Source organism: Sycon ciliatum, chromosome 4 (genome assembly GCF_964019385.1).
Source record: "Sycon ciliatum chromosome 4, ocSycCili1.1, whole genome shotgun sequence".
Classification (NCBI taxonomy): domain Eukaryota; kingdom Metazoa; phylum Porifera; class Calcarea; order Leucosolenida; family Sycettidae; genus Sycon; species Sycon ciliatum.
The window spans coordinates 35,401,024-35,473,112 of record NC_088646.1 but is presented as its reverse complement, the minus strand read 5'-3'; the positions used below and the strand labels follow the sequence as shown (position 1 = coordinate 35,473,112).

General features: G+C 47.1%; 2 protein-coding genes across 2 annotated transcripts; one reads left to right on the top strand and one right to left on the bottom strand.

Annotated features, from left to right (window-relative positions):
- The first annotated feature begins 21,827 nt into the window (after window positions 1-21,827).
- On the top strand, window positions 21,828-52,667 carry LOC135815904 (uncharacterized). The gene is made up of 27 exons (XM_065329251.1): window positions 21,828-22,668; window positions 24,548-25,029; window positions 25,152-25,193; window positions 25,828-25,863; window positions 26,519-26,566; window positions 27,058-27,102; window positions 28,784-28,819; window positions 29,557-29,604; window positions 30,232-30,276; window positions 31,057-31,110; window positions 31,961-32,002; window positions 32,650-32,739; window positions 33,098-33,394; window positions 33,910-33,954; window positions 35,628-35,708; window positions 35,919-36,039; window positions 36,625-36,713; window positions 37,143-37,220; window positions 40,918-40,971; window positions 41,200-41,263; window positions 41,688-41,767; window positions 42,308-42,414; window positions 42,610-42,643; window positions 50,173-50,307; window positions 50,801-50,848; window positions 51,290-51,400; window positions 51,862-52,667. Exons 1-27 carry the CDS (start codon window positions 22,302-22,304, stop codon window positions 52,126-52,128), a joined length of 2,946 nt encoding a protein of 981 aa, XP_065185323.1. The 5' UTR covers window positions 21,828-22,301; the 3' UTR covers window positions 52,129-52,667.
- Window positions 52,668-53,783: 1,116 nt separating this feature from the next.
- Window positions 53,784-64,539, bottom strand: LOC135815903 (uncharacterized). Its single transcript, XM_065329250.1, has 7 exons — window positions 63,736-64,539; window positions 61,904-62,059; window positions 59,895-60,143; window positions 57,800-57,859; window positions 56,043-56,711; window positions 55,444-55,686; window positions 53,784-54,444 (listed from the first exon to the last, which is right to left on the bottom strand). Exons 1-7 carry the CDS (start codon window positions 64,078-64,080, stop codon window positions 54,319-54,321), a joined length of 1,848 nt encoding a protein of 615 aa, XP_065185322.1. The 5' UTR covers window positions 64,081-64,539; the 3' UTR covers window positions 53,784-54,318.
- Between the last annotated feature and the right edge of the window lie 7,550 nt (window positions 64,540-72,089).

Below are 72,089 nucleotides of genomic sequence, written 5' to 3'. Positions count from 1 at the left end.
ATTCGTCCGCAAAACCTACAGCATTGAAGGCGACGGCATGTTGAGTGTGGATGCATACACTCATTTGCAAGAGGTGGCTACTGCTGCCCAAGATGCAGTCTACCCCAATGTTGAAGCTCTTGTGAAGGACATTGCACCCGGCGATGTTGGCCGCCAGAACCAGTTGAAAGAGCATGCCAATGGTTGCATGCGTCCGGCAATTCGTTACTTCCTCACAAAATTCAACCATGAGGATTCACCGCTGTTTGCCAATGTGTTGGCATACAAGGCTGCCAGGCTGTGCTGCCCAATATTCGTTGCAAAGACGAATCCAGTTCCCGCTCTAGTGGATGGTGTCTGTGCCTTTCCGCCCCTGGATAAATATGGCACTATCCAACAGCTAAAGGTGGAGCTTGCAGCCTACAAGGTTGCTGCTGCTGATACTCAACCTGGCCAAGACCACCTTTCTTGGTGGAGAGACCAAGTTCAACTGCCGGTGTGGCAGAATGCTGCCCGGATCGTCATCACTGTGCCGCCATCATCTGCTGCTGCCGAGAGAGTTTTCTCGCTCCTTGAAGCAGCAACGAGCAGCCAGCAAGCCTCAACACTGACAGACCACCTGGAAGTGGAGCTCATGCTCCAGTACAACCGTGGTCGGCTCGGCCATGAGCTGTGAGTTCCCAAGCCGTAATGGGACACGAAGATAGTTGCCAGACATTGTCCACCGTGTATCGACTACTACTATCGTATTTCTACCTTTAATTACCATGGTGCTCTGTTTCATCTGATCGTGTCTACAATGAAATTAGACACAAGACCATCCGAAAAAGTATTTCTGTACACCATTTTCTTTCCTTTTTATTGGTGCTGAAACTAGCATTAATGCTGCAAACGAGCACTCAACCTAGCATTAGCAACCAAAATAACTAGCATTGCCAAAAGCATTTTTGCCCAAAAAAACTAGCATTAGCCGCTGAGGCCTAATTGGGAACGATATTTCACCTGTACCGGTAAGTTAGTTGCTGCTCCATGTGTGCAAGCACAGGAAGCGTCGATGGAAAAAGCCCATGTATTCGTGCACGCCGACACCAAACTAGCAATACATGTACCGGTACGTTGTACTTCGAAGTATTTCCCGAACTTACTTTCAACTCGCATCGTTCTTCATTTGCTTGATGATTTGGACAGTCAGAGTCACCGCTTGAAGTTATTCTCTTCTCGTTCCAGAGCTACACAATGTTTAAAAGTATTAGCCAGTGATCCCTTTATACAACAAGTATGGCATAACACTGCGTAATAATGCCGATGTACTGGGTGTCTAAAGGCAGTACAGTGTATTTACATGTACTAAAAATATATATTTTAAAAAAAATCCGCCCGCCCGCCCGTAAAAAAAATGTCCATGTTAGTCGAACCACACACCTTCTTTAGTTTGGCCTTATACATAATTATTATGCCGCATTATGCTCACATATGCTGCTAATCTATATGATGGTTCTGTGCAAAATAACAGGGGAATTTTTTGTAGAGGCCGTTGTACTGTAGTAGTAAAAGTTCAACGGAGTCAATGCACCGTCCGACCTAGCTACGACCGTCACTGATTGTAGTGGACTGGACATGTTATTAACATGTAGTACATTTTTAAAAGCCCTATGCCATGGCGCCAACGACGTGCAACTAGTGAGTAACCAATAAACCAGGTAACAATAGTTACATTACTCACAAGCAGGGAGTAGTATTTTACTACTCCCTGCTCACAAGTGTGTATTTTTAGAAGTACGACTGTACTCGTAGTCTTCGCACAGCACGATCGTAGATCGAAGTACTAGTACTTATAAAATACATACTGAGTCCGAGGTGTTTACGAGAAATAAAAAACCGACACAAAACCCGAGGCGAAGCCGAGGGTTTTGTGGAGGTTTTTTATAATTCGAGTAAACACGAGGACGAAGTATGTATTTTTATTTAAGGTACTAGTACTCCTTTGTAGCGCACAAATGACACGCGCACAAATGACAGTATCCTGGTGGAGTTGGGAGTACAGAGACAGCTGCTAGCCAGGGTCAAGATACGCAAACTGACCTATTTCGGGCACACATGCCGCCCATCTGGCTGCGAGCTTGTACGTGACGTGATGTTTGGTGTCGTGGATGGTAAGAGAAAGCGTGGTCGTCCGAAGATTTCCTTTGCTGACAACATCGTTTCGTGGACTGGTATGTCTCTGCATGAGAATTGCCAGTTGGCATCTGACAGAGATGCCTGGCAGTCGCACTGTGCATCTACTGCTTACACAGCTGCATAATGCCGTTTATTATTATTTTTAAAATTTTACTTTTATTATTTTTTCGGCAACGCAGATGATGATGATGATGATGACTCCTTTGTAGGGTCAAAAATCGAAGTTTAGAAATCGGCTTTTTTGACTCTTTCAGTGGACGCACAAGGCCCTGAACCTGTGGAATCCAAAATTTGAGGCGAATCGGCACAGTCTTTGCAGAGTTACAGGCCGTTTATTATTATTTTTAAAATTTTACTTTTATTATTTTTTCGGCAACGCAGATGATGATGATGATGATGACTCCTTTGTAGGGTCAAAAATCGAAGTTTAGAAATCGGCTTTTTTTTGACTCTTTCAGTGGACGCACAAGGCCCTGAACCTGTGGAATCCAAAATTTGAGGCGAATCGGCACAGTCTTTGCAGAGTTACAGGCCAGTGAAGTGCGTGGGCATGTACGATGTACGCACTGCAGCGTGACCATGCTAGCTGTCAGAAGAGCAAAAATGAGTACAGTAAGATCGGGCGCCGAAGAACACCTCGCCGAAGAACACCCAGGCTGGAAAACCGGCAAATTTTAAGAACAGTCCAGGCTAGAATTAGAGAGGTTCCGCATAACGTAATTACGTTAGTAAAAAACGTAGTCGATCTACGGAAAGTCTTACGTAAACTGCATGCGGATCTGGGTTCCGCCATACGGAGTTTTCAAATCACGTAGCTGCCCTTGGCAACTCCGAACGCGGCAGTGTACGACCAGATCGACCGGGGGAGAGAGTCATAAATTTGTACCCCAATCCACTTACGGACCAGCTACGTTATCAGAGCCCTATCTACGTACTCTCCGTAGACAACTTTCCGTAAGTGGAGTGTAAACTCGCGAATTCATGGGTTTTTCCCGCCCACTAACGTAAAGTTGCTCAACTTTACGTAGTGCGGAACCTCTCTATTAGACACCCTTACTAGGCCTTAGCAAACAACGTTATGTTGCAACGGTATTTTCGTAAGGGGGAAAATACCGTGATTTGGGTTCGACCTTTAGCAAGATGCACGCTATTTTTAGTACGCTGTTGCCACGAGAATAGCTTCGATTTCGCGCAGTACAACCATTTTGTTCACCATATACGCGATACAAGGTGAAATGCGTACGGACTATGCAATATTTGGCTAAAATACGTACCGTTGGTCACAACGATAAATCAGCCCCCATAACGTTTATACGCTGCAGCTTCAACGCTATTTGGGTGATCAAGGTACGAGTACCGTAAAAAATAGCGTTACCGTTGTTTGCTAAGGGTGTCTATTATCTTAACCCTTTATGGGTCTCACATAAGCGTAAGGGTCGTATGTGACCCTTACAGTAAAATCGCATTTTCTGTGAGTTTTGTTGCTAGGAGACAACTAAAATGGTGCTCCACTCGTAGCTGAGGTCCCAGGCTTTCCAACGGTGTAAAAAACAACCATACTTACTATACAAATTTTTGCAGTATCGATCGACTGAAGTCTGGTGAAATTGGAAAAGACGACCATCCGCCATACGCGCATTTCGAGAATGGGAGTGCATCTCTTGAAGCCGTGTCAGAAAAGCTTTCTGAGGACACTGACGGCACCAGTCTAGGCTGGATGTCCCTGGAGGATTTCCAGTGTAATGTCGTGAGAAAGAGAGCTCCGTTGAGTCCTCCTAGCTCAAATAAATCGTCCCCGAATGAAGAAATCAAATTTACCAACCAGCGAGGAAGCACAGCAACAGCAACTCTTACAAGGACTTGTCAGGTGCGATCAGCTGATTCGCCTGGCCGTGAGAATCACGGCACGCGTGACATCGCGCCTGAGTACTCATCTGAGCGAGAGTGAATCTGACGCGAGCGGCGCTGAGGTGAACGAACCAAAATTGTGATATTGTGGAACTGTTGCTGCTGGTGCATCGCCGATGGCGAGGTATTGGAGTTCAAGGACGGAATTAGGAGCATATATTCTTCACCAAGACGTAGCGCTTACCTGATTGTTTAGCATAGGACTTCAGCTCCATCACGAATCTGGTATGCACTTCGAGCTGTGATTTTTGTGCTTTTTTGTTCGCAATTGTATTTTCTCTCAACTTGAAGGGCTACCACGGGTCATACCCTTGCCTGGACATAGTCATATTTGTGTTTTCTGGACGCGTCCAGGCATACAGATTTTGAAAATATATAGTTTACCCATACCTACAACTCAAGGAACTTGAGTTATGGCTTGTTGTTTGTACGCGTGTTTGCGTGACCACCCCTCACATACATTGAGTAAGACCCACAAAGGGTTAAAGGGGAAGTTAAGGCAAAAATTAAAATTTCACCAGTTGTAGTCTTCGGGGTGCTGAGTCGAATGGTCTTGGTCCGAGAAAGCTGAGACGCTCCCTTCCTACTTGAATCCCAATCGAACTCGCGCACTTCCACCGAAACTGGGTGACTGCGCCCTACGAGATGGGGATTTGTATGCAAAATGTCACTAAAAGCGCCATTTCGTTCTTATAAAAGCACGGATGACCGCGATTGGCCCATATGTTGTAGTCTTTTGGACGCTGAGTCGACTGGTTTTGGTCCGAAAAGGCTGCGATGCAGCGTTCCTCCTTTATTCCCAATCGAACATGGTTGAAGAAGCGGTCACGTGCTCCTGGGTGCCCAAATCACCTGGTCACCACGCCAGCAGGCGACAACTTTCACACCAAGGTTCAACTCGAGTGACAGGACTGCACCCAAAAAAGGTCAAAACAGGCTGTAAGTTGTACCCTGCAGGCGCGGTGACCAGGTGACTGGTGTACGCAGGAGCACGTGACCACTTGTTCAACCATGTTCGATTGGGAATTAGGGGCGAACGCTGCATCGCAGCCTTTTCGGACCAAAACCAGTCGACGCAGCGTCCAAAGGACTACAACATATGGGCCAATCGCGGTCATCCATGCTTTTATAAGAACGAAATGGCGCTTTTAGTGACATTTTGCATACAAATCCCCATCTCGTAGGGCGCAGTCACCCCGTTTCGGTGGAAGTGCGCGAGTTCGATTGGGATTCAAGTAGGAAGGGAGCGTCTCAGCTTTCTCGGACCAAGACCATTCGACTCAGCACCCCGAAGACTACAACTGGTGAAATTTTGATTTTTGCCTTAACTTCCCCTTTAAAAGAACACTAGATCTACATTGTACGTAGATCTACATTGTACATGTATGGGGATACATGTCATGTACACGTGTAAACAGTAACTGCTACATGTACAGTCATTCCCATTTACGACACCCACTAGTTTAGAAGTACTACATTGCACTGTTTTCGTGTACCGCTGCTTGACCCCACATCTTGCTAGTCCCCTTCTCCAATCCTTGTTCCAGCTTAGGGCTGCTGTGCCTGGACACCAGGCTCGCACGCGCGGCCAGGCACAGCGCGCATTAGTTCTTCCGCCTGTTTCTACGCAATATGGCATGCGTTCTATTTCTTTCCTGGCGGCAGACAGATGGAATGCTCTTCCCACTGACTGCCGTCAGGCCCCGTCTCTTACTCTGTATGTAAACATGGTAAAAATTCACCTAGGGTTCCCAGTAAAAAGGCAACGCCTGTTGGGACTCCCCTAGTAAAATAATAAAATCTACTACTACTACTACTATGTACATGACAAACGTCATGACGTCACTCGACTCGCCGCGCGCGTGTGATCACGTGAATAAGAACGCGTTAACGGTCTGGCTAGAATCAAAAATTTAAGAACTTTCCTAGATCCTAGGCTGCGCTCGAGCCCCTGCGTTCTTCGGCGCCCGATCTTATAACTTACTGTACTCATGCCACGTGGCAAAAATTCAAATATTCGTTACCATGACTGCACAAAATGGCGACCCAGCGTAAAAACTGGGTTCCCTTGCGCTTTTTGCATCACAAACAGCAACTATTCTGCACTCGCTGTGCTGAGCTTGAAGATGGGAAACAAAAAAATGGAAAGGTAGATACTACGTTGCCAAAAAGAAGAAATATTATGGAAAGAAGCCTGAAACAGCTCCCGATCCTAACCCTGTTCCTGTGGAAGCGGAGCCAGAAGATATTGGACGTAGCTCTTCATTTGCAAAGCTCGTCGGCTGCAAACCCTGGTGGGAGCAGGAGACATCAGACAGCGATGGCGATGTTGGAACGGAGTCTGATACCTCACTGACCTCGAACCCAGACACGAGTGACAGCAGTGATGACAGTGATTGTTTCGAGGCTGATGAGCGCCATACTGGTGCGGGAAACGTATTTTCGACTTGGAGCAGCTGCAGGAGATTCTGCTGAAATGTGTGTGCAGTTTGTAAAGTTGGCGGTATCATTTTGGAAAAGGAGAGACAGCAAGGCTTAGGATCACACATGGTCATATCCTGTTCATCAGAATCATGTCCTGGTGCTAATGTCAAGTTTTCATCGTCCATAAGAACAAGATTTTTTGACGTCAACCGATGCTCCGTTTTAGCTGCCAAGCCCATTGGCCGAGGACACTCTGGTCTCCAGAAATTCTGTGCCATTATGGACCTCCCCAAGCCTGTCAACAAGACGAACTTCCAGAAACACCAACAAGCTGCAATTAAGGCTGCACACACGGTTGGCGAGAAAAGCCGCAACCACGCTGCCCAGCAGCTGTTAGCAGAAAATCCCGAAGCCAGAGGCCATCTACAAGTTGCTGGTGCCTGTTTACCGAAGACTGGCAGACCAGGCACTTCTGAAACGGTGCTTGCTTGGTGCCACACAAAATGCCAAAGAAGCATTCAATGGTGTCGTGTGGCGCATGTGCCCGAAGGAAGTCAATGCAGGTCGCTGTGTGGTGGAGCTCGCTGCAAATCTTGCTACATGCACTTTCAATGATGGTGCCATGAGCCTTTGTCAAGTTCTTGAGAGAAATGTCGTGTTCTGTTGGCCATAACACCATCAAGGCACTGAAGAAGGAGGATACGGACCGCATTGCACATGCCGAAGTGGCCAGTTCAGCATTGCAAAAAAGCACAAGAAAGAAGAGGAGAAGAAAGAAAAAGGGCTGGGAAGAGCAAAGAACAGAGCAAGAAGGTGTCACATATGAGGCTGGTGGAGTTTAGCTTGGTTTGGTGAGGTTTTGTTGCTGACATTACAGCTTATGCCTGCATTTTTGTCTGTTTTGGACCCCTTTTTTTCACTGTTTTTAGCCTACTGCGAGTGTGTTTTCTGAAGTTTTCTCTTGGATAAAGTGTCTGGACACCCCCCAAAGTATACATTTTTGGAAAGGTGATGCCCAGGCCTAGGGCACCTGGGTGTTTTCAAGAGCAACACTTTAACTGGAACAATCTTTGCCCTCTCTCAAATGTTGCAACACGGTCGCGTATTATATATGCTGTTTTATAAGGTGTATTGTGCGTCCTTTGTTCCTTTGGATGGACTTCTGCTGACCCAGGTGCCCTTCCCCAGACCTAGATGGTTTGGATCCAACAAATTTGGACCCATCAAATAGTCTTTTCCCGGACATTTTTTTAAGAAAATGTGTAGCCCGTCATATCGACAGAAAGTGTACATTCTGATTTACATTTTCCAAGGATCTCGCAAAGCATGACAATATATTTTCTGCTGTTGCAATCACTACCCTTTCATCTGTGTGTGGAGAAAATTTGGAGTGATTTGCTTGTGTGGGACCAAAGTAATGCCTCTTCTTGTGCGGTCGCCCAGATACAGCCGCGAAAAGAGTACTAGTACCTTAAATTATACTTATAAAAACCGATTTTCGTTTTGGATTTTCGTACCTACATGTATTTCGGCGCATGCTCGAACTTACTCCTCGTGTTTCAACTTTCTCCTCGTGTTGTTTATTTTGGTTTACGAGTGTAATGGCTTCTTCAACGTCTACTGGACGTTTTGCGTCCGTTTCTGAAGAAGAAAGGAAGAAACTTTTGGAATCAGCAGTTCCTAAGTCAACCAAAGTTGCAACGAAGTTTTGGTTGAAGGTGTTCAGCGATTTTTTGTTGCAGGATAGCTTGTCTTGTGATTTTGCTACTGTCGAAGACAAGGTACTGGCGGAAATCCTCGAAAGGTTTTACTGCTCCGTGAGAACTCATGATAGGCACTTCAGTCACGTGACAGGACCTGTCAAAATTTGCTGAGGTGAGAGTCCGTACTTGCGTGGCACCAGTCGAGTGCATGCGCTAAAGTAGTACAGGTACGCGCTATGCTTCGTTGTACGGGCTGATAGTTGGGCGCATCGTGTTGCTCTGACGTTCAGCTTTCAGTAGATCCCGCATACGTCATAGTGCGTACATTTTTGCGAGTTGTAGATCACGTACACTACCAGCAAAGAGTTTTTTCACAAAGAACTGTTGTTTGCTCGCGTTTGAAACGTTGCTTATCGTCTTCAGCGTCGTCTTTCCATTCGGAAACAGTAGAGTTCTTGTTTACCAGGGTTTGCGCATCGCTGCGCAAGGAGACATTATGTACGTAGGCACTGAGAAGTATGCGCTTTAGGCGGAGGAGAACGACGATGCGTCGTCCTACCTGGGCGAATTCTCAAAGCGTACTGAAAGCCAAGTTTTGACACGGTTGCGCTGGAAGGCCTACTGATGTTTACGAACAATCAAAAGGCACAGTGGCTGCTGGAGAAACCCTCTGATGAGGGGATGCTTTGATATACGCATCCAGGCACGCTTCACCAAAATTTCAAAGCTCACCAGCAGGCAATTCATGACTGCTGCATGGAGCAGTTGAAGGATAGGGAGGCAGATATCACACCATGGAAAGAAGCTACCAACAGAGGTCCTGAAGAACTTCTTGCCAACTTGGAATCACTTGAAGTGGCATGACTGTGAGCACGAATATCCTGTGCAGTAATTCGCGCGCGCAGGCGCGCGCGTACATACCCTCCACATTGCGGCGTACAACGAGGAAGTTCTCTGTTGTTTTTGTGCCAGAAGAATGTCTTTATAACTCTTACGCTTTTGTACCCGCCGGAGCCTGCCAGTATGTCGTTATCAGTTCATTTCACAGCAAACTGAAGCTGTTACTATGGGTTACTATGGCGTTGCTATGGGTTGCTATGGAGTTGCTATAGTGATTGCGGTCACAATTGCCGTATTCTTGCCTATTCTGAACTTTGATCTGTATTGTTTCGATCCATACAGGGTTGTCGGTGTAAGTGAGTGATGTGTGCTTGAAAAAAACACTCTGATGTTTTGTGACTATATCCACTGATGATACTTCGGAGATGCTGTTGGTGCCACAAATTGTATTGATCTCGCCTCATCCAACTGCCTATCTTCAACCCTTCATATCTGAGTGGTATCACTGTGGATTTCAATTAAATTTTCTGTGTGACCTTGTGATACCCACCACCATCGATTGCCGATGATAAACCTGGAAAAAACGCGATTTCAAAAAATGGGGTGAAGTGCCTACTCATGACAAGAAGGAATATAAACGGGCCAGTCTAATAGCTGCAAGAGGAGCCTTGCAGAGAGAAGTCAATGACCGTGACCGGGGCTTCGATTTGAAGCGTGGCGTGTTTGTCAAGGCCAACAAGCTCCTCGATGCCGTCCTCAAGGACAAGAAAAAAGGAGGCCGCGAGGCTCCTGTATGCCACAAGGAGAGTTTGTCTGATGGCGATTGGCTGCTCATCAAAGAATATTTTGCTGATGGGATGACGACAATGGACCCACGCAAGCGACGAGGGGAGTGAGTAGCTCAATTCTCTCCTTTTGATCATATGTGTGTGTCTCTCATCTTACCATTCTTGAGTGGACTATTTAACCTTTCCAGATCAATTTGTGCTCTTCTGATCTTGCTCTGCATCTGTTTGTACTGTTTTCGTGAATACTCTTATCTCTTGTTCTCATCTACCCCTAAAAAGAGGTTTTTTATACAGGTTTTTTATAGCCGGCAGGTTTTTTATACAGGTTTTTTATAGCCACCAGGTTTTTTATACAGGTGTGTATGAAGTATAGAAACTTCTAACCCTACACGACAATCAATGGAGGTTTTTATAAGTATAATTTAAAATCATGTACGAGCTAGCTGCGCACTCGGCAGACGCCAGTGCAGTACTGGCAGTAGACTATTTTCGGGAAAGCAACTCAGCCGAACCTGTAGACGTACAGATTGTAACTACTTTGTGTTGACGTGTTTTGGCAGGGCACCAGCACTCATTTCCCGGAAAATGGACAGCTGCAGCTCCAACCAAACCAGGCACACTGCCTGGCAGCAACAGCACACCACATACATCATGTATCTATCACATGACTGTATGCCACGTGACATAACGTTATCTGACGCGATGAGTACGAGTCGGATGAGGAAAGTTTCGACGTTTGCGCAGTCCTGGGCGACTCCTGGCTGGCCCTGAACGGCGTCTCACATGACAAGCGCGTTTGACAACCATTGGCGCTGCAGCCACTGCCATGTATCATGTGTATGCTGAGCATTCACAGTGAAGAGGGGCTGTCAACTGAGAGTTTGTCAGGAGTGTCAGGTTGCACTTCTGATAGATTATAATAATGACTTTGCTTGGCTATCATACCAGTTGTGGCGGCCTTGCTTCCATATTGTTGACTAACAAGCATGATTATGCTGTGCTGGGCTCCATCTTGCATACAGATGCTTTCACGATCCCCGGACTTTGACAAGGCCAAGGGCACGTCGTACATGTAGATATACTACCATACACGTGCAGAATGTACAGTACTAATATCTCGCCTGAGCCAGAAGGCGTGGCGTCGGAATGCGCCTGAGAATTATTTGCCGCCAGCCGCCAGTCAGGCTCACGCACAGTGCAGCACTATTTTGTTCCGAAAGCCGGAGAGCTACACCTCTAGCAGAAGTCGTCAGTGTGAGTTTCTCGTTGAAGTTCTTTTTGTTCTTTACGCTCCTCACTTGCTAACATTGCGTTACCTGCAGGCAGGTCAAAGAAGGTGAGGATAGCAAACTACCTGTGTTCATTCCATCCCCTAAGTCTGTCTGTACCAGGACGTACCACCAGGAGTGGTGTACCAGTGGGGTACCAGGACGTGGAATGTATTCCTGATCGTGGATCCAGCGCGGAAATGAAGTCTTCCGATCCGAAGCCAAGCTCGTCCCCATCCGCGGTGCCGTACATCTTATTGTTACTGATTTTCATCACATCCATCGCTCTCGGTTTTTCTTACATCAATAAGCTCGAGGACGATAAAAAGCCCCCATCTGTAGCCTTGGGATGCTTCATAAGCACCATCGTGATAACTTTCTTCGCGATGGGAGTCTGTACTAGTGAAGATGGCGCCCAGCTTGTATTCGGTATAGGGTCTCTCGTTGCCTTCTGCTGTTATGCGGCGGCAGCCATACTGATGATCCAGGAAGCCAAGGCCAATGAGAACCATCGAGCACTCGGCTACGCAGCAGGTGTGTTCTGTTTTCTCAACATTATACCGATGTGCATGATATGCTATGCATGTGGTAATAAAAGCAAGTCTTGATGCAAGTACCGATATCGTTTCCCCTAAACAGTAGCCAGCATACATGTGAACTTGTACATGTACATGTACATTCTAATTTGTCCCCATATCTCCCACCGGTCACCTGCACCATGGCGGTCCAGTACAAATTTATATCACTCATATGTTCTCCCTTTGTTTGATTACTACATTATAGTGCTGACAACTGTTCTCTCGTTCGTCCTCCAGTCTATCCTCTGCTCTTAGTCTTGTGCATCGGGTAGAAGTTGCGCACAGCATATTGCTTCGCTTAGTACTTCGTATGCCCCCTCTAACCTCCTCTCAGACGCTATCTAGTTTGGCGTCAACTGCTCGATTACTACAATGTAGTCTATTGTAGTCTATTGTAGATGTTCCCGCCAGTTTCCATTTGCTGATCAAGACGCGCGTGCGCAGTTGCACATTCTCTTTCTCAGTACTGTTTTCATTATGTCATGTACAATGTAGTCCAAGGACGGTTTCCCTAGCTGTTTTCCCGCTTCGTAATTTATACATTTTTTAGTACCAATGACTTCTCCAACCCACCGCGTTGTCCCTCTTGTGTGTGCTGGGAAAATGGAAATTATTATAATAATTATTCGTTGAACGCTGGCAGGAGCGATGAAACGATCTGCAAGCTGGGTGCATGCACTTCGAAGTACGGAAATTATGCCTTTGATCTGCCCTACATGCACGTGACTTTTGATACCTGGTCTTGATATTCTTTCAAATATTAATTAGCGTATTGAGTAGATACTGTATTTTTCCTGACGAGATCTTCGGGCACTGAAAGTACATTAAGGGCGCGTTCGAGTTGTCACTCTTTGACTTTTCGAGGAGTTTCGTTTTTCTGAAGAGCAGGCCTTATTGGCCTCTTCAAAAAAACGAAGCTCCTCGAAACTCCACAACCTCATCCGATGGGAGAGGTAGATAAGTTTCGACGAGTTTGGAATAGCTACGTCACGTAGTACGTGGAGATGGTCGATCTGATCGGACATCATCATCGCCATGACAATTCCACTGAAAAACTCTACTAAATAATATTTAAAAATTCGACGAGGAGACAATAATTTTAATATGGCAATAAGTTCTAAAGTAGGACGAGCTGAAGCGACATGTGGACTACTTTATTAACAATGTAAGCGGTTGAGACGATGCAAGAAACAACCTAAAGGGTAAAGAAAAAATACATGTAAGAAGAAAAGGGCAATGGAAAAAAAAGATGATTCGAACAAGTTTTCGTACAACACTCTTCAGGAATCACCGTTGTACTAAAGAACAAAATGAGAACAAAGGAAATAATAATAGCAATCAAGGTAGGGTGACACGATACAATGACAGCACTGGAATATCGAGGTGCGATTTCTCACAAAAGTGTGCAGAAAGCAAGGGTATACAAGTAAGAACTAAGCGTGACAAGTGTGTATCAGCAACAAAAACCAAAAAAGTGAGAACGAATGATAATAATAACAATAATAAACAAGAAGGTGACAAAACACATTTAGACGACTGACATGAAGGCAACGGCATTCACGGTTGGCGTGGGTGGTGTAGGTGAGACGCAGGACGATGCAAGTGAGGAGGAGAGTCAAACCGCTGTGGATAGGCCTTGACGGATTATGCTAATATTTTCGTGAAATTATGCTTTTCGCATTGCTGAAAAAATTGCAGAATTATGCTATTTTTATGCTTAACGTTATACATATTATGCCGCATTATGCTCACATATGCTGCTAATCTATATGATGGTTCTGTGCAAAATAACTGGGGAATTTTTTGTAGAGGGCGTTGTACTGTAGTAGTAAAAGTTCAACGGAGTCAATGCACCGTCCGACCTAGCTACGACCGTCACTGATTGTAGTGGACTGGACATGTTATTAAGGAAGTCGTAAACCTACGACTTCCTGGTGCATCAACTTGTACTTGTACTTGTAGAACATGTACAACTGTATGGAATTTGATGCGAACAGGCGGATTATTCCAATTTATGCGATTCGTATGCAATTTGCCTCGAATTATGCGATTATTCGATTTTGTCAGGAATTATGCGAAAAATTATGCTAGCATAATCTGTCAAGGCCTAGCTGTGGATGACGGAGCAGGTTCTGATTCGGACAGTGAGGGAGAAGGTGAGCTGAGTGAGGGTGAGAGTGAGTGTGAGTGTGTGCGCGTGAGTCGAGATTGTGTGCGTCCGTCTCGTAATAACAAGTCTTCAGTATACAATCATTAATTTTGGTTTCTAGTACTGACTGTTGTCGTACTTATTCTGATTCCTGTTTTTCTGTTTTGTGCCGTGCTCGTCATGGTTATCTTTTGCAGTTACAAGTTTTGGAAGCTGTTTGTCAGCGCATTCATAAGCCGAATTTGTGTGTACAGAAAGATAGTGATATTACCCTAAAATTGTTCAAATAATGTTCTTTTGTGTAGTGTGGCAACGTTGTTGCCACTTGTGCCACCATGGGTCTGCGCCAACCGCCAGTTTCCACCAGGTTCGGCAAGGGTTGCCTCGCGTTCCGGGGCGCCCAGCTGTGGAACACCTTACCCAGCGACATACGTGCCATCTCCACGCTCCGCCAGTTCCACGCCAGCATGATCCCGCACACCCTTAGTACCTAGAGTACCAAACGTCCTGTTTGATGATCAGCTGGCTTAGTTTTTCTCCACCTCTATCCTAATTACATCAGTCCCCAATTTCATTTATTACTGCTTTCTATCTGCATTCGCCACCTTTTCATTGGGCAAATCTGCCCGTTTGGTTTGCGAATTAAAATAAACACAACAACAACAACAACAACAACAACAACAACAACAACAACAACAACAACAACAACATGTGTTTTGTCACCTTCTTGTTTATTGAAGTTGATTGTTCCAACTAGGATCACACGCTTCTTGCCGAACTAATAATTAGTAACTTGACACTTGACTGACTCACGACTGCCATCCGGAGCACACGAGGAGCACGTCGCACCTTCCACTCGGCAAACCTGCAAGAAAGCACCACTCCCTGCTCAATACACGGTGTTTCGGGGAATTCACCCCTCATCAGTTGAGCTTGAGTAGGCTGAGGAAGATTGTGCCTGAAAAGCACCACTTATATACTGCTCTTCAGGCCAAACCATCACCAGGGATACAAACTTACAGAGACGCTTTGGTTCCAGCGCGACAAACACCTCGTGAAGCTCCAGGTAGCAGCGTGAGTCAGAGTCGCTCATGGAGTTGTGATAAACAGACGTTGAGAGCCAGTATAGCTATTCGCAACGCTGTCACCTCCAACAACTAGTCGCACGTCCGCGTGAGGGACAACAATACGAACTTAGAAGTTGCGACTTCGGTGGTAATAGTCATGAAGTTGATTGTTCCAACTAGGAACACACGCTTCTTGCCGAACTTGACACTTGACTGACTCACGACTGCCATGCCACGACTGCCACGACTGCCATCCGGAGCACACGAGAAGCACGTCGCACCTTCCACTCGGCAAACTTGCGCAGAGCAGGGAGTGGTGCTTTCTTGCAGGTTTGCCGAGTGGAAGGTGCGACGTGCTCCTAGTGTGCTCCGGATGGCAGTCGTGAGTCAGTCAAGTGTCAAGTTCGGCAAGAAGCGTGTGTTCCTAGTTGGAACAATCAACTTCATGACTATTACCACCGAAGTCGCAACTTCTAAGTTCTTGTTTATTATTGTTATTATTATCATTCGTTCTCACTTTTTTGGTTTTTGTTGCTGATACACACTTGTCACGCTTAGTTCTTACTTGTATACCCTTGCTTTCTGCACACTTTTGTGAGAAATCGCACCTCGATATTCCAGTGCTGTCATTGTATCGTGTCACCCTACCTTGATTGCTATTATTATTTCCTTTGTTCTCATTTTGTTCTTTAGTACAACGGTGATTCCTGAAGAGTGTTGTACGAAAACTTGTTCGAATCATCTTTTTTTCCATTGCCTTTTCTTCTTACATGTATTTTTTCCTTACCCTTTAGGTTGTTTCTTGCATCGTCTCCATCGCTTACATTAGGCCTTGACGGATTATGCTAATATTTTCGTGAAATTATGCTTTTCGCATTGCTGAAAAAATTGCAGAATTATGCTATTTTTATGCTTAACGTTATACATATTATGCCGCATTATGCTCACATATGCTGCTAATCTATATGATGGTTCTGTGCAAAATAACTGGGGAATTTTTTGTAGAGGGCGTTGTACTGTAGTAGTAAAAGTTCAACGGAGTCAATGCACCGTCCGACCTAGCTACGACCGTCACTGATTGTAGTGGACTGGACATGTTATTAAGGAAGTCGTAAACCTACGACTTCCTGGTGCATCAACTTGTACTTGTACTTGTAGAACATGTACAACTGTATGGAATTTGATGCGAACAGGCGGATTATTCCAATTTATGCGATTCGTATGCAATTTGCCTCGAATTACGCGATTATTCGATTTTGTCAGGAATTATGCGAAAAATTATGCTAGCATAATCTGTCAAGGCCTAGCTTACATTGTTAATAAAGTAGTCCACATGTCGCTTCATCTCGTCCTACTTATTGCCATATTAAATAATATTTATTAATATTATCATGATAGAAACCGTTCTAATGGGATACTTCAACTAATCTCTTTTAAAAATTTGTTCGAACAGTTGATGAAGACAATTCGAACGCCCCCTAAATGTACTGAAGCGACGTAATGATTTGTCGCCCAGGGTCTTATCATCTGTTGTGGGTAAAACATAATCGCTTCCTCCAATATGCTAGTAGTTGCTATAGGCTGATGTTGATTCCAATCGATCCTCTCTCTATCATGCCGCGCAGTACGCATCAATGCGGTGGTAGCTTGTTGTTGTTGTTGTTGTCGTCGTCGTCGTTGTTGGAATTCTTTATTCTCACGATGGCACCATCGTCAATAAGAGATAAGTTTATGAAAAGGTGAGGTGCTGTGGGTGGGGCTGCGGGTTATGGAGTTGGAAAGTAATTTACGTCATTTTGAATGTTACAAGTATGGGAGGGTTGAGCGCTGCAGGAGCAGATTGAGTTAATCAGCAGTGAGTAGACTTCATGTTTGAAGCAGGTCGGGGGGGGGGGGACGTCACGAATGCTAGCAGGGAGGACATTGTAGTATTCTAGGGACTTGTACAGTGGGAGTCTTTACAGCGGTCGGTTCTGGTGGGAGGTGCCAAGTGCGTGCGTGTCGAAGGCTATACTGGGGCGTAACTACTTGAGCGGGGTGGACTATTTCAAATTTTCATTTTGATTTCATCGCCGAGTTTCATCTCTTGTATCTTTGGTGTACTATGCTATGAATGATTCTTCTTTCCATGTCATGTTGAATAAAAGCCGCATTTAAGTAACGTCAGTACCGTTGGTCAGTGTCGTGCAATTGTATCGCATGAGCTGATTGTCAATAAACTGGTGGACCGTGGTGCTAGTGGACATTGTCGTGTTTACGATAAATTATATCCAGCTCATATTAACCCCCACTAATTCCTGCGATCTATCTCTTAATTTGCTAGATCCTATAGATTTTGAAGTTGGTTGCTCCAACGAGGAGCACACGCTTCTTGCCGAACTATTATTATAATAATTATTCGTTGAACGCTGGCAGGAGCGATGAAACGATCTGCAAGCTGGGTGCATGCACTTCGAAGTACGGAAATTATGCCTTTGATCTGCCCTACATGCACGTGACTTTTGATACCTGGTCTTGATATTCTTTCAAATATTAATTAGCGTATTGAGTAGATACTGTATTTTTCCTGACGAGATCTTCGGGCACTGAAAGTACATTAAGGGCGCGTTCGAGTTGTCACTCTTTGACTTTTCGAGGAGTTTCGTTTTTCTGAAGAGCAGGCCTTATTGGCCTCTTCAGAAAAACGAAGCTCCTCGAAACTCCACAACCTCATCCGATGGGAGAGGTAGATAAGTTTCGACGAGTTTGGAATAGCTACGTCACGTAGTACGTGGAGATGGTCGATCTGATCGGACATCATCATCGCCATGACAATTCCACTGAAAAACTCTACTAAATAATATTTAAAAATTCGACGAGGAGACAATAATTTTAATACGGCAATAAGTTCTAAAGTAGGACGAGCTGAAGCGACATGTGGACTACTTTATTAACAATGTAAGCGGTTGAGACGATGCAAGAAACAACCTAAAGGGTAAAGAAAAAATACATGTAAGAAGAAAAGGGCAATGGAAAAAAAAGATGATTCGAACAAGTTTTCGTACAACACTCTTCAGGAATCACCGTTGTACTAAAGAACAAAATGAGAACAAAGGAAATAATAATAGCAATCAAGGTAGGGTGACACGATACAATGACAGCACTGGAATATCGAGGTGCGATTTCTCACAAAAGTGTGCAGAAAGCAAGGGTATACAAGTAAGAACTAAGCGTGACAAGTGTGTATCAGCAACAAAAACCAAAAAAGTGAGAACGAATTATTATTATTATTATTATTATGAAATGACCCAAAGGCAATGTGCCTATCGAGGGGTTCATTTGATTGAAAGAACAGTAGATGTAGATGTATGTACAAAGAGAAGTAGGGATTGATGAGGAGAAAAATGGGGAAAATCAACTGCAAGGTGGCGGAATTCCGTTGATTGCATAAGCATAGTCAGCTGTAAATTTCCTGAGGGCAGCTTTGAACTTATAGAGCGAGGCTTCCGATGTTAGACTGGGGGGTAAACAGTTCCATAGAATAGCAGTTCGGAACATGAAGAGAGACTTAGACAATGATTTAAATTTGGGAAGAATGATTTTATTTGGTCGTCGCTCACTATTCGTAATCTTGAAATGGAAATCAGCAAGGTAATCACGATGATGGAAAACATATCTGTGAAAAGTAGTGAGATTGATGATTTGACGACGATAGGCTATAGACTCTAGGGAGCATTTAGAATTTAAGACAGATTTGGAAGAAGTGTAATCAAATGCAATTTTTTTCTTTTTCAGTAGAGCTCTAGCAAACCTTGCCTGTAATTGATCAAGAGTGGTCATGGGTTTCTTATTAGATCCAAACGACCACACCGTACAGCTATATTCGATCACAGGTCTTACGAACCCTTTGTACAGTATGATCATTGCCGAAGGCGTAAGTTGCTGGGACATAATTGACAGTAGGTGCACTCGATATCTGAACTTCGAAGTTATTGAGGCGACATGTTTGCGGAAATCCAGGTTGTCGGTCAAGGTGATGCCAAGATGTTGCAGTTCAGAAACCACCGTTAATGGCTCATTGTACATTTGGTATTGGATTCCTGCAGTAGGTGTATCATTGATAGCTCTATGGTACAGCACGGATGTCTTGCTTGCTGAGAATTCACCTCCATTGTTCCTGCTCCATGTTTGACATGCATCGAGATCAGACTGCATGTTCGCTCTACTGGCGAGGGTGTCTTCAGGTTTGTAAGCCAGTAGGAGGGTGACATCATCTGCAAATAGATATTGCGTGCAATGTTGCATAGCGTTGGGCAGGTCATTTATATAGAGTAGGAATAGGAGTGGTGAAAGGTGGGAACCTTGAGGCACTCCGCAGTTGATGCTCCGCTTCTTCGATTTAGTGCTATGTACCTTCACTTCAATTTGTCGATCCCCTAAGAAGCTCTTCAGCCATTTTACTGACGAAGCTGTAGCAATCTTACCGAATTTCTTTAGGAGTATAGAGTGGTCGACCCGGTCGAAAGCTTTCCTGAAATCTAGAGATATCAGGTCAAAATTAGTGCCATTATCAATATTTACAGCCATTGATTGGGTTAGCAAGATAAGTTGGTCCGTTACAGACTTGTTGCGTACATATGCAATGCAGATACTTAGTGCTGCCAGTGACAATGCAGATACTTAGTGCTGCCAGTCACAATGCAGATACTTAGTGCTGCCAGTGACAATGCAGATACTTAGTGCTGCCAGTCACAATGCAGACACCCGTGCCTTCAAACAGATGAGAACTAAGCCTCCTCCTCCAATCCGGGCTTCACGAGAAGTAGGGGTTTGTCCGGATTGGTGAAATGTCCATACAGGCGGCCGTGCTCCTGGATTGTTATCCACCAGTCCCGAACCGCTCTTATCTTGCCAGCACCACTGGAGTCATCCGCATACCAAATCTGCCGGTTTGTCTCGATCGTAATACGGTGATACTGATAGTTCAAGATTTGATCTTATGATAATACAGTAAAACCTGTCAAGGCGACCACTCGGATAAGGCGACCACCTGTCCTATAAGACCACTGAAACCAGGATCAAGGGATGCTACTTCCGGTCAAATGACCCTGGATAAGGAGACCACCTGATAACCGAAGCCACGTTTTGAAGGTCTCTTGATCGGTCGTCTTGGACAGGTTTCACTGTAATGTAGTGCCATGATTTATTCAAGGTCACATACACTAATAGTATAGCCTACAAAATTATGCAAGCAGCATTGATCAAGAAATAATGACCGTGCTCGGCTGCGCAATTAACGTTAGGATGCTCTGCACCCACGGAAACACGTCACAAACCATTTCAAGAGCAAGAAAGAAATGCAGCATCTCGACCTAATTCCTTACATTATAATGGACTGCGTACTAGTACTAACTATAGTAACTACATATTGTATTACTAAATCAAAGAAAAGGGGTTTGTTAACTGACAACCGCTCTATTCAGTTCAGTTGCTATTCACAATGTGAATAGTAACTGAATAGAGCGGTTGTCAGTTGACAAACTCCCTTTCAAAGTTCTTTATCGGATGCAATTGCGTGATGTCCACCACTCTCTTAGGGATTACTAAGTTCATGGGCGAATCGCTTTTGTTCCAATCCAAATTAGCAACAGCAACCATCAAAAAGAAGGCATAAAGGAACAGCAAATGAAGGTGTGTACATGGTGTATGCAAGAAACACCCAATTTCTTTAAAGAGAAGAAGAAAATTAAAGAGAAAAAGAGTGAATGAAGTCTCACACACTGAAATCATGAAATAGAAACCACAAAGAAGCGATCAAATAGAGACTCCACTCAAACATGGAAATCATAAAACACAGTCTCCCCGTCATTTCCACAGCACATCAAAACAAAACAAAACAAAACATCACAACAAACAACAAAAACAACTACATGTACAACATTACTAAGACTTAGTCTTACAAAATACTAACTATTACTTAGTAATACAGTGGTCCCTATAATCCGGCACCATTTGTGCCACTAAAATCTGCTGGATTAGGGAGGGTGCTGGATTAACAAATCCGATTTACTGCTGCAATGTGCATGAAGAGGACATTTTGGCTACTGAAAATTGTGCTGGTTTATCGAGGGTGCTGGATTATAAAGTGCCGGATTAGAGAGGGACGACTGTAGTTAGTAGTCGTGCGCATGTACATGTACGTGTAACGTTACGTGTGAGATGAATAAGCAAAAGAATGCCTCAGCCGGTTTGTGTGTGTGTGGGGGGGGTTAGCACAGTGTGACTGTGTCGATGTCGCAAAAGATGTCGGGGTACATTCTCAACTCAGTAATTAGTTAGCAAACACAGCTACCTGTCACCAAATTTCGTGCAAACTTCAAGCGGGTATAACTCGGGAACGGCTGCTCCGATCAACCTGGGACCTTCACCATGGTATCGTGGCGAAAATTAATGTTTGGTGAAGAGACGAAATGATCAGGACAGATACAAACACAAGTCATGTAACAATTACATTGTTTGTGCTCGTGCGTGTAGTTTTAATGTTGTGGTAGTCAGTGTTCATGTCACCGAGTTGCTTTCCCGAAAATAGTCTACTGCAGTACTGCACTGGCGTCTGCCGAGTACGCAGCTAGCTCGTAGATCTACTTCGTTGATCTACGTACGATCGTGCTGTGCGAAGACTACACTCTACAGCACTTCTAAAAATACACACTTGTCATGTTACTCACTAGTTGCACGTGCACGTCGTTAACGTTGGCATAGCTATGGCATAGGGCTTACATGTAGGCCTCTTCTGCTTTAGCTTAGCCTTAGGCTTAGGCTTAGAGGTAGCTCTGTCATGGTGTCTTACTCTGCATGCAGTATGGTGGGGCACAAGATTATCAGCTCGGTGCCGATACTAGTACATGTACAAAGTGACTACTGAGTACACAACGTCTTGATAACACCGCAAATATTATGTTGTTCCACAAGTAGACCACATTATGTAGCAACCTTACGTTATGTGGGTCTAAATAAACTGCAACAAAACCGCGCGCCCGCCGGCTTCAGATGTAGCCGTTTACAGGCCGGAAAGAAAGAGCAAGCATTGGTCGGAGGGGCTGTTAGTTCTGGTAGTTGAGGGTGAAGCTTGCGTTGAGTTGCGGGAGAGACCACTGAGCGAGTTGAAAAGGAGTAGAATGTCCGTGTGCTGGGTTCCAGCGTCGTGCGGCACCCTCACTCCTCAGTCTCAAGCCTCACTGCCTCAGTCTCATGTGTGTGAACCTGCTCGGCTGATAGGCCATGTACATGTAGACTACGCGTGACCTACACAGTGTCCAGTGACACGGCGTGCCGCTCAGTTCTTCCCCGCAGGGTCAAATACAACTGTGACACGGGGTCGGAGTTGCTCATTGGCGTTCCGACAATTTAGTTCAACGACGCCGCACCAACTACAAAATCATGTCGGAGCCTTCCGGCAGCCAGGGGTCCTTCACCGAGACCTGGTACCCGCCTCTGAGCGGTCCTAAAGACATCAAGGTGAAGATCATAGGAACCGATTACCTGCCGAGCACAGAGGAGGCGGAAATTTATACGGGTTATGGATTTCTGTACGTCTTCAGTCCGTACGACGAGCAAAACAACCGCTGCGTCAGCCTGTACGTAAACCCTACGTCGACAGAAGGCGAAGAGCGACTGAAGATCAGCGACCGCAATGCCGTTGGGAAAACTGGCACTTGCAATTGGCGTGCTGCCGACGTTGACACAGCAGACAGTCAGACAGACGGGACTTTTCCAACCAAGTTCCTCAAGTTTCTCGTGTCGGAACGTAAGCAGATGTTGACGGGATGTTGACGGGATGGGCTGTAGTCTAGGAACGTCCACTACCTTACAGACTCAGTGCATTCAGCTTTGCTAGAATGTTGTTGCTCCTGTACGTTTGTCTTTTTCGCCATCACTAACACCATCTGCATCTGATCTGGCAACTGCAACTAGTGTGCATTCTTACATAGTCATAGGTGCGACTAAATAGAAAATAAAAATATTTTTATGCAAAGGAGGAATGAATTGTTGATATAAAGCAAATGAGATGATGGTGCATCTACTAAATCCGACCACAGTGGGTCTAGACACTGGCTTTAGACACAACTAAGTACGTAGGGCACATACCTGTAATCATTGCAACTGAATTCTGAGCTCTGTAAGACTCTGAGCTGCTATTAGTATTACTGTACGCTACACTACACTACGCTACACTGCAAACGCTACACTACACTACACTACACTACACTGCATGCATCTGTGCTCCAATACTCAATAGTTCTTGGGGCTGGCGACCAGGCACGTGCCCCGGTGCCATTCAAGGGGGGTTGCGAGGGCCTCCCCCGGGAAAAATTTCCAAAAATGAAGCAAAATCCTGCATTTTGAGCGAAAAAAAGAGGGGTTCCGGGCACCCAGGAACCCACACGGGGCACGCGCCTGGCGACCAATGTTCGGATTAGTTCTTTTGGACAGTCAGATCTCAGAAATACTAGTATGCAAAGTTTTACACTGTAGATATGTGTAATCTGATACACTTTGATTGAAGTAAAACATTGCTAAAGAACATTATGAAGACTGCGCATAGCACATCATCGGCCACGGCTCCTGGATAAGTTAGTCTGAACCACCTGCCCAAATCATCAGAATCAAATAAAACCCGATAAAAGCATGGACAGTCAGGCTCAGTTCGTCATCATCACTGAGGACAGGCACATGATGTGCCCGTGCTGGCAGATAATCGCACAGTCACTGCTACAGAGAAAGTGTCTACTGGTTCTGAGGAAATACCGCGGGCAGACAAAGTCAAACCTGGATTTGTTATGAAAAAGAAAGAGCTGGACCCCTGCATTTAAATAGTGGGAGTGGTTAGCAACAGAGTTTGTTCATCATTCTGCCGTATATGTAGTTAGCATGATTTGCACGCGACAAGCAAGCGAAGCAAGCTCCACTAGCCGGCAAGATTTCAGATTCCACCACTCCAGTGGATGTTCCAGTCTGCTAACTTCCCTCTTAGCATAGAACATCGCAACATTCTCATCAAGTGCCACAACACCTTGCAATTGTTTTAACTGTGTCACTGCTGTGCCCCACACACATTTGGGCTAAATGTGAGTAGGGTCCTTGATGACAAAGAGCAAGTATTGGAGTACTTTCCGGTGTCAAAAGACTTGCGTTTTTTTTACACTGTCTCCTTGGATCCATTACTGCATGGATTATGAACAGTCTGAAGTACATGCTGATGTTAATTAGGGGGGGGGGGGGGGGGTTGGCCATGTAGCTAGTTTTCTAGGCGTTTGATTATCAACAGGTGCAGATACCGGGTGCAGAAAACACCACCTCCTCCCCTTAGCCCCCTCCTGCTTTCAATCGTGGTGCAATCTGTATAATGTGTGTGTGTGTGTGTGTGTGTGTGTGTGTGTGTGTGTGTGTGTGTGTGTGTGTGTGTGTGCGTGTGCGTGCGTGTGTGAGTGTGTGTGTGTGTGTGTGTGTGTGTGTGTGCGTGTGTGTGTGCGTGTGCGTGCGTGTGTGAGTGCGTGTGTGTGGTGTGTGTGTGTGTGTGTGTGTATGTGTGTGTGTGTGTGTGTGTGTGTGTATGTGTGTGTGTGTGTGTGTGTGTGTGTGTGTGTGTGTGCCGGCATGTTCTACATGTCCTGGATTTGCTGCAGAATATGACGACGTTTTCACCACACTGAAAACTTGGTGCTATCGAGACCCGGTTTCTGATAGCACCGAAGAGCAAGCCGAAGACGAGAACAACAGGAATCTGATATCAAAAAACTACCCAGAGGCACATTTCATCCTTGTGGATACGTGGGACTTGGAGCGGTTTGTTGAAGCCGACATGGAGTTGCCAGAAAGGACGGAAAGTTCTATCAGAGTGTTCCGGGCATCGGCATGGGACTGTCAAGACGTTGGCGACTTCTATCGCAACCATTCGGGTGCTGTTGTGTTTGCAACGTGTATAAAGGATGCTCCAGTGCCGCCGGCATCTCCAGAGGTTCCCCGCGAGCCGACGCCGAAGGAAAAAACTCCGGAACCACAACCTCCGCCGCCAACTCCACTAAGGGAACCAACGCCACCAAGAGAACCAACTCCACCGAGGGAACCGACACCACCACCCCCAGCCCTGCTTCCACGGCCGGAAAAGGTAAGACAATGTTCCAGTGATCTTGATAGATATCTCATGTTGTACAGGGCCATTGATCATCCGTGTGTTACTACTAACTCACTGTGCTTCTTTCTCTGCGTGTCTTTTCCTATCTGCCGAAGACTAAACGCGACAGAGGTACCAACTGTCGACTACTCAAACCGGTAATCTGATTGACTAGAATATTCTGATTCTTGCTTTTTGTACACAGGGAAACCTGTCTAAGCCGACCGATCAAAGGACCTGACAAATGTGGCCTCTGTGTACATGTACAGGTGGTCTCCTGATCCAGGATCGTTTTACTGGAAACAACATCCCTTGATACTGTAGTGGTCCTCTGGGGCAGGTAGTCGCCTTATCAGAATGGTCGCTTTGACAGGTTTACTGTATAAGCACCACTTGATTCTTGTCTACTGCTGCTGCTTTTTAAGATCTCGTGAGCACAGGAGTGAAGTAAGCCATGAGTGTGGTGCTTGCCAAAGTGAACATCCACTGACGCAGCCGCCGTTGTTGATGGTTATTTCATATTGCTCCCATAGTCTGCTTCTCCGTGGCGTATCCACTGCATGTGTTAAGTATTGACTGTACCTAAGCCGCCATCATGTAGTACGTTATTCCGACTTTGACTTCTGCTGGACGGCTGGGGCACACTGAGTCATTCTCTTCAGGAAAGAATGACTGCCCCTTGCCTTCTAGCAATTGGAGCGCCAAGGCACACATGGGCACATGTACTGTGACATTGCTTTGACTGGATGGCACTTGCCGGTTTCTTTACTGTTGTACAATCATGCATAATAGGCACCCCCTGGGACTTCAATTGGCGTACAGACACAGGTGAGAGTGTGGTTGTTGTTTTTAGTGCTGAGTTCTTCATGTTGTGTGTGGTCCCTGAAGTTTGTCCACGGACTTCGCCATACCAGTCATGCAAACCAGTTCATGAGTAATGCGTGGCATGCAAACCCGAGTCGTGCAAAAACCAAACCCGAGTCACACAAAGAGAAATGCAAGCAGCTGCCTTCCACAGGGTCCAGGCCTCGAATCTTACAGAAATATATACTGTGCCCAGAAAATAGCTACTCTATCATCACCATCATTACGTGTGCAACCACAGTATCATGCATATCCTACACACACACACACACAAAAGCATGCTGCAGCAATAAAAATGTGTCAGTATGTCACATGTAGGAGTTAGAGAGTCTGGACCCAATCCCACTACCTGCTTTGACCTACTGTCAGACACCTATACACCTATACACCTATACACCTATACACCTATACACCTATACACCTATACACCTATACACCTATACACATATACACTGACCTGGAAATCACTGCGTACTTTAAACTATTATTATACTAATGCCTCTCTCCTGTGCTTTCTCTCACTCACTCTCTCTCGCTCACTCTCTCTCTCACTCATTCTCTCTCTCTCTCTCTCTCTCTCTCTCTCTCTCTCTCTCTCTCTCTGTGTCGCTTGGTTCAGCTCAAGACACACCGTGATACTGGCATGCAGTGTGAACCGCCCAAACAGGTATAATACAATGTATGTGAAACAAAACGTGCTGCTCAAGAACAGCATCATCATTCACTTATTTTACTGATTGGTCCTAGAAGCGTATAGTTACAGTGGTGGACAGTTACAGTGGTGGATAGTTACTCATAACTCATATCCAAGTGTCCCTTTCCTTTTCACTATACAAGTATCGCCGAAGTCGCACCAGCCTCTTCTTCACAATGCTGATGCAAGGGAAAATATATAACTGTGATGCTGACTAGAAGAAAAAAAGAATGCTTGCTTGGATAGCGGGTGTCAGTAGCCGAGCTCTCTCCTGCTTCCCTTCTTTATGAATCATAGGGAGGGTTTTGTTTGACGTAAAAATGAAAATAGAATACGCCATGCAGTTCATCTGGAGGGGTAGAATTACAAGACTACCTTACATCTGTGCACCGTAGCAATGACCTAGTAATGGTGGCTAGCTGTGGAACAGAAATGTCAATTCTTGTCCGTGATGTTTTGTGCAGGTGCAGCAGCAGAGCAGGGCCATTCAGTGTCAGCTCGCTCCTCCGGTATGTCGCATCACTTCCATTTGTGTATGTGTGTGTGTGTGTGTGTGTGTGTGTGTGTGTGTGTGTGTGTGTGTGTGTGTGTGTGTGTGTGTGTGTGTGTGTGTGTGTGTGTGTGTGTGTGTGCGGGTGCGTGAGCGTGCACGTGTGTGTGTGTGTGTGTGTGTGTGTGTGCGTGCGTGCGTGCGTGCGTGTGTGTGTGTGTGTGTGTGTGTGTGTGTGTGTGTGTGTGTGTGTGTGTGTGTGTGTGTGTGTGTGTGTGTGTGTGTGTGTGTGTGTGTGTGTGATAATCCTCCTCTGTGGCCGCCGTCTGATCTGCTGCATCCATCCGCTCTGTATGTATTACGTCTACAACCGCAGAACTCACATTACCCTCAAACTGTGCACTGGCTGAAACGTCAGGCGAAATAGCACGTCATAGTACATTTGAGATCAGCGGGAAGAAGATGACGACGTCCACTAATTTAGTATCTGTGCACACAAATCTGCTGTGTGTGTGACTCTGTGTGTCAGCTATGATATCATCTTCTGTGGTTCCATGCCTAGCATGTACGTCTGAACCATCCTGCAAAGTTTGAATGACGTAGGTTGAGCGATCGCTCCGCGAAACATACTTTTTGAAATTCTTTTCATAGTATGTCTTCCACCATTGAAATTTCGAATTTCTTCAAAAAAAGTGCTGAGAGGGGTGGCTTGCAACCTCGATATGGCTTGTTCCAGGCATGCTTTGGAGCCATCTTCTGTTGAAGTAGTGGCGGGGATCTGCCCTGCAACTGTTACAACAAAAAATGATTCGATCTAAGAAAGGGTGAGACCGCGAATCTCGGTTGAATATTGAGTATTTCAAGCCTTTTCACGACGAAGATGGAGTTCTTTTTGGAGATGGACGTCGCAGCAAAGGACATGGTGTCCGACTTCTGGCGTCTGGTGAAGCCAGGAATCATTTGTCCAGTCAGGTCGGCAGCCTAACCATCGGTAAGCTTGTGTTTGGATCCCGTTCTGCTCGATGTGGTAGATCACAAACAATTTGATATCGCACAAATTGATCTCAGCATCGTGCGTACGGTATTTTATATTCAGAAAATCCCAAAGTGTCTCTGTGGGGCCGTCCTATGGCACGAGAAACTCCAATCAGGCTCCTATGTCCTCTGCCTTCATGATTGAATGTCCACTTCGTTTGAACAACGAACACAACAATCGAGGCCGGCTTTGCAATGAAAAATACAGCTATACTGGAGCTGAAAAAAAGAAGAAAAAAACGTGCTCAGGATGAGACTCGAGTACACGCATACTCTCCCAGCAGGTGAAACGCAAATTTTTGTGAAAAATGCGTGTCGCCGACTGACCAGTAATTTCGCTTGACGCACAGCATATTCACAGCGTATATAGAACTGCCGTTAGTGTTAAGAAATTTCAGCAACGCCTGCATGGTTGATAGAGAACCATTACAAGACAAAGCATGATACACGGCAGGCCCGTGATATAGACTAGATGAGAGAGTGAGAGAAAATCTGGAGGTGGACAATTTGACGACAATCTTCACATGCACACAGCTCATGTCAGAATAGAGTGACAAACACTAGTGCTACTCTAAAATGAAGGCATGTCCTAGCAAGTTGGCAATATTCTTTTCTAAAGTGTATTTAATGGTTCTGCTATGCTGTTTTCTGTGTGTGTGAATTAGCCGCCAAAGAAGAAAACAATGAGTACACAAACCAAGGTACTTGCATGAAGTTGTATCCTTGTTGCTGTTTGTGCTGAGTCACTCATAGTTCGCATGGCATACTCAGGGACGAATTTATCCTGTATCGCATCGCCGTTTGCGATGCAAAATCAATCTACTGCTACTGAAAAGTCACCGTGACTCGCAGAAAACTGCGATACATACCGACTATCCATGCCTAGCCTGCGCTGTCAAGTAACATGCATACAGCGCAGTGTATATGGTGCAGGCACACTCAATCTGTGTGCACATGTATCATTCAGCCGTTTTTTGCAAATGGGCTTTCAGGCATCATTCTCACGAAGGACAATGTGGTAAACACCCAACCTTCAAAGAAAAATGCTAATCCAGCATACGTGTGTTCTCAGTGTATGCAGCAGGACTTGTGATCAGCATCTCAAAGTGATAATCTTACAAGAAAAAATGACTTCCACTGCCTGTACTCGAACCAGGGACCCTCTCGTATGGTCAGCGATGCTCTTCCACTAATCGATTGTGTATTCATCCTCCCAGCAAGCACCGTTCACTATGATCTTCCTTTAGTTAGACTTTGAAACTCACGCTTCCTGTGAATACACACATGCTAGTGAGATGCAGCCCTCGTAGTAAAGTAGCACGGAACTCAAACCGGGGATCCTTGATGCTCTACCGCTAAGCTATGGTGTAATTAAACCGTGCATTTTACTGGGTGGCAACTACTCTCTTGCATGTTCTGTCTACTGTTATGCTCTCAGATCAAGACCTACCACAATGCTGGCATGCAATGTGAGCCACCCAGAAAGGTATGTGCAGTAAATAGGCACTGCAATGCGACCAACAGTCTTCTCATCCAAACGATAGTGATTCTATCTGGGAGTAGTAAAATAATGGTATTTTACTACTCCCTGGTTTCTATTAGGCTATTGCACTGCAAGGAAGGCACTAAAGATCCAGTAGGTATCAGCTGTCATTATACTGACATTTTCGGAATGAGGGTATCCCCCTCAGTGTGCAGAGAATGTCTGCATACATCTAGATCCATTTCAGTTGTGAAATATTGTACTGTGGAACTACACCTCTTCTTAAACGTTATCTTCACTGTGTGCATTTCTAGACTCGGGTGGAGAGCCAAGGATTAAACTTGAAGAGAAAGACCAAAGGTTTACATGTTCTCTGTAGTTGCCCAACACTAATATATAAACAACATACTGGTGCATGAGTCAGAAGGTGCGAAAGCTAGCACAGTGCTGACTGAAGTGGTACTGACATTCCACGGCCTGGTGCTTAGCTTTTTAACACCTTGAATGCCCATGCCGACAGTCTTCCAACTTGGGAGATTCTAAGTTGAGAAGTAACGTTAACATGGGGAAGGTGAGCGCACTCAACTGACGTACGCGTATTTCTTCTATTTTTTTCAACGACTTGCACAGCCAACGCAACGCACCATTGCCACCCAGTGCCGACGAGCTCCAGTGGTATGTTCTGTAGTTCCAAATGCAGTCAGTTATTGACTTCCATGGAGGTCGAGTGCGTTGTGGTGCACCAGGTGCTCTATTACCTACTGTAACTGTATGATTGTTACTTAGTTTCTACCCTGAATGCAAACCAGTTTGGTATTTCAACGCAGAAGAGAGTCATAACGTTTCATCTTCTTCCACTGCGGCATTGCAGAATAGTATCAGCATAATCCTCTTGCCTCTTGCTAATCCTCTTGCCTGGATTTCATTGACAGATGTGTTAAGCCCATGGATCCTTCCATGCCCTAGCTGAGCATTGGCCCATGCCATCACCTCCTAGCAGGCTTGAGCATTCAGGTAATTCGTGAGAATGAGTCGTTCAGGAAGTCACCTCAGCATCGTTGGATGGGGAGATGGTTAGGCTAGTGTTGATGATTGGGCAAACAGCGCCCGGGTTGTTCACTCACTGCATTTATGCAATGCTTTGGTGGAGTTTATGTGATAACAGTGTTCCACCATGGTGCTGTGCACTTCTTGAGCTAGTCTTAAGTTCACACTTCAAACTTGTGTGCGGCGATGCCGTGCCGACGGTAAGAATTCTATGAGGAAATCCCATGAATCAGCCTTCACCCAGCACACTTCCTGCAGACGTATGATGGGATTCCGTGTGAAGGGTCCCGGCCCTGACCAAAGCAGAGCTGCTCCAGGTGCTTTGTCTGTGACCGCTGCCAGTAACCATGGTAACTAGTGTATTGTTCCTGTGATTGTGAACTTCTCTTGATCCCCATACCAATCAAGATTGCCACACGGGACATGGCTACAGCAACAAGAACCCCAAGTCCCATTCCCCTGGTAAGCATTATCCTCTTTACTCTGCAGTGGATATTACTATCAACTTCCTTGCCTACCATCGATGTTACTCTGCACCAACATACACGTGTGTTTGAGTCCTGCTGGTGACAGTTAAGATTTAAGGACATTTCCCCCATTTTCAATCCCTTGAACTGATGAATACCACTTGCCAGTACAGTCAGAGGCTCGCATAACCGAACACATCCGTTTTCCACAAAGATGTCCGGATAGGCGAGGGAACCGGATAATTGAACACACATTCTGTATGTATGCATAGCATTATGCTGTAAATCGGTAACCAACGATTTTCTTCCGGATGGCGAGGGATCCGGATAAGAGGACCGGATACGCAAGGTCTGACTGTACATGTATTTGACATGTATATTAGTGTACATAGCCCTGCCCGGCAGAGTTAGTCACATGACAATATCTACAAATACATTAATAGTGGTTGATGTGGCCACATCACTGTAAACACCAGCTTTGCATCGAGGTGACATCATGACTTTGCGGGTGGTATTGGGGGTAAGCCCCCCCCCCCCCCCCTGCATATGAAGTGTTTTCGTCGGATGACAAGGGAATACTTTGAAGACTGGTGATAATATTATGCATGACTGTGTTAAAGTACTTTTCTTGGTGATGAAGAACATGCAACATGGCTATTGTGTCTGCTTTGAACTGAGTCATACCTCACTGTATCGAGAATTGTGTGTTAGGGAGCGGAGCAGGGCCTGAATGCTATGAACTTTGTGTATCATCAGTCTGAAAGCGGTTGCGAGTACCCGCTACTTGGTGTGTAGCTTACCAAGCATTTCTATGTTTCATGCTCTTCTCTGTCAACACTGCGCAGCCTCCGGAACTAGTTGATGTTGGCATGCAGTGCGAGGGACCGGTACGTTGTGACGAAGTGAAAGTGGCAGCTACAGCTGCAAGTTATCTGCTTGGTGTCTTGGGAAATCAGCCTTGAGAGTTTCTTGTGGATTGACAAACACTATGATTGCAGTCCATGCACAAACAATTTATCTCTGGCAATTTTCAAATCCAATTTAGGCCGTATTATACTAGGCTCAAAGCACAATTCTAAGTCGGCTAGAAATGGGATTTGGAGCAGCATGTCTGCACAATTGTCAATGGTGAACCCGGTCGAAATACTGAAAACCCGGCAAGAAAAATAACTTCGGTATGGTCCACCTTTTGGAGAGACATCAAGAATATAATAGGAAGAGCATTCCATAACTTGCTAATCCCTTCCCCCTTTTGTGTACGCGCTCTTCATTTTCTTTTTTCTCTTCTTCCGTGGTTGGTCTCACCCTCTCTTCAATTCAATTGGCTACGAGGTGCAGAAATAAATAAATATATGAATACTGTGCGGCAAAAACAATTTTGAGTAAGATCAACCATTGGCCCATTTATGGTGACCGCTGGTATGTTGATGCTGGCAAGGCGACTGTGGGATGTTGATCTCCACCGCTATTGCTCTTCCTGTGTAGTACCCTTTTTGCTACTCATTTCCGCTTGGCTACTTCCACTCGTTTGCAGGACACTTATACCATCGGTGTGCAAGTTTCACCGGCAACACCTCCACCGTCACCTCCGTCACCGCCCAGGCCCCCGGCAGTCATACACAGGGTAGGTGCTGAGCTTGTAGACTGGCTGCCCGTGCATGAGGGGCAAACAGTCGAGAAAGTACAGCCACCTATGCTTTGATGATTTAGGTTGTTCCCAGAATTGAACCTACCGACTTTCATAGAGCCCGTTGCCAATGACTGAGTGTTCACTCACAGCTTAGTAAACAACAACTAATTAGACACATCAATACTACCGTGTACACTGGTGTAATGATCATCTGTGCACACTCGTCACAACTAGGCAGTGCAAACTGCATTGTGGCATGATGTGTATAAGGAATCACCACCTGTAGGATGCAGTTCATTCTACGCTCCTAGATCCTGCAAGTGATCATCTAGCCGCTTTGTTTGCTGTGCAGTCGATCCTGCCAGAGATTCACGTACCGCCTGTACCAGCAGTACAAGCAGCAGCAGCAGAGGATCCGTTCAAGCATTGCTGTGCATGTCCGCACTACGGTGAGGAGAATATCCCGGATGGCAACGGCCGCCATTGCTGCACATGTCCCAACTTTGGTGGCAAGGGAGCTGGCTGCGGTGCTAACCGCCGCCCGCAACGCAGGCGGCGCAATCGTCACAATCGAGGAGACAGGTCGCGCTCGTCATCAACCGACAAGCTGCCACCGACGCAGCGACCTGAAGTGCTCGTGCGCAACCAGGTAGGCAGTCTTGTGTAGAGCTCTGTGCTAGCAGTGGTGCAGATATCATCATAGTCGTTGTCACTTGATCTTGTCAACACATAGACAAGAGTGTTGTGGTTTGTGTGATTTTCGCATTTGCCCGCAGTATTGTGTTTGTTATCAACACATGTTTTATCTCAAACATCGTTGCCTATAACTATAGTGACTTATGATGCACTCATCTTGGGGTTTTCTGCTGGAAATGATGACGTCACGAAACCCAACAGGACACACACACACACACACACACACACACACACACACACCATACACATACACACACACCACACATACACACACACACACACACACACATACACACACACACACGTGCGCACACGCGCACACACAGTGTCAATGCAAACCATTGGCCGCTTACGAGGCGCACGTGATCCACACTACCTATTGTTTGGCTTGCCTACCAATGTATTAACACAGGTCATCAGTATCACGGTGTGCACTGCTCCGTGTGTTTTGTACTGTGCCATGTACAGGGACACAGCGGCACAGCAACACGGGATAAGGAGGAGCTCCAGAGGGTAAAATTAAAACCTTATTAGACAGAAGGACTACTTGCTGATCTCACTATCCATTGCCAGTGCTAAACAAACTTTGAAACACATTCAAACATTATCATTGAGTGCAGCAACTACATGCTCAGCAGCTACCTCACTATTTGGACAGAGGGAGCATGTAAAATTGCCTTTCAATAGTGTCTTTGTTGTGCATCAGGGAGAAGGCAACACACATTGTTCATCTGATTTCAAAACCGGGCATTTGAAGCGGACAACGATTGGGTCATTCTGTTTTGTCGCATAGTGCATACACACGGGGTGGGGCATAGCAAATAGAATAGTAGTATTCTTTAGTAGTAGTATTCTTTTATTTTCCATCGGAAGCCTCAACAGTGATAAACACAACTCTTAAGAGGGCCGATAACAGAGTAGAGGGGTGTGGGGTGAGAAAAATAATAATAAGAGATGTTTAAACTAAACTAAACAGATACTTGAATTGTTTGCAGGCAACCTGCCTACACTCAAGAAAGCACTGCATTTCACACAAATCCATTGGTATCGTTACAACGTTTTGGTCTTAGCAAACCACCATGCCGCAGGTATGTAGACCCGTCCAAGCCCCGTAAACGGGGGCGGCCCAAAGCTGCTTGTGTCGCCTGCATGTCCGGTTCAGAGGCATGCACAGAGCGAAACGTCGTATACCACCTCGAGTGCAAATGTGGTGATAAATATATCGGAGAGACGTACCGCAGCCTCGCCACCAGGACAAAAGAACACAACGACGACGCACGCAACACAGTGAGCGGCACCGCGCTGGGTGAGCATTTCGCGGCCAAGCATGCATCTGACCCATTGCCATTGGGAGCAACGGCTTTCTCTGGTATCCGGGTTCTCGGTTCTGAGCGTGACCGCCCCAGGAGGAGGATCCGGGAGGCCATCAACATCAGGGAGCGATCCCCGGAAATTAACAACAACAGTGGCTGGGATCTGCTATAACACCACCTTACTGCGAGTGGCGCGGGGCTCTACACACCTCACTGGTGGTGTGAGACTGGAACTGGGCTGTTATCACTGCTGTAGCGCGGTATCTACTTTCCTCGCCGTTTGTGCTTGTGTTGTCATGTATATGTAGTAATGCACACCCACCATGACGTGCTTTGCACTTCTCTACGCGCGCTGTCACTATGTACCGCGCTTTGCTTGCTTGCCTCCTTCTTTTATATTGCTGTTCTTTCCATGTCCACTTCATTCCTGATGATGGTCATAAAGACCGAAACGTTGTAACGATACCAATGGATTTGTGTGAAATGCAGTGCTCTCTTGAGTGTAGGCAGGTTGCCTGCAAACAATTCAAGTATAATGAAGCTGCGTGAAGCGTCCTTCAAAAATTGTAAACAGATACTTGGAACAATAAAGCAGCAGTAAGAATACACATGCTGCCTGATGGTTGCACCGGGCATAGAACTCAGGCATCCGGGCAGTCTTAGCATACTGGTAGTACAATCTTCAGCAAAATGTGTAAAACACTACATGTGAACCGTTTTTTTACCGGATACAAGTCGACCAACAACGCTTGAGGCCTCTTGTTTCTATCTACCGGTTCAATATGATCAATAGCGGTTAGGGAAAAATACAGTACTTCGGTAAGTTCAATTATTTCTCAGTATGTGTTCTGCTTACTTCACAATGCTTTGCAGCTGGTTGAACACCACAAGAATGCAGTGCAGGAAATGGCGCAAGAAATTGTTCAGCTGAAGCAGGGACGACAAGAACTTGAGGTACTGCCGGGCCTCTTCACAGGCTTCTGTCACTCGGTGTGGGAATTTACTTTGTGAAGTTACCATGCATGCACTGCCTCACTGTGTGGTGCCCGTGAAGGTACACAGTTGCACTTGGTGCTACACAGCCATGTGATGCTACACAGCCATGTGGTGCTGGAACCACTGCTGCTGCTGCTGCTGTTTCTGCTGTCTTTGTTGTTCTTTCAGACAGAAAACGAGTGGCTGAAAAGAGATATCAGTGAAGCAAGAGGAGGTGGTCCGCCTATAGTGGTGGCGCGTGAGGCGGAGTTCCGGGAAATGACAAAGGATGCATTACTCATTGCTCATTGTGAGTAACCATGGCTACCATGGTATACTTCTGCCTCGCTGTGCAAGACCAATAATAATTGTGTCTGGTCACTAGGTTGTCTGTGCCGATAGGCAGGCTCCACTGTACTCAGCCTGGTAGCACTGACACATACTGTTGTTACTGCATGCTTGTTTTCTCTCTCTCTGCTAGTGCCCATGGGCAGCAAGTCCAATCTGGTTAGCTTTGAGGAGCAAAAGGGTGGTGAGACCTAGTGCGGTACTCGGTGGACCTGAGGTCTCCGCTTCATAGCTGTGCTGTATTACTTCAAAATGTTAGGCATTCCGTGTCCACGTAGGATCATAAGGTGATAGCGAGCCGCAGAAATGAATGGCACGCTCTTAAAACACCAGTGGTTCACCCAAAGAAAGTCGGTGCGGTGCGGCTTATACTACGCTGGAGTCAAATTAACCGTGATAAACAGGGTAGATATCTGTATTTCGCGACAAAAAAATCTGGGTGCGTCCTTCGACTCTAGTGCGGCATATGCTGTGGAAAATACGTTTAGAGAAATTGAAATGAGATTCACATCTCTTCATCTTCTGTGTGTTTTTACCTTTTAAACAGTGGAGGCGTGCAGAAAGTTTGGTTTTGTGTCCAAGCAGCTGCGCGATGTGAAGAAGAAAGTTATTCAGGTCCAGAATGATGCAATAAAGGTGAATACAAGCCACGCTCCATACATGTTGGCACTGTCTTCTTCACGATGGTGTGCTGGCCTACGGTGTTCTCCTAGCTATCAATTGTGCTTACCTAGTCAGTGCAGTATCTATATATGTATCAGAAAAAATGTTTTGCGCATAATGAATGAACATAACGCTGATCACGCATGGTTTGATAGGGAAATGCCAGAGATCTGGCATATAATGTCACTAGTTTCACAAACTGATTGGCAAACGAGTAGTAATATTTCCACTAAAACTCCGCCACGGGGTTCCGGGTAGACCGAGGTGCCCGTAACTTGGAGGTCCGGATAAGAGAGATTGGAGTGTACCTTCTTGTCTTCCATCTTCAAATCTAGTCCAAGCAAAACATAGGTGTGTTATCAGCCATGTTTTTTATCATACGTTTTTTATCGTTTTGTCCAGTACCAAGATCAGGTTGTGGAGCTGGTTAAACTGAAAGTTGCCCATCGAGATCAACAGGCGCTGGTGCAACAACTCCAGGTATAACGCTCTTGCAAATCTATCACATGACCATACAAGGCAGCCATGTTGATTCCAACCCCATCAACACCTGAACCTGCTATAGTAGGTCACATGATATTGGCCATGTTGGTTCCACTGTCCACATGCCGTGAATGATGGCATGATCACTTTCTATGCAAATTTAGTCACATGATAGGGATGTGAAACCACTCTATTGCGGAACGATTGAGTGGTTTCTTTACTCTGTACGTAGCACCTATGTACAGGATAGTAAGGGATGGTCGCAAAGGTTTTTTGCCATCCATGAAACGGACATCAATCCTTTGGGGGAGGAGGGGATGTGGGCCAACCAGCACTGTACATACATGCGATTTTGCTTCACTCAGCATAGCAAGCTGGGTTAATGGGGGGGGGGGGGGGTAGGAATATGAAATAAACCATGACAGATTGTTTGTTTCAGGGACTACGAAAACATCTGCGACGGCCCCTAAGTGTTCTACAATCTAGTCAAGTTGCCTGTAGCAGCGCTCAGCTTGTCAAATGAATATCACTGGCTATCCAGTAAGCAGTACAAACCCTCTTTTGTCTAGGTGCGTTGCGCTTAGGGTATAACCACAGCTCTAGGTGCGCTGCGCTTAGGGTATAACCACAGCTCGTGAATGGGAAAATTTCCTCGTACTTCAAGTATCTGCCTAGCTGGTGTTCTTAAAAGAGGTTCCTGCTAATGCACCAAAACTAGTGTACGCTTCTCGTTGGCTGAATATTTGAAATAAAAGAGAAGCATCTGTATTGCAATAGGCTGTCCGCAGCCAACCCTGCACTAGTTGTGGCTGATGCGAGGTGTGAGAAAGAAGAGCAGTGCTTGTACAACACCGGCATGTTGTTCTAGCATGTTAAGGTTTGGCAATATCAGGAGTGCAAGTTCTGTGCTAGGAGGAATACCAATGCAGATGACCAGCAAGCCGAAGCTGAGATGCTGACAGACAACACAGAAGGGTGTAAGATTAGAGACGACGGTCCTGCATTTCGAATTTCGGAATATTTCTCGACTGAAGTCGAACATAACTTTCGACGCGACTGCTTCTTCCATTCAATTTTCCCGAAAGTTTGACCGCTCTGCCGCCTATTGGACCCAGTACAGGGATGAATTTATCCGGTATCGCATCGCAGTTTGCGATTCAAAATCGATCGAGTGCGACTCAAAAATCACAGCGACTCGCAGGAAACTGCGATGCATAAACAGCACTGCATACTAGCTCGCGCAGTCAGTAAAAGTGATGCTGTGACTATGTCGTACACTCACTACACCTGTACAGTGCAGAGACCCCGCTTTTTTCTCAGTAAGGTGTGATTTCTAGTACTGAGTACATGTACCTGTGAACTGTGGCTGGCTCCGCGTGCACATACTGACTGCATGTACTGGTGTCCTACTTGAACTACACGTACCACTTTGCGCGGCTTTCATTCAGTAAAGTAAGTTCAGGTACATTCCGTACTGATAACCATCATCTTTCCTCCACGATCCCGTTGGAAGTCTTGTTTTTTTCTCTTCTTTCTGGTTTACTTACCTCTTTTCGTGATATTATAGCTTTCTGCTTGTAGCCAGTCGGTCTTTCTGGTCGTGAGGAAATTCTGGAATCGCGTTCGTCCTTCTCTCTGACAATTGTCCAAGCTGTAGTTTTTGTCTAGTCTGGTTCTGCCTCCAACATGTCTGTACGACAGAGTACTGACCTTTGAGAAGTGGGTCCCCGGTGGCAGAGGTCGATGTCGAGAGGAAATGGCTTCGTTCTGAGAAAGCTACAGGTGCAGCGGCGACGCTAATTTTCTGCCAGCTATGCAGACAGCACGAGTCCTCCCTCCGTGGACTGAGAAATTTTAGTCGGTCTTTTGTGGACGGGATTTCGGGGACTGCTCTGAAGAAGGACAATGTGGTGAAACATTCGAAGTCGGATATGCATAGCAAGGCGGTAGGGATGTCGGTCCTGGAGGGACTTTTTCGTGGAAGAAAAAGTGCTAATCAAAAATCAAGGACTGCTACGCATTTTGGAGTTTGCGTCGCGAAAACTGCTATGCAAAAAAATGACAGTAAATTCATCCCTGCAGTAGTCAAAACAATATTCCGAAATTCAAAATGTAGAACCTCCATATTGCCTTATTAAGGGGCAGTCTGGTCCCGGACTATTATCTTATATTTCTTGATATCCTTTGAAAAAGGCCCGTGAGAGGAGTTGATTTGTGATAACATGAGCCAAATCCAACAATGGGAAGGCCAAACAGTGGGATAGTGCTTAGCCGGGGGGGGGGGGGGGGGGGTGCATGACCCACCTTGGGTGCTGGATGCATGTACCAGCAGCCAAGTCAATATGTGATATTTTGGTTAGTGACTCCTGAATGCTTGTTCTAAAATAGCTGGTACTTGTGCTGTGCCGGCATTTGGGGATGAGATAACACCTTGTGTTTACTAGCGTCTTTGGTCTTTCTGTCGCCAGTGATGATTTCCAGCTGGCAGGCATTGATCATAGAGATTGGACGCTGGTTGAAGTCCATGCGGAGGTAAAGAGGTGTGTTGCCGAGCTTTCATATGGCTTGTATGTAATGGCTGGGAGGTCTAACTGTACATAGCCGAGGAAGTTCGTTGTCTTGATGTTGTAAGTCAATACTGATCTTCAGTCTGAAGGATTTGAAGATGCAGATAATGTCATTCCATGCACAGTCTGCAGCACTGCCGGATGCAGTCTTCAGCGTGGCAGGGCCGTCATCTCTGTAAAACTAGGCCAATAGAAGCAGCATCTGAGAGATAGTTATTTGCTGATGTCCCACAACTCGTTTCAAAGCAGTCCAGCTTCACTCTTCGTCTGAATATGATGACGGCTCACTCCCTGATGACATCGAGTCTGCATCCTCGCTGACTTTCGCCTCCAGCGCTGCCAGATTTTGTTCCGCAGCCTTTACAAGTTGCCGAAACATGATTTGATCGTGGAGATCGCCAAGTTCTTCGCTCGAACTGTGAGCTTGACGACCTTCACGGTGGCGCTGGTAGTTGTTGTCTCCGCCACTCTCCAGAATGCCATGGAAGGAGCCATACAGACACAACCAAGTGCTTCTCATCTTGGCAGCGGGGCACTCAAGCCAGCACGTTGCCACAGCCTGCAGAAGCTCGTTTCTGGTTTACTTCGCCACGAGTGGAGGAAGTAGTAAGAACGAAGGCACCCACAAGTCGGCAGATGTCAGCTTCGTCGAACGAGCCCATTGTTGTGTCAACACTGCCAAGACATTGACGCCTTCAAGTTACGATTGACTTCGTTACAAAGAACTACGAACGGCGAACCTCATCAGGACACCATCGGCGTCTTCAAGTCCACAGACTTGCATCTCACACGCTTCCTCTGCTGCAACACGGGCACCCAACTCCCAAGTTGACCCGTGCTCTGCACTCCATAGACCCCGCTAAGCATTGGACTTGAATGCCCGGTATGCTGTGACCCAGTGCTTGGAAGTCAGACTTGCAAAAGATTGTCAGCAACCCACTGTTTAGTGGCATGTGCCACTGCCCCGGCACAGTTGGATGTCTGGAGCACTCTTTCCACTGCTGCAGATCTCAGTCTTACACATTATGCATGTATGTGTAACTTCCAATGTTCTATGTGTATCAGTAAAACAGGTTAAATGCTAAATTGTAATATTTATGCTGCTATCTATGCTACTTTCTCCACAGAATGAAGTGCAAAATAACCTGGAGTGGAAGAAGAGAGCCAACAGCCTCGATGCGGTAAGCCAGCGACATGTGGCGATTGGTTCTATTTCTTAAGGTAGCTCAAACCACTTTGAGCATGAAAAGACTTTCCGGAAGAAGTGCAGTTTTTTTCTGTTGCAAGGGGTCTTTGCAAACGACTCTAGGTAGTGACTGGCATTGATTTGAGATAAGGTGTTAGTGCACAATCAGTCTTCTATCTTGGCTAGTCTAGTGCTTTGCTGTTTGCTGACTGCTTCGATGTAGGAGTTGTGTGCATACGAGCGCAGGATCCAAGAAGCAAGTCGCAGAACCGGAGAGAGAAATTACCGTGAGTGTGTCTGTCACCTACAGGTACATGTATATATACCCGGTACTCATGTGCCGTCATGAGTACTAACCCCCTAAATACAAGGTAAATCCAGATGATGTAATGGCATGCTTCAAGTAGCACTGTGAAAGCAGCAAAATGCTTGAAAACCCCAAACCCTGGACATTCCAGCACGTGTTTGGAGGTGGTGGGCTGTGAAATTGGAGCAGACCCCAAACAGCTTCAGAAGCCAGTAGCCTGGATCAGTGTTTGATTATGGAATCCGATAGCCGGGCTCAAGGCACATGAACATGTGAGCATGCCTGGTAAATGTCCAGGCTTCTCTCGCATTTGAAGGTCCTATTGGGAATATCCTTCAGCTACTGCCATTGAGACTTAGACCATCACATCCTATGCGCCGGTGCTGCTATGTTGACATGCACAGGCAATCAGCTATATGCTGACTTGTTTGATGAGATGAGCAGGGAGAACGCCCGTCTTCGCGCGAGGATTGCCGAGCGTCAGGTGAGGCACCGATACACTGGAGGATTTCAGTAATGGAACAGTTAGTCTGAGGCATTGCCAGGCTGTTGCCAGGTGACACTCTCATACAGGTACCGGTACATTGGTCTGTTGTCAGGTGGCACTCTCATACTGGCTGTACCGGCACATTGGTCTGTTGTCAGGTGGCACTCTCATACTGCCTGTACCGCTACCTATGATACTGACCGTTTTAACTGATCAGTTGGTTGCTTTGATGTCTATTGTATGTGCTTAGTGATGCTGCATCACTCATTTCCTGTTTGCACACAGTTGGATGAACTCGTCCAAGCTACTCACTCATCCAGTCTTAGTTACTGTCTACCTGAAGTGATCTCGTAGACCTTTTGTGAATATTGATGCATGGTTATAGCCAACCACGGGTTAATAAGCTGTGGCCCCATGTTGCCCAATGCCGCACACCTGTACACACACACACACACAAACAACATCACGGTGTACGCAAGCTACAGCCAATAATACCATTTTCTCACTGTTCTAAGCATGGTGTGTCGGGCTTCGCAGGTGCGTATGCCTCGGTCTTGGTCAATGCCCAGGATACGGGAACAAGCGCCCACTAACGACCACTACGTGAAGCGCCTGGAAGCTGAACTGCGCTCGGAGAAAGCTCGGTAGGTCCAACAATTAAACGCATGCCTCCATTTATACCTCTGTGTGGGCCAGGTGTCCATAGCCTGACACGATATCACTGTCTCGGGTTCCCAACATCAAACTTATTACTGTAATTTGCTTGGTATGTGGAGGATCCTGACATGACTGCACTAAGTTATGTTGCTTATGTGTGTTATGCTTTCATGTACATGTAGATGCAGGATAATTGATTCGGAGAAGATCAGGGCGGTGAGTGTCGAGAACGGTAGGGGAAGACAGACTCATCAGACTCATTCTCATACCACAGTTTCCTTTCTAAAAACTTCACCTTCAACCACAATCCAAAAAACTTGCCAACCACCCCCGTATGTGTGTGTGCGTGCGTGCATCATGCAAGCGCGGAGCGGAATGCAATGATGCAACTACAAGAAAACAAATCTCGGCAGCTAGCAACGAGTGCATTCAGAGAAGAAGAAAACAAGTTCAGATTTAAGTAGTTTGTGATGAGCAGCAGAGACAAACATGCAGGAGAGTATAATTATATGATGAGATGGAGGCGACATTGGGAATACTCGGATTCACAATGTACGCGTGCCATCAGCTGGGTAATCAGAGTCGTCGTTGGACATCGTAAGTAGTCTTCATGATGTGGTGACATTCATGACATTCCCGACAACGAAAGTTATCTTACCCACTCTGCGATACGCTCACGGGCCTTCTCTGCTGCTTTGCGATTTGCCCGCCTAGGCTGGAACATGGTTGGAGCAGCTTCGTCCGCCATTGCCTGTTCCATAGCCGTCGCCGGTGCCGGGCGGTGTTCCATATCACCAGCCTCCACTGCTCCGACGTCATCCACAACGTGCAGCTCGAGCGGATAGAGCTTGCTGATCGGTCTCGACAACACTGCCTTCGATTTAGCCGTCTTCAGCTTGACAGCTCTGACTTGGCCATCGACTCCAGGTAAGATTTCTACCACTCTGCCGAGTCTCCAACTTCCACGTGGCTGGCCGGTCTCTTGGATTACGACCACTTCTCCGACTGTTGGTGTCCGAGAGATGCTACTCCGTGACTGTCGGTGTTGACTCATTGATGCTTCGCGCAGAGCAGGGAGGTACTCATCTTCCCACACCTTCCATGCTACATCCAGTTGTATCTGTTGCCGTTTCCACATCCTCGTGACCTTGGCTGCTGGTGTCTCCGGACCGTCCTCCTCGTCGCTGTCCGTCTGAAAACCGGTTGCCGTTCTTCCTCCACAGAGGAAATGTGACGGTGTCAGGGGTGAGAATGAGGACACATCGTCGTCGTCAACATATGTGAGCGGCCTCGTATTGATCATGCCTTCCACTTCGGCTGTCAGGGTTGCGAGCTGGTCTAGAGTCAGGAGGCACCTTCCAAGACTCTTCCTCAAGGCTCTCTTGACAATGCTCACCAGCCTCTCGTACACACCGCCCTTCCATGGCGCAAACTCTGTTGTGAAGCTCCATTCGATATTCTCCGTTGAGAGATACGATAGCAGGTCTGGGTTGGCAAGAATCAGCTTCAGATGATCGTCCAGGACAGAGCGTACCAACTTGAACTGGGGTGCGTTGTCACACACAATAGACTTTGGCTTGCCTCGTCTCGCTGCGAACCGTCTCATGCTGTTCAAGAAGGCTGCTGCAGATAGGCCAGAGACTATGTCCAGGTGTACAGCTCGTGTGGTTAGGCAGGTTACTAGGTTGATCCATACCTTGCCTTTCTCCGTGCCGGTGCGGATCAATAGCGGTCCGAGGTAGTCAAGACCAACGTACGTGAATGGAAGTGCTCTGGTAATCCGTTCCTTGGGCCATGGGGGCATGGACGGCAACTTGAACGGACGCCCTTCGTGTCTTCGGCAAACCGAGCACTGATCCAGGATACGGCGAACGATAGCACGGCCACGTATGATCCAGAACTCTTGCCTTGTCTGGGCCAGGGTGTGTCGAACACCTGCATGCAGAAGCCGTCCATGGACTTCGCTGATGACATGCTTCGTGAACGCGTGATACGTTGGTAGCAGCTTCGGTAGTTTCTGGTTAGTTGGTAGTTCAGCGTTGCTCAGTCTTCCGGCGCATCGCAGTATGCCGTTGTCGTCGATCACAACACCAAGGTTAGCAACTGAACTGTGCTTGGCATTGGTCTTGATAGCTTTGAAGATGTCAGGGAAGGCCTCGCGTTGTACCATTCGAGTCCACCAATCTCGCGCAGCCTGTATGTCTTGTGACACGATGCCGTAGCTGTTGCTGATCTGAGAGAGACGTGGTGAGTTGGGACGCAGTTTCTTCAGGAACTTCATGCACAGAGCAGTGATTCTCAGGACCTTCCTCAAACTGCTTGCTCTCGTAAGCACGCTGCCGAGACCAGATGGAATGGTGTGTGGACTAGGTTGGTCAGTAGCACGATCGCTGCCACCAGTCACCAGGCTTGCGGTATGAAGCGTTGGTGCTTGCTCCTCCTTGCTGGCTAGGTCGGATTCGTCAGCTGAGAGTGTGAGGTCCTCGTCTGGCCAGTGATCTGATGTGGTACGTAACCAGTCCGGACCGTGCCACCATGACTCCTGAAGATCGGCCACCAAACCGCCTCGGCTAGCGACATCAGCAGGGTTGCACTCTCCAGGAACATGGCGGAAGGACAAGAACTCGCCGCAAGTACGAATCTCTGACACACGGTTGGCCACGAATACGGACAGTGGCTTGGATGATTTGATCCAATGCAGAACACAACGCGCGTCCGTCCATAGGGTGATGCTGGTAAGTGGGAGATCGAGTTCATCTTTGCAGAATCGGGCTGCCCGTGAACCAATCGTCACGCCAAGTAGTTCCAGCCGTGGCAGGGTGAGACCGTTAGGCTTGCCGTCCTTGGACTTCAGCGGTGCAAGACGTGTCTTGCCGAAGAGGAGCTCACAGGTTGTCATCATGGCTATGGTTGTGCGGAGGTAGACCACAGTTGCAAAGCCCAGTTGTGACGCATCGGTGAAGACGTGTAGCTGGTAGGTAGCATCGGTTCCATTAGCAATTGGGTTGATTTGCCTGGGGAACGATAACGAGCTGACCTCGCTCGAGGCTGCATGGAGGGTCAGCCAGGTGTCCAGTAGGTGTCCAGTCAAGACAGTGTCCCAGTCCATACCAGCTTGCCACAGAGAGCGTAAGAAGACCTTGATACGAAATGTGACCGGAGCAACCAGTCCCAATGGATCGTACAATGATGCAGCATACTTCAGGACAGCGCGCTTAGTCCAAACCGGGTCGGTGCTGGGTTGGGTTCGAGGACAAGCGAGCTGTAGACTGTCATCCTTGGTGTGCCACGTGATTCCAAGAACGTTGACACTGTCGCCCTGTGCCCTTTCCTTGGCATCCATAGCTGTCGTAGCGTGGCTGTTGTTAGATGCCCACTCACGTAGCCGCATGGACGAGCGAGAGAATACGGATGTAGTTCGGTTGCACATATCGTACCCTTCTTCCGGGGTGTCTACACCGATGAATACGTTATCCACGTAGATATTGCGGGACACCAAGCGACCGACATCCGCATCTTCATCATTTGCTAGATGGTGTTGGATTGTTGCCGCTAGCAGAAATGGACTGCTCACGATGCCGAACGGTACTCTCCGAAACCGATAGACCGCGATGTTGTCCGGAGTTGCTGTGGGATTAGTTGGATCGCGATACCATAGGAAGCGTGTCACGTCCCGGTCTGGCGGCCAGATGTCAAGTTGCAAGAATGCCTTCTCGATATCGGCTACCAGCAGAATGGGTGTGATGCGGAGTCGCATAAGAACTCCGGCAAGGTTGGGGAGCAACACGGGTCCACGTAGCAGACAGTTGTTCAAGCTCTTGTTGTGACGCCGTGCCTTGGCCGAGGCATCATAAACGACACGCAACTTGGTCGTCGTCTTCGTTGGAGTTAGAACTGGCTGGTGGGGTAGATAATGGAGTTGCGGACCAGTGACAGAATCCGGTGTCATCTGCTCAATGATGCCCATGTCGGCTTGCTGCTGGATCACCTTGTCATACTGCTCAAGTAGTGACGAGTCGGTGCTTAGCCGCCGCGATAGAGTCCGGAACCGGCCCAACGTCAATCCGTAGTTGTCCGGGAGAAACTGCTGCTGGCCGTTCCATGGCCAGCGAACGATGTAGCGATTATCGGTGCACTCCACTGTTGAGTGGAAATGTTGCAAGGCTACGTCATCGTCTTTCACGGGAGACGGGTGCTCTATCCCAAGCGTTTCGAGGCTCCACAAATCCGGAATGGACTGCTTAAGAGGCAGAACCTCCTCGTGTGAAACGTCGGCTGCGGCTGCGATCAGAGTGGTTGCCGGTAGGGCAGTGGTGGGAGAGGTGTCCGTCTTGCCGGTGACCACGTAGCCGAGGGAGGTTGGCAGAAGGTTGAGGCCTGATGGTAGAGGTTGCACATGGCCCTGCACGAAGTCCCACAGATAATCAGACCCAATGAGTATGTCGATCTTTAGCCGTTCATCTTCGGCGTTAATCGCATCAGCTAACTGGTTGTCGTGTTGCAGTTGCTGCAAGGTCGTGATGTCGGGGTGTGCAACCGCAGGACGGAGAACCGGGTTTGTGATGTGCGGTAAGACGCTGCCTTCGATGGCCTTCGTTGTACCATCCTTGAGATGAACGAACAGGTCGGAGATCGGTACCTGTGCTGTGTGGTGTTTGGTGGCACCAAAGGTTGACACGGACAGCCATTCATGGCGAGTATGGCGCAGGGAGAGCTGCCTTGCCAAAGCCTCCGTGAAGTACGTGCGATGGCTGCCTGAATCAAGAAGAACGCGAGCGGTGGTGATTGTACCATTGTTGCCTTGCACATTCGTTGTGGCGGTTTGGAGTGTGACAGTTGATCCTGTTGCTTGCAGGAGACACGATGACTGGTCCGAAGCAACTGTCTGGTCCGAAGCAACTGCCTGACCTGGAACCTGAGTGGGTGTGCACGTAGCGGTTGTAGTGTCAGAAGCTGCCACCGCTGCCGTGGAAGATGAACCGTCAGCTCGTCGGGTGGAATGCGAACCTACACCAGATGGCTGGCGACTCTGCAAGCAGATGGTATGGTGATGGTGACTTGGGCGCTTGCACATCCGGCAGGTCTGTGTTTGCCGTCGGTAACATTCCTGGCTGCGGTGACCGGAACCCAAGCAAATAAAGCAACGACGTAGCTCCATTAATCGTTGTTTCCTGGCAGCAGAAGATGTGTAGCGTGAGCAATTGTTGTCCATATGTTGGCCATCGCAGAATATGCAACCACGACGGGAACGTTGTGGTCGTCCTTGGGTATCAGGGTGAGCTGCCAGTGCATCCGCTGTGCTAAAGAGTTGCTTTGGCTGCACTCCAACAGCGTCAGGTTTGTTCGGAGGGCCTTGGCCAGTCCGCTGGCGGATTTGCTCTTGTAGAGTTGTGTACTTGGCCATATACTCTCGTAGAGTGGTTAGTTTCCAGGGCTGGCCGGCGTTGCTGATACCACGCCACTCCTCAAACTTGGTGGCAACCTCGAGTGGAACCTTGCCCCACAGCTTTTGGCACAGGAGACGTTGATCTGCCAACTTCTCTCCCTGTGTTTCCAGCTGTCGAAGGAGACACTCCACAGTTTCGAAACTTCGATGGATCTCCATGGGCCTGTTGGGTGGTGCCGGTAGTGCTTCCAAACGGCTGTACAGGGATGCAATGATGATCTCCGCTGAACCATACTTCGTCTTCAACAGATCCTTGACGGTGGTATAGTTTGCACTTGTCAATGAGATGCCCGCTATGGCCTTCGCCGCATCGCCGGAAAGGCAAGATTTCAGGTATGAGAACTTGCTGACATCCGCAATGGGCTGGTTGTCGATGGAAGACTGGAATCGCTCCCAAAACTCTGGCCACTCAATCACCTTGCCAGAAAAGGACGGTAGAGTCAGCTTTGGCAGCTGGACGTTGAGGCGTGATGGCTGTGGGGCAGTACTGAGGCCAGCTGCCGCGGTTGCAGCATGGGCTGCCGCTAATGCCATGGCCTGTATCATGTCTGGGGAATTGGTTGGTGTCGGGACAGTTGGCTGGGCCTGTGTTGTATCCGTATGCTGAGCCTGAGCCACAGGGTTCTGAGTAGTAGCACTGATGTCCGTGCCTGTGGACATTGTGCTACGCCTTGCCTCCACACCCGTGCTAGGGCTGTCCAGTCTGCCTGCAGCAGATTCCGTGTCGCCCGTGCCTGTTGCCGGCAATTCCTTTGATTCCAGCAGTTCGCCCGTGGGCCTGTCCGTCCCATCACTGTCCACGACCACTACCTCCTGTGTTGTATCGTGCCGGGTGGCCTTCTGGGGTGTTGCTGCCTCTGCAGCAAGCTCCGTCACCACTGGTGAATGTGTCCCTACCCCTCTATAGTCGAGTAGTGCACGTGCGTCCGACACACTTGTGCATTCGTGGTCAAAGCCATCATCCCAGGCTTCCAAATCAATTAGTGCGTCTTCCACACGCTCGTCTGCCTCGCAGTTCTCCAGCAGGGTACCAATCTGCTCGGACAGGTCGTTCACTGTGTCAATCAAGGGTAGGATTTTCTCAACATCACTCTGAAGTGACAACAGACTAACGAATTTCTCCTCCGTTTTACGGAGTTCATGTTCGATCCTCCTCCTTACTCGCGTCACCCTTCCCTTGGCCCTGCCTCGCTTCTTGACTAGGTCGTTGTAAACCACTTGGTCCAGGACGTGAGATGTGCTTTGCTTCTCAGTCGTCTGATCCAAGGACTCCTCTCCATCGTTCGTTGTTGTCTGTTCAACCTCTCCGTCCATCGTAAAAAAACGAAAGTTGTTGGACGCGTTGGTTCCAAATCCTGGTCACAGCACCATGTCGAGAACGGTAGGGGAAGACAGACTCATCAGACTCATTCTCATACCACAGTTTCCTTTCTAAAAACTTCACCTTCAACCACAATCCAAAAAACTTGCCAACCACCCCCGTATGTGTGTGTGCGTGCGTGCATCATGCAAGCGCGGAGCGGAATGCAATGATGCAACTACAAGAAAACAAATCTCGGCAGCTAGCAACGAGTGCATTCAGAGAAGAAGAAAACAAGTTCAGATTTAAGTAGTTTGTGATGAGCAGCAGAGACAAACATGCAGGAGAGTATAATTATATGATGAGATGGAGGCGACATTGGGAATACTCGGATTCACAATGTACGCGTGCCATCAGCTGGGTAATCAGAGTCGTCGTTGGACATCGTAAGTAGTCTTCATGATGTGGTGACATTCATGACAGTGAGTACGCGAGTTGAAAGGAGATCACACCCCTACTTACTGGTACATTCATTCTTACAGTTGGTAGGGTGCTGGTTAATGTCACAGTATATGAACTGTTTTGGGAGGCAAATGTATATCCGGTTCAGACCAGCCTCTTGAGGGGGGGGGGGGGGGGGAGGAGCTGCCAACGTAAATACTAAATAGCTCCCTCCACAACGAGGGATACATATGACTCACAAAGCGGTTCATGTGCTTGCATAGGACCCTTGCATTCAACCGTAAAGAAAACGCTACTGTAGACCGGAGCACTATCTGTTGAAGTACTCCCTCTCGTTGCCTTGCATCATAGGCTGTCAAATGTTTTTGATGTGCATGACCTGCATATCATCTGATGACATGCATGACATGCATATCATCTGATGACATGCATCCATGCATATCATCTGACGATATGCATGACATGCATATCATCTGACGATATGCATGGCATGCATGTATGAGTGCATGATCTGTGTGCATGCACTTCAAACTTTAGGAACGACGCCTAGAGGATGAGCTTCGGCAACAAGCAGCGTTTCCCAGGCCTTCGCATTTACGAGACAGTGAACGGGAAGTCTACAAGGCCAGGATACGGCGCCTGGAAGACAAGCTCAGAGAAACATCTGAGGAGGTAAGCTGATTGGGAGCTGGGTCTGGTTTTAGTTTCCAAGCTTAGTGATCCACACACACATGCGCTGCGGTGGCCGTGAGTACTAGCATGTGATAGCCTGGTCATTGTGATCTCACACGGGACCACAGCACTCCCCCTTACTGATGCCACCGAGGAGTACTTCCTGATGCTGCTAAGAAGAACCGGCATCCGTGATGGTCTCCTGCTAGAGTAGTCATTGGTGTGTGTGTGTGTGCGTGTGTGTGTACGTGTGTGCAGGGGCGTCGCACACGGTACGGTCATGAATGACTCATTTGCATAATGAAATACCAGCCATCTTATCTAGAGTTCCCATGATACAGTCCATGTTTATTCTATCAGTATTTCTGGTAGTAATTTGCTGCCAAGTTCTCTCCTGAGTAATATAATGTGCCAGTGGAATTCAATTCTACTCATACATGTGTCTCCTCTGTGGCTCTGATGCTGGGACTGACCGATATGTGTTATTTCTCAGCTGGGTCGCACGGTGCGGGACCATACACAACGAGAGCATGAACTAAAGGTGAGAGCCGAGTCATGGGCCAAGAGTTATATTCAGCCATTGCCGCTTGTGTGTCTTCTAACGGTATTTTGAGATGGCTGATATTAGTGGCTGCCGATTCCTGTGTGTTGAATTCTCGAAACTCTCAATAACACGTATATGTACTGAGGGGGAGGGAGGGAGGGAGGGAGGGAGGAGGGAGGGAGCGAGGGAGGAGGGAGGGAGCGAGGGAGGAGGGAGGGAGAGACTATAACTGGCATCATGACACATGACTGTGTGAAGAGAGTCTACAAATGCACACAAAGCCTGATTGCCGTGGCAACTGGTATCAGGCATCTAACACTAGTTGCTAAGCAAAAACATGCTCCCACAAGAGTTTGACATCGTGCCTCCAGTCCCAAATGCGCACCGTGCTCTCCGAGGGCTATGGTACACATGTGCTGTTCTGTACTCTGTCCTTAGCATCAGGTGGAGCTGGCTAAGATGAAGATTGAAGCGCTAAAGAGAAGACAACAGGATGTCATTGATGATGCTGAGGCCCACCGTGACAACCTAGACCTGCGGTCATTTGTAGTAAGTACAGCTGGTGGAGGTGGTGGAGCTTGATGATGTATGACATGCAGTGTGCAGCAGCCGGGCAATGATACCCAATATCCGCATTGCAAACTTATGCATGTTTGCACTTTGATTTGGACAGCTTTAGGGAGGATGATGTCTACTTGACATATTACCGTACTCGTTCGATTAGAGCCCTCTGTCAAATAGTGCTGCTCAGCCTATCTCTTAGAGCCAATGGAAATTCGAGCTCTCTCTCTCTCTCTCTTGATTCTGAGTCTTGAATATTGTTGTTTGAAATCTTTTATTCTCACGTTGTTGTTGTTGTTGTTGTTGTTGTTGTTGTTGTTGTTGTTGTTGTTGTTGTTGTTGTTGTTGTTGTTGTTGTTGTTGCTGCTGCTGCTGCTGCTACTACTGTCGTCATCGTCGCCATCGTTGTTGTTGCTGGTGGTATGCGTGTGGGTAAACAAAACCAATAGCGATCCCGGCCTGTTACATGGGACGAACTCACAGCCCGGTATCCCGGCCTGGACCCTGACGCTTCGCGTCGTCGCGAGCCACGTCCTCAGCACAGACCGGCAGCGGATACTTCACAAAGGTCTACACCAGCTCCCTTCCTGCCACCGATAAGACTGACCAGACCCAGTCAGTTACCTGCAACACGACGACGCAGGCGTGACTCACCACCTGCATCACAACCATCATCCAACTTGTCCAACATATTCTCCAGGTTTAGTCAAAGGTAGTCCCCAACACCAGTCGAGAAAGGAACCATCCCAATCCGAACTTGTTGATGCCAACCTCCCATTAGAGTCGTGTGTCTGGTAGCAAGGATTGCAAGCCGTGGATAGCGAGTTGTGGATAGCAAGTCGTCAATAGCAAGCCAAGCTGTCGATAGCAAAAGTCGTGGATAACAAGTCCTGGATAGCAAGTCGTGAATTACAAGTCGATCCTGGATAGCAAGCTATGCCAGTGCGTGCTCATGGTTGCATGTACTAGTTCTGGATGGTAGCTACCGTAGTTCTGTGTATCTCAGAGTTATTCCACCAGCACATGACCAGTTCTGTGTATCTCAGAGTTATTTCACCAGCACATGACTACCAATCACATGACCACCAATCACATGACCACCAATGGTTAAACTTACAAGTTGAGTCTCAGGTTCGTATCATTGTCCATACATGTAAGCAGTGGCCAGTATTTATTTTTCGTTGAACGATTTTATTCAGCTCTCCCTATTCTAATGTAATGCTACGAACCAAAACGGTTGACCTACAAACACACTGCGAACACTTGTACATTGTGTATTGTGAAATGCAGCAGATTGTACCTCATCCCTCTTGGCCATGGGTGATGTTTTTTTGTACTTACTAAGTTACCTTGATGGCTGGGGACTGGCACGGACATTCATAACCGGTAAGGACAAGATGACAGCATGGCACATCACATGATACTCCCAGTACTCCTTGTAAATTGGGCTAGCTATAGGAGTGTCATCGGTTACCATGACAATAACTGGATGCAACCTTGCTTACTGAAGTACAAGTACAAAATAACACGTCTGCTGAACTATAGGTAAAAGCACACCGTTTGTGCAGATAGATCAACACTGTAGTTACGTGAACATATACATGTACTTGCACTTTCTCTCTTTCTCTCTCTCTCTCTCTCTCTCTCTCTCTCTCTCTCTCTCTCTCTCTCTCTCTCTCGCTCTCTCTCTCTCGCTCTCTCGCTCTCGCTCTCTCGCTCTCGCTCTCTCGCTCTCTCTCTCTCTCTCTCTCTCTCTCTCTCTCTCTCTCTCTCTCTCTCTCTTCTCCTAGTTGCCTGTTGACAAATACAGTGCTGCTCAATGAAATCCAAACATGCGCGCCAAGTGTTGCGTAGTTTGCCCTGCACCAGTTCACATCCCAGTGTTCGCAGGTCTAGGGCTGCACAGCCCACGGCGTGGCATTCACTCGCTTGATCGGATTCCATTGAGTAGCACTGCATGTCTAACCTGAACCAGAGTTTCTGAATGTAAGTAATACGTATCAAGACGGCGGTTTGGATGAGTGCATGCATGAACATTTTACAGGATACTTAGTGGTCAGGTTGCGGATAGCTTCTAGAAGCCCAGAGATATGGAGACTCCCTCGATTTAGGCTAAGGCCTGTGGAGAATCCATAAATACAAATACAAATATCCTGGTAAGGACCAGTGATATTATCCTGGTAGGGAGCTTATGTAAAACAGTGTAGCTGCACGCAGCAGCAGATGTGGGCCTAGTTTTTGCAGCAGATGTGGGCCTAGTTTTTGCAGCAGATGTGGCGCCTATTTTTTGCAGCTTCGATCCCGGGAATGTTGTATTCTCCCCGCACACACATTCGTTAGCTATCCAACTGCAGAGCAACCGGCTACACTATAATGTTCTTGGAAAGTATTGGTAAAATGCCCCGCGGCAGAGAAGTGTGATTACGCAATCCACTAGCACCATTGCAGAGTGTGTTGCTGTGGATTGATCGGACATTGCAGAGTGTGTTGCTGTGGATTGATCGGGCAAGCGGAGAAGATATCTACATGTACACTACTGCCACACTCAAGCACACACACACACACACAGTCTACGAGACTCGTACATTGTATAAAAGAAGAAAAAAGAACATATTTTGGCTTTCACAGTAACAGGGTTAGTCACTTTGCATGCCCAGCCAGCAATACGTATATAATATAAGTCACTTTGCATGAGTTCTGAGAAATAAAGAAAATTGTTCAAATCGTTCAAGCCATTTGCAATGAATAACAGAGCATTACTAGTAGTACTGTACGTTGCAAGGCAGAGGACATACATGTTTATAGAAGAGTTAACTCATTCCTTGGGACTTGAGATGGTGCAGAATAGAGTCAGTTTGATATGTTGCGTAATCAATATTCGCTGGAGGATACAAGCAGCTCCTGCCTTATGTCCTGCGCTGCACCAGCTGAGTTTCAATGGCGGAAAGGCGACTGGTGGCTTCCGACAGGTCTGCCTCGAGCTTGCGCTTTTCATTGGTCAGGCGAAGCAACTCCTTGTGGACATCAGCAAGCTATTGTGAAAAATGTATCATTTGGTGCGCACACAAACACTCAATTCATATTCTAATAAACAAAACTATCACTGAAAGAAAGAAAGATCCGCGGTTCGCGTGAGACTCGCCTCGAGACCGAATTTTCCGCATCCACTGGGACGCCGCCACCCTCAAAGATCAAGGCGCAGATGCAGCTCCTAAAGCGGTGGGAGGTGCGTAGATCAGACCCACCACTAAAGTGGTCAAAGACCGGAAATCCCATTCGCTGCATCCATGCTTCCCTCGTGCCAGGCCAAGAGTTCCTAATTATCCCATGGTCTTAGACCATGGATGCATTGAATGGGATTTTCGGTCTTTGACCACTTGCTGGTGAGCTGATCTACTCACCTCCCACCGCTTTAGGAGCTGCATCTGCGCCTTGATCTTTGAAGGGTGGTGTGATCCTTGAAGGGTGGTGGCGTTCCAACGGATGCGGAAAACAAGGCTTCCAGCTGAGTCTCACGCGAACCGTGATTTTTTTAGACCATCCCACTATGCCTGCCTGCCTCATCATCATATCACTGACTAAAACATTATTCAAGATAGCTGCTCCTCTCTTCGGCATTCTTGATGGCGGTCATGGATCAAAGAGTTCCATCAATAACAATTTCGGAAAAAGACATCAGCTTGTGAATCTCCTACATACAAGTCACTGGATGCCACCTTGAATAGATTGATCTGCTAATGGATTATTACTGATTCTAGCTCCCATTATGCCATACCCGTGTAGTGTATACTCACAGATGGCCAGCAATACATGTGCTTTCTACTTGTCAACAAGTATAGGGATCAGAATGGCTCTTAAACAGAATTTGATATTGGCCACTGAATCAATGTGAAAAGAGTGCCGACCAGTAGAACACATTCTCCACACAGCAACCGCTTTCTGACAAACAATCAGCAGGCAATCTGCCCAACAGTAGACATCTTGAAGCGATCTTGCACACATACTCGTAACAATAATCAATCAACACTCACCCGGACGTTGTCTTGGCGATTCGTTGCCTTCATGGCGTCCAGTTCCCGACGAAGACGTTGCTCGGCCTTCACAGAGGTCTGCAGCTCTCGCGTCAGCCGCTGTGTTTCATCAAGTTGTCGTGGTTCATCCACTTGCGGCTTCTCAGAGGATGCAGCCAGCGCCATTAGTAGGCTTTCTTTCTCTGCCATTGTCAATTCATGATGCTCCTTCTCCTCGGCTAACTGTGTGCGCTTCTCAAAGAGCTTTAACAAAATAGTCAGAAGAACCATCAGACACATGCAATCACTAATCTCTATGAGCTATAGCAAAGAGTCAGAAGAACCATCAGACACATGCAATCACTAATCTCAAAGAGCTATAGTGGAAAGAAGTGCGCCAGTAGACACGTATGGTTCTTCAGGCCTTGGCTACCCGCAATCAGGGCTGTATGTATTGCACTAAACACCAGGCACGCATATAGAATGAGTCGTGCAGCATAATATTATCGTGTGGTACCGTGAGTAGGCCAATGTGCCGAGACGATGCCGTGGACATGCATGTACTTCCAACAAAAGTTCAAAGTACTTGAAGTAGGTTACATTCAGACTGGAAGACTTACAGCTTCTTGCAGCCTGGCGATGTGCAGGCGCAGTTCACTGGCCTGAACCTTGGTGTCCTCCAGTTCTCTGTGAAGCAAGCTGACAGTCTGGCCATCAGTCGGCCTTGGTCCACTGGACCCCGGCGGCGCATTGCCGCTGGCAACATTACTGGTATTGTCTGCAGCGCCTGAGCTCTTGCTGCTGGAACCTGTTACCTCAGTAGTTTCTGCTAGTAGAAGGTCAGTGGGCAGAGGAGCAGCAGCATACAGAGATGGTGGAACAGCAGCTGCCCTGCTCATGGCTACTGCTGTGCTACTTGCGGCCGGCGGTAGATGATGTGACAGCATGACAGAGAACTGTGTTACCCCACTGCTGACCGCAGGTGTTGTAGCATTCACACCTACTGCTGAAGACCTTACAGCCGGGTCTTGCACTACTGGCCCACTGTTGATAGCGTAAACCGATGGTGGCGGCACTACTGGTACAGTTTCTGACGGCTCCTTGCCCAACGGGTTTGCCGTGTCGTCGGCTGGAGGGTCGTGCTTTGACGTAAGCTTCTTGCTGTGTGTACGCTTTTTGCGTCGAGATTTTGGGTTTCCCTCGCTGTCTGCAGTGCGCACTTTCAGCTTGTGATACTCCTGCTTGAGAGAGTTGTATGCACCCTCCCATTGCCGGTTGATTGTCAACAGCTGGAAGAGAGATAGCAACAACAGTATCACATAGAATGAAGTCCATTCTCCAAATTAGAGGGAGGAATTTCGATAAGGGGCGAAGAACAATTTAAACGTACTTGAAATGTCTTACACGGAGCCAGCTATCCAACACCTCATCACAGTGAACAAAGTCGGTGAAAGCAAGAAGGGTGAAAGGGTGAATTACACTGCAAAGTCAAACAAGCCACTGCCGGACAAGCCGAAAACAGCTAGATCAAGCATATTTCCGGTCCGCCTGTCAGTGAAAAGGATGGTGGCCAATATGCTGCTTGTAGTACACTGACGGGAGAGGAAGTTATGATAATAGTTAGGAAGCTGCAGAAAGTGTCCAGGCGGAGTCCTATTTGATATCATAAAATAGGATAATTATGTACAGTTCAGGATTGAAAAGAGAAAGGGTCTGACGAAAAACGTATCTGTCACCACCGGAACCCGAACCAGGGACCTTCGCTATAAGCCAGTAACCACTAAGCTGTGGCGTACTGGAAGAGTATTTCAGTCCGGACTTTTCCGCGTTGTCCCGGCAAATTACAAGTATATGTTATGCATGTTCACGTTAAGAGGGGTCCATTGTACAGATAGGTGGTACAAAATAGCCCGGAATGGGGTGTCCAGATAAATCTGAAATTGATTTGCACGCATGCTTTTACTATGGACAACATTATCAGCTATATGTACAGGTACATGTGTAGTGCATCATTAGGAGTCAAGACATAACACTCGACATGGTATTGGGCTGAAAGGTTAAAACAAAGGACTAAGGATCAGGAGGATTTGCGCAGGACTGTCATCCAAGAACGAGCAAGGAATACACAACTGGCAGTACGAAATAGAAACAAGAGGGCTTAATTAAACAATTCCCTAGTATAATAAGGGTCAGAACCGGGGCTAACCTCTATACGGTTCAAATGGTCGCAAGACCGGGGCTCTGCCAACCCATGATGCTTGTAGTAAGCAGCACTGTTTTCAACACAGTGTGTCCTCCGCCTTGTATTATTGTAACATGCTGTCAACCTAACAACAACACTCTACACGTGTGCCCAAAAACAGGTACATATACGAACCTCCTTCCGAGTCAGCGATTTCCCATCTGTGACCAGCTGTGCACCTGATGCACCCAGGACCTACACAGGAACACAGAAGAACACACAGGAACACGTAGGTCGGGTGGAAAATAAGGCGAGCTGGATTCTCACCGGCAAGAAAAAGCAGCTGTTGGCCATTTGTGCCGAAGAGTCAGACACTCCACACCCTGACCGGGGAATGAAACTGAGCTGCCAAAGGAACTCACCCTATTAACACTACATATATCACTTTTAGCAGTCTGTATACGGAGTGATCTCATCGTCAGACAAAGGAACTGTATTTCCTGTGTCCGGTAAAGTAAAGTAACCCTAACTAAGCATGCAGCAAACAAGCGCTAGTGTTTGTCTAAGAGAAATGTCGCTATATTCGATCTGTCACTAAACCCGATCTTCACATTTAGTATGCAATATGTATATCAAAATGACAGAAATGTATTGCAGATAATGCATGTGCATACTATATAGCCACGATATGGATTTCAGATGTGCATGTGCATGTGTCTTGCATGCATAGTTCAAGCCAAAAGGCATGCATAGCAAGTACACAGCTGCACTGCGACTACAATGTGCAATGACCAGCGCTCGTGGGGTGACCCAGACTGCCAGAGGTCCGGGCCAGAGGTCCGGGCATGTGACACAGACATGTCCCATGCATGCCACTCCGCCTGATACAAGAGGAAAGTCGTTCTATTCGATGCATTTTCAGGTCTTCAGGCACCAAAAATGTCAGTAAATTCGATCTGTCGATATTTTCGAGGTCATTATACCCGATCTATAATGTACAGAAAGGACTTGCTAAACGACTTGGGCAACAGAAATTTGTCGCTAAACTCGATTTGTCATTATATCCAATCTCCACTGTAATAGTAGAGATTCAGAGGATCCCATTGACACTGAGCGCCAGCATGTATAATAATACAGCACCCCAGTGCAGCACCTGTCCTAACCGTTAACCTGAATACGACTACACCGCACGTGCAGCTTAGAGAGTAGTGCTCTGAAGAGTATTTTAGTGCCACCCTGCCTCAACAGATGTGGCCTCGGGCAGTACATGTACTGTGAACTTGTCATGTGATGTTTTCCAGCATGGCTCAGTATTTTCTGTGTTATCTGCTGTGGTTCTAGCCTAAACGTATTCACCCCAATACACATTGCTGTACTAAATGCTGTGGCGTGTAAGTGGTGTACGCATAGCCTGGCAAATGAATAGGGTCTGCAGACATCTCCTTCCCATCCCACGGACTGGCACAGACTGTAGGATACAGGAAAGCAGATGACTTGTCTAGAAATCACTGTCTGATGTGTCAAGGACTCACGGCGGGAACAAAGTGACACTGATGCACAATCACGTGTCCACACTACTGTATCTTCTCCTATAGCAGGCCATACGTTACCCTATTCAAACACCAGCATGCTCATATACAATGAGACCCCTGGAGGTTCTGCAAAATCTTGCAACCTGTCCTAGAACGCTAAAAGCACGCCCTCAAATAGTGGAAGTGGATCATGCCCAACTATAATCCAGTGACCTCTCACAATATGGAGGTTTAGTCGCACGTAATCCGTGGGTACTTTACGTGTGTGTACCACGTGATACTCAGTGACTCACGTACAGACGTTTTCTGATTCACGACATACCGTGTATGGAGGCTCACCCACGTTCCGCCAGAACGTGGGTGAAAATCAGAATGGAGCGCATTGTGCGAGCTGTGAGGGTGCTCAGCTGAAGAAGTTTCCGACGCACGAAATCAAAATATTGGAGGAGCTTCTTAGGCCCGGGTAGCTTCGTCTTTGACCAGGTTTGGGCCTTTCGGTTCATGCTTTTGTTTGTTCCGTGTGACTAAACACAATATTGCAACGTGGGTGCCCTTCATCAGCTTTACGTGGATCACCCACGTACGCATTTCCGTTACGTGGGAACTAAACCTCACTACTGTCTGGGTAAGACTGCTACCGGATCTTCTGTCCGCAGAAATACGGTGCATGAATTTAACACTCGAAACAAGCCATAAGGTGCACTTGAAATTTATACACAGGAAATCACGGCTTGGCTGGCAAAAGAACAACTCGTTACCTCAGACAGGAGCTTTCGCTTCTCTTCCTCATTCTGCTGAAGTCTTGCCTGAAGGCTATTGTGGATTGCCTTTGCAGACTCAGCCTGTGCCTCTGCTCCCTTCATTACGGCCTCTAGTTCCATGCTGAACTGATCTCGTTTGTTAGTGGCCTCGGCCAGCTCCTTACGCACAGCTTCTAGCTCATTGATGACCGTAGTGCAGAGAGTCTCCTTGGTCTTGACTTGGCGCCGGAGACGCTTCAATTCATCCTACCACGGCGCACACAACAAAAAGCAAAGTTTATGGTTAGCACCATATAGAAGAATGTGCCCAACGAACATGTGAAGGACAATGACTAGATGAAAGTATGACCTGTATGCACAGGAACTGCGAATACCAAGGACTAACTTGGACAGAATGAGGAAGACGAAAGATGTTGTGACATCGGCGATGATTAGTGAAGAAAGTGTCTGCTCCGAATGTCGGAGCTTGCGCTTCCTGCCCACTGACTTGACACTTGACTGACTCACGACTGCGTCTGGTTCGACCGGCGTCTCGTGTGCTCCAGACACAGCCGTGAGTCAGTCAAGTCAGTCGGCAGGAAACGCGAGCTCCGACGTTCGGAGCAGACACTTTCTGCAAGAAGAAGGAAGGGAGTGTGTAAAGTGTGCAGGTCAATCGGGCATGTTGCGTGAGAGGCCCATTGTCGGTCATTTCGAAACACCGGCTGGATTCAACTTGCTTGGACAGGCATGTCAACATAACAAGCACGGAATGCTAGCACAAGCACCACTGGTTGTCAACATATCAAGCACGGAATGCTAGCACAAGCACCACTGGTTGTCAACATAACAAGCACGGAATGCTAGTACAAAGCACCACTGGTTGTCAACATAACAAGCACGGAATGCTAGCACACGGAATGCTAGCACAAGCAGGGAATGCTAGCACAAGCAGGGAATGCTAGCACAAGCAGGGAATGCTAGCACAAGCAGGGAATGCTAGCACAAGCAGGGAATGCTAGCACAAGCAGGGAATGCTAGCACAGGCAGGGAATGCTAGCACAGGCAGGGAATGCTAGCACAGGCAGGGAATGCTAGCACAGGCAGGGAATGCTAGCACAAGCAGGGAATGCTAGCACAGGCAGGGAATGCTAGCACAAGCAGGGAATGCTAGCACAAGCAGGGAATGCTAGCACAAGCAGGGAATGCTAGCACAAGCAGGGAATGCTAGCACAAGCAGGGAATGCTAGCACAAGCAGGGAATACTAGCACAAACAGGGAATGCTAGCACAAGCAGGGAATGCTAGCACAAACAGGGAATGCTAGCACAAGCAGGGAATGCTAGCACAAACAGGGAATGCTAGCACAAGCAGGGAATGCTAGCACAAACAGGGAATGCTAGCACAAACAGGGAATGCTAGCACAGGCAGGGAATGCTAGCACAGGCAGGGAATGCTAGCACAGGCAGGGAATGCTAGCACAAGCAGGGAATGCTAGCACAAGCAGGGAATGCTAGCACAAGCAGGGAATGCTAGCACAAGCAGGGAATGCTAGCACAAACAGGGAATGCTAGCACAAGCAGGGAATGCTAGCACAAGCAGGGAATGCTAGCACAAGCAGGGAATGCTAGCACAGGCAGGGAATGCTAGCACAAGCAGGGAATGCTAGCACAGGCAGGGAATGCTAGCACAAGCAGGGAATGCTAGCACAAGCAGGGAATGCTAGCACAAGCAGGGAATGCTAGCACAAGCAGGGAATGCTAGCACAAGCAGGGAATGCTAGCACAAGCAGGGAATGCTAGCACAAGCAGGGAATACTAGCACAAACAGGGAATGCTAGCACAAGCAGGGAATGCTAGCACAAACAGGGAATGCTAGCACAAACAGGGAATGCTAGCACAAGCAGGGAATGCTAGCACAAACAGGGAATGCTAGCACAAGCAGGGAATGCTAGCACAAACAGGGAATGCTAGCACAAACAGGGAATGCTAGCACAAACACGGGGGATGGTTACACTACACAGTATACCTGATCAACATCTCGCTCCGTGTCCGTGGTCGGAGGCGAGGACATGTTCTCCAGGGCTTTCAGCTCGTCCTTAAGTGCACTAATCTCCACCTGCAAGCGACATGCTTTGTCATTAGCCAGCTTTGCCGTAAGTTTCAAGTGACTTATTTCTGCCGCCTGGACATGGGAGAGAACATCAAACCAAGAGACAATATTTCATGCAGGACGCTGGTTTTAAGGTGGCGTGGGGGGGGGGGGGGGTTACAACTGGTTTAAAATTTTCGGTGTATCTCTGGAGAATACCCCCCTCTAGCGTCCTTTAGTCTCCCTCTCACTTTTGGACAAAATTTGAAAAGTTCACTGTGGCAGTGGGGGATTTTTTAATGTGTCTGTACTGTCCGCTGAGGCAGCCGCTGTCATTGATGATGACCCGGAAGCCAGAGCCTGCAGACTGCATTCGAGGATTCAATTGTAGCAGTTTGAATAATTTGGTCAATGACCAAGCCAATTATTTCTAACCAACATCAAACGAGCACGCGACAGAAAACTCTCTCTTTCAATCACTGATCGGCCACGCATGGTTAATTTAAAGAAAGTTCAAGAAACCCCAAACAACTTCTCATGATACATGTACAACAGGAATTGTAAACGAAAAACTTGCAAGACAATGCAGTGCATGACATTCTTATTTTCAAATATGACCGGAAAAACATTCCCCAGTGCAAAGCTACATGAGGCCCAGCAAGAGTACATGAAACCAAAAGTGCGTGGCTTCAGGATTTTTCTGTAGAAGTGTCTGTCACTACGGAATTCCTGGATCAAATCATAGTTGATACAGACACGCGGTGGGAAGTTGTATAGTGTAGTACAACTAGGCCGAGGCTCCAGTTGTGCAGCAGGAGATCTGCTTGAATCTTGCTCATACGCACCTATTCACTAAAAATGATGTGATCCAGGTACATGTACAGTGTATTTCGCTGTGACGGCAGCAGACTCGAGCTGCACACTCTTGGGCTTAGATGTGCAGTGAATCTTTAAAATAGAGCACCCCAGATACGAAACCATCGGCTATAAACACTGTGATATTTTTAGGACCCTGCAAATTGCTATACGGCACCAGCTCTTGTACCGTAAAATCCCGCCGCAGCGCCCCTACCTCCGCCACCCTTCGAGTAGGTCCAGGTGGGGAGGGGCGGATGGGTGAGTCCTACTTGCCGCATTCGATACTACATGAAAAAGTACTCACCCTACAAAAAACTGTGCGTGCATCTCGTACACCGACCAAAGGTCAAGAGCAGGGAGTTGTACAGACCCATCAAAATCCAGGGTTAGCGCGATCCCCGATCAAGACAAGAGGGTGTGAACTGTTGCGTACATTTCCAACCGGGTCGACCACACGTCTGCAGTGCGGTACGGCATTTCACTTCACAGAGTCATGCGAGCCAAAGGTGTGCGACGTCACATAGCGGCGCAGTATGTCTGGCAAAGCCAGGGTTCAGCACGTGTATTGCGTATGGCCATGGGTTTGTGTGCGTGGGCATTGTTTGTGACCAAGGGATCAGGCAGTGAGCGGCCAGTGATGTGCGGTGATGGCACTCTCATGTCGCCTACACCGCCTCCGCTGCGCTCATGATCTTGTACATACAATCAGTCATGTACATGTACTACATGCATGCCCCCTAGGCCCTGCCACCAAGCAAATCATGTAGAGATTTTTGTGTCAGCACATATACCCAGCAAAGCTAATAGTAAAAAAAAGCAAAAAAAGCAACAACAAAAAAAAAAGAAAAAGCGAGGGACCATTAATTTAACTCATCATGACCTTACACTTGCAGCTCGCTATGTGGACTCACCTGTCGTCTTTCCTCTAACGTTGTCGACACTAAGGGCTTGGCTTGGGCGAAACCATCTTCTACTTCCCTCCGCTGCTTCTCGCTGGCTTCCATGGACTTTACTCTGCTGCTCAGCTCCTGGCTTAGTCCAATATAAGCCACCATTGAATCTCGCAGCTTGCTCTCGGCACGTTGTTTCTCCAAATCCAGCTCCTGCAATGACTGCATATCCTTGTCAAACGTACCCCGCTGGCTGACCTCTGCCAGTTGCTCACCTGCACCTCCAGGTCGGGCAGAGGAGGAATGGCTATGCGCGCTACCAAGGCCGCCGGACTTTCCTTTGCCTTTTAGCACCCCTTCCGCCATGATGTCTCCTCACTCCGTCCTAGCGCTGCGTAGCGTTTCGGACGTCGTATCTAAGGAGCTTCAAACGCGGATACAGGACCAACGCTCAGGCTTTGTCCCAGAGACAGGGCAGCACACAGGAATAGCGTATTTAGGGCCCTAGTCTGCGTTTGCTATGTACGCAAAGAGGATACTCCAGCCCTACGTACCTCAGCCCTCAGCACTGAAAATCCTCCGCCGGGCTAGTAGAGCTAGCTGCGACAGACATTCACTCAGATCAGGCGATATCCAAGCATTCCACGAGACCTCCGCCGGCAAGATGCCAAGTATCCAATCGTCGTACCGTGCAATGACTTCAGAACCGTCAACGGGGAGGATTCCCGGTGTAGGTTTCTGTCGAAGACTTTCCTGCAGCGAGCCAACAAAAAAAACCACTGGATGATTGGAGGCAACAAGCAACATCCTCCACTTATCATCATGATCATTGTGCTACATAATTAGTCGTTGAGTGTACCTGTTGGGTGAGTGTTGTACAACGCTGAGCTAGCTAACTGGCTGTCGCTGGTGGGTATTCCCCCAGGAGAAAAAATGGAGCGATGAGTGCGCGAAGTGTCAAAACCAGGGAGTCGTAGATCTATGACTCGTAGATCTACTCCCTGGTCAAAACTACTTGTCACCTCAAAGGCTCAAGCGACAGCCTAGTCATAATCAGTCTTTATGTCACCAAATATTTAGTGCAAACTAACTGTTACTTTACTTCAAGCTGGTATGGCTGCTCCGGTCAAAAGTACCGCTAGTATAGTACCTCGGATCGGTCCTTCACGGAATCAGTGCGTTTTTCGCTACAAGTACAAGTAAACACGTTACATCAAGAGTGTGCAACTCGCGGATGGGTTGGCCCACGGCGGAATTTTTTGTTGACGTAATCTTTTCGACGACGCACGCGCTATGAGTCTTTCGGAAAGTTTTCCCTCGTGCACTTGGCCGCATTTGCACTACAAAGTCTGTGCCCAGCACGTGCTCTCACACTGCTCTGCAGCAAAATGCGCATTCTTCTGAAAAAAGGTGACGTCAACAAAAAATTCCGCCGTGGGCGGGGGTATCTGCAGATTGTGCAGGAGAGATCCGGAGTTGCACACTCTTGTTTATCTACTCTTGGTTACATGATTGTATAGTTTATAATTAGTTTAAGGTGGCTCACGCCTATTTCAAAAAAATTAACGATTGCTCTGAAAATTTGGTGGGCGGTTGCTCTTAGGTAGTGTATGCAAATGGCGAGTTAAAAAAACGGGGTCTCAATGCTAACTTTTGAGATATAGGCGATGACAATTTCACTAAATTGTCAAATTTGTACAGGATTTGTGATGTATAGCGGACGGGTATTTCATCAAGAACCTGATTTACAATCTTCCTCATTTTTTGGTTATTGAATGGACTAACTGTGTACATGCCAATGAGAAAATAAAAAACATATGCTTCAATGCTCAATTTCGCCATATAGGCGCAGAATGCCTTTTTGATAAGTTTGCTTTGCTACATGTACATGCACACCTACATATCCCATGTACATGTCCATATACATCTACTCTTCTCTACTAGCCCACCCAACCCTGCAATACACATTTACACCAGTGTACACACACATACCACACACAAACACACACACACACACACACACACGCATACATGCAAACACACACACACACACACACCTGTCCTGTCGAGCCACTACCACTAGGATCACGTGGGCCCCGGAAGGGCAGCAGAGAGAGAGAGAAAGAGCACGCCACCCGGTGGCGCTCCAGACACACACACGCACACACACGCACACACACACACACACACACACACACACACACACACACACACACACACCTTTGGACCTTTGGAAAGCCCATCGCCGAAGGCGATGATAGCTATTAGGCGAGGCAGAACACACACACACGCACACACACACACACACTACTACTACTACTGCTACTGTAGCATGGTTGCCCAAGGGCCACACCATTCCGAAAGAAGCCGGAGTCATTGTCAGGAGCAGAAACGGAGATGACGACTCAGGTCACTCTGTCGACGGAACTGACGGCTGCAGCGAGAACAGCGGACACAATATGACGCTCTGTCAGACTTGGTTGCCCGATGGCCACGGTCGCACATGTGACGTCTGAAACCAGGCACTGACTTGAATTGCCGATTGCATGTCAAACACAAGAGAGAAGCATGGACGCTGAGCGGAATAGATGATGCCGGCGGACACTTTCAATGGTTCCAGGGGCAAACAATGATGCACACGCAGGCCACCACGAGAGTGAAACCACCTTCTGCATGTACCACACTGCACAGCACCACGCTGATCCTGGATGGGGAGACTTTGCTCTGCGCCACATTTGTGCCTTGTTTGTCACCTGGCTGGCGAAACGACCGATGGTAGATAAGACAGTCCACCCGCCAGGCAGACCTATCCTGAGCAACCTCATACCAGGCCAGACAGACACACACACACACACGCACCACACACACAAACGTGCGTGTAAACAGTGACTAAACACACACACACACACACACACACACACACACACACACACACACAAGGCACACACATGATCGCACGCCTGCAGACCATCGCTCCAATGAAGATAAGATTACTACTTCTTTGCGTAAATATGTTTGAGATAGAGTGTCGCTCTTAGATGTGACTGATGCCATCAACCAATGTCAAGGAAAAAATTCACGGTTCGCGTCAGACTCGGCTAGAGGCCGAGTTTTCCGCATCCGTAGGAACGCCATCATCCTTCAAGGATCAAGGCGCAGATGCAAGGAAAGAATGTGTTCAATCTTCTTCTGCACACGAAGAAATAGGTTTGGGCATTTTCGATGATTTAGAATGTACGTCGCGTGAATATGACAATGTGACAGAGGCAGCCACAATTTACTGGTTACTGTGCATTGATCTAGCTATATACACTGCAAGTGCACTGTAAATATTGTGTTACATGCACGTAGTTGTGAAGGGAGACAGTATACATGTACATTCACCAATGACACACCTGTCAGACAGCAGGTTAGGGCTAGTCAAAGTTATGAAGGCACAATATGCGATACGAAGGCACAATTTTGCGATGTACTTGAGTTTGTGAATATATAGTGGACTTTGTGTTCACACATACTCTACCAAATTGCCATGCACGCCCTTGTAACACACACACACACACACACACTAGAGCCTGGGGAGCATGATTGCTGTCAGCCAGTGTTGCTTTCAAATGCGTATTCTCGTCAGGAGTGATGTGAAACACATACTGGTAAATATCAATCTCTAAAAAATGCATCCTAAATAAAACGCTCAAGCACTGAGTCTAGTCAGAGTGATAAGACAATAAATTGAAGGAATTTCTCAACAAAAACTCAGTGTACCGCTGTGATCAAGCCGTGGCAATAACTATAGTAGAGTTCTTGGTGGACAGCGATTACCATAAAGAAATGGTGAGATACCGTATTATCTCTAATATAAGCACGGTCCTTTATTTTTTCAATGTACCTCCGCCCCGTGCTATTCATGGAGACGTTCCTTTATTGGAGACTGTTCCATTATTATTTCAACCTCATTTCAGAAGCTTGTTGCCATGCCAAATTCATGTCAGACACACACATTTCAGGGTTTTTTTTCGCCGGTACAGATAATGAATTTACACAGTGTGCTTATAATGGAGACTGAGCACTTTATTTTTTGAATGCCGCCCCAAGGTGTTCTATTATTGGAGACGTGCTATTATTGGAGACTGTGCTTATATTAGAGATAATACGGTACTACAGTAGTACCCTCTACTGACACAATGCAACCACGTTTTCCAGTACATGTTCGAATCAAAAATACTTTCGTACATTCGTGACCATTTCAATTTATATTCAAGGGCGACCTCCATAATCCACTGGCTTCAGAGTCGATTTATCATTATAGAACGGCCATTCTTGACAAAATAGTCAGACAAATTTTGCGAAGGATGGCGTTCTACTGTGGAAGGGACTCGCCAAGTCACTTGAACCAATTCAACGAAAATACAAAATACTCAGGTTTTACACATTCACGTACCCGTCTGTGCCGTCCCCCATTCCTTCCAAGACATCCACATACATAGACTCCAACGCTTTTATTCTACTCTTTTTCCGAAGCCGACCATGGGCATGGGCAGTGCCTGCTGGAAGGGACATCCCAACACTTCTCTGACAGGTGACAATTTCCACAAGTAAAAAATGCACCTAAAAAAAGTAGCCAAGTGAAGGAGTGAAAAAGAAGAAGAAAAAAGCCCACACTCTAGACTCGAGTACGAGAGTTTCGTACTCAGGCCATCTGCTCGAGCTGGACCCTTCGAAACTGGAGTGCGCTACAAGCTCGCTACGCCAACTCTGCATGTCTTTTCTCGAACGTATGATGCGCGAGAACCTGCGCAAAAGACGAGTTTAGAAATAGGCGCGAGCCACCTTAAAGGGGAAGTATACCCTAAAATCAAATTTTCACCAGTTGTAGTCTTCGGGGTGCTGAGTCGAATGGTCTTGGTCCGAGGAAGCTGAGACGCTCCCTTCCTACTTGAATCCCAATCGAACTCGCGCACTTCCACCGAAACTGGGTGACTGCGCCCTACTAGATGGGGATTTGTATGCAAAATGTCACTAAAAGCGCCATTTCGTTCTTATAAAAGCACGGATGACCGCGATTGGCCCATATGTTGTAGTCTTTTGGACGCTGAGTCGACTGGTTTTGGTCCGAAAAGGCTGCGATGCAGCGTTCCTCCTTTATTCCCAATCGAACATGGTTGAAGAAGCGGTCACGTGCTCCTGCGTACACCAGTCACCTGGTCACCGTGCCTGCAGGGTACAACTTACTAGCCTGTTTGACCTTTTTTGGGTGCAGTCCTGTCACTCGAGTTGAACCTTGGTGTGAAAATTGTCGCCTGCTGGCGCGGTGACCAGGTGATTTGGGCAACCAGGACCACGTGACCGCTTCTTCAACCATGTTCGATTGGGAATAAAGGAGGAACGCTGCATCGCAGCCTTTTCGGACCAAAACCAGTCGACTCAGCGTCCAAAAGACTACAACATATGGGCCAATCGCGGTCATCCGTGCTTTTATAAGAACGAAATGGCGCTTTTAGTGACATTTTGCATACAAATCCCCATCTAGTAGGGCGCAGTCACCCAGTTTCGGTGGAAGTGCGCGAGTTCGATTGGGATTCAAGTAGGAAGGGAGCGTCGCAGCTTTCTCGGACTAAGACCATTCGACTCAGCACCCCGAAGACTACAACTGGTGAAAATTTGATTTTAGGGTATACTTCCCCTTTAAAAAAAATACTACTGTATACTAGTAGTAGTACTAGTAGTATACAATCATGTAGTACAGGGCCGGCCAGGGAGTCGGGCGACTCCCTGGTTGTGAATGTATGACAAAAATCCGCTCAAGTACAGTCATGACTCATGAGTCAGTGCTGGTGGACATGAATGAAATCCAATCCAGTACATGTACTTACTACTAGGCAAAGCCCGATTTTGCCAGGGAAACTTCGATATTTTGCCGCAACATTTTGCTCGCCCATCGTCGATATTTTGCTTTCATTTTGCCAGGTCACTCGATATTTTGCTCCCTTTTTGCTCCAATGCAAGGCCAAATCTGGGTCACGTGTAGGAAAACTGACCGAAAGTGGGTCACGTGTTGGCAAAAATAAGAAAAAATGAGTCACGTGTTGGCAAAAATGTACGAAAATGAGTCACATGCATCGTATAAGTGTAAAATCTCCCAATTTCCCGCGAACATACCGATATTTTGCTCCATTTTGCCAGCAAATTCTCTCGTGAAAATTCTTCGATATTTTGCCAGCAGAATTGCTAGCAAAATCGGGCTATGTCTACTTACTACAGTACTAAGTCTTACTTGTACATGTGACAGTCACACAGGCACACTGGCTATCTACAAGTAGGTGACAGTATTTTCTGGAAAACACTGACATGGTCACATTCGTGTATTGCTTGCGAGAAACCTGTTCAGACATTTCTCAAGTTAGGGAGCATCTCATGAGTTCGCATTTTGTTTCTAAACGTAACGCATTTCGAAACGGGGGTAGGGGGGTAGCGCCCATTTCGGATAGAAAAATGACAGTTCGCACATTTTCTGGATGTGTACAATACAGTGCTAGCGCTAGTGCTTGTGCTAGACCGCTTCAGACAGCAGGGTACCGGTGTGTTTTAGCAATTAATATTAGGTGTAGATCTAACCCTTGCACTACGCATGCAGGCTACTCAGAGGTGTCAAACGTCACACCAGCCTGATCAAACCGTGTACCTGCCACCTGGCCAGCTTTGACAGTACAGTCGTTGTGGAGGAACTCTGTTATTGTGTGTGTACATGTCATTGATTGAACTAAGACTGTAACTAAAACTTACTTGTACTCAGTTGATGTGGTACTACTGAATGCCATTCACTTGGACAGCGTCCATGTCCATGTACATGAACATTGTACATGATTGTGCATACCATGGCATGGACATGTACAGTAGATCTACACTGAAAATGTGCGATAAGACTTTCAAATAGTGGGGGGAGGTAGGGGGGTAAAGTCTATTCGAAATGCGTTACGTTTACAAAAAAAGTGCGAACTTATGAGATGCTCCCTTATCTGGTGACATCTGCGCTGTGCTAACTTATTACCAACACCCAGCATATGAGTCAGTGAAAACTTGTGATCTTTCACTAGTTTTAGACATGTCATATTTCTAGCACTGAGGTAACATGTGCAGTCATAGTTATTATTATCAACACCTACATGTAAGAACACCAAATTAGTGTATAATTATAACTGCTCCTTGGCAGACTTCCACTTCATATTGCATCCTGATGATGGCAATTTGCCGAAACGTTGAAAATGATTCTGTAAAATGAAATGAGTTGTGAATTTGCAGTGCCCAGGGAATGAGCATGTGTGCTCACCAATTCTCTACTTGTAACTTAGTTACTACATGACATTGTATTACTTACAATAATATTATCATTAATTTTGATTGTACTGATATGATGCAGCTCGAGCTAGCTAGCTAGCTACATGTACAATGTATGTATGCACATGCGAAGCATGCGCGTGAGATGGCAAGACAGCCATGCCGGCCGCCAAGAACATGAAGACAGGTCTAGGTACTGAGCTACAGTGGTCAGTAGGTAGCGCGGCTAGACAGGCCTGCAGTGTACTACAAAAAAGTGTACAAAAAAAGTGTAGGTGCTAGGCAAGCAATTAGAGAGTACATAATAATATTAACCCAGGCCATGGTATGGTCCATGGGCCATGGGCCGGGGGGGGGGGGGGGGATATGACTCATGCCATGACGGCCCGGTGGGGTTATCATTAATGCATTCATGTTCAAGGATAGTAAAGTATTTTTAGAATTTCGTGTACTTCAAGTAGTAGATCATGGTGTAACCATGACATTGACGAGGCTACGAGTACGAGCTGATATTTATACTACTACTGTCGTACTGATATGAGCTGCATGGAGGTTGGAGCCTAGCCTGCTAGTGACTCAGAGTACATGTATTATTGGAGGCCTGGGAAACTCCCTCTGCCTGTAGCTGTGGAGGCTGCTACGCACTTGAAGTAATTGAAGTAACACGTTAGTTACGTGTCGTTGAAGTAAAGTAAAAGACCAATACTGGCAATAGGCAATACCAATGCGGCGGGCAATGGCAATGATGACTGTCTATGTTACTAGTATGTACGTATCCACATCAGAATCACCATCATGAATGATGGCATGATGTCACAGTGTCAGATCTCAAGCTTGATCAAGATGCATCGATGATTGATGGACCTACAGACGTAGAATGGTAGACGAGTCTGTCACCATGGTCACTGAGTCTGTGTCAGCGCTGTGGTGGTACAGCCTACTAGTACTAAGTAATAGTAATACTAGGCACAGCCACTACTGCCGGCCTGGCACTGCTACCGGTAGATCTACTATCTGACAGTGACACTGGCTACTGACTACAT

Coding starts and splice junctions, on each gene's coding strand:
- LOC135815904 (XM_065329251.1), top strand. CDS start 22,302: ATGTCGGAGCCTTCCGGCAGCCAGGGGTCCTTCACCGAGACCTGGTAC. Junction 25,030..25,151: donor TGCTTCCACGGCCGGAAAAG/GTAAGACAATGT, acceptor TATCTGCCGAAG/ACTAAACGCGACAGAGGTAC. Junction 29,605..30,231: donor AATGTGAGCCACCCAGAAAG/GTATGTGCAGTA, acceptor CGACTTGCACAG/CCAACGCAACGCACCATTGC.
- LOC135815903 (XM_065329250.1), bottom strand. CDS start 64,080: ATGGCGGAAGGGGTGCTAAAAGGCAAAGGAAAGTCCGGCGGCCTTGGT. Junction 62,060..63,735: donor CGTTAGAGGAAAGACGACAG/GTGAGTCCACAT, acceptor TCCCATGTCCAG/GCGGCAGAAATAAGTCACTT. Junction 56,712..57,799: donor AATCGCTGACTCGGAAGGAG/GTTCGTATATGT, acceptor TCTCTCTTCCAG/CTGTTGACAATCAACCGGCA.